At 37.8% G+C, this 60948-nt stretch overlaps 2 protein-coding genes across 3 annotated transcripts; both read right to left on the bottom strand.

Moving 5' to 3' along the window:
* Positions 1-35511: 35511 nt before the first annotated feature.
* On the bottom strand, positions 35512-46868 carry LOC145980661 (uncharacterized). Its single transcript, XM_083113714.1, has 3 exons — positions 46760-46868; positions 42933-43279; positions 35512-37782 (listed from the first exon to the last, which is right to left on the bottom strand). The coding sequence occupies exons 1-3, from the start codon at positions 46841-46843 to the stop codon at positions 36033-36035; spliced, it is 2181 nt and encodes a 726-aa protein (XP_082969840.1). The 5' UTR covers positions 46844-46868; the 3' UTR covers positions 35512-36032.
* An 8669-nt stretch (positions 46869-55537) lies between these two features.
* LOC145980697 (uncharacterized) lies at positions 55538-59403 on the bottom strand. 2 transcript variants are annotated; one of them, XM_083113758.1, is made up of 2 exons: positions 59308-59403; positions 55538-57387 (listed from the first exon to the last, which is right to left on the bottom strand). In XM_083113758.1, exon 2 carries the CDS (start codon positions 57374-57376, stop codon positions 55748-55750), a length of 1629 nt encoding a protein of 542 aa, XP_082969884.1. In that variant the 5' UTR covers positions 57377-57387; positions 59308-59403; the 3' UTR covers positions 55538-55747. The 2 variants fall into 2 exon arrangements, with proteins under 2 accessions (XP_082969884.1, XP_082969885.1); XM_083113759.1 differs by having other exon boundaries at positions 59303-59385.
* Positions 59404-60948: the final 1545 nt, after the last annotated feature.

Genomic DNA, 60948 nt, shown 5'->3' on the forward strand with positions numbered 1-60948 from the left:
TTGAATGCGCTACAGGATTTCTGTTTTTTAAATTCATATTCAAACCGCAAATTCTGTGCTGGTTTTTACACTTTCTAAATCCCGAATTCCATGTGTGAATCTCCATTCGAGTTTTCCGAACGTGGAATCTTGGAAAATGCTTCCGCCTTGCACCAAGCAGAGCATTTATTAAATAAAAAAAAATGGAACCGAACTTCTACAGCTGTGTGCTTGCTAAGATTATTATAAAATAGAGTACTCTCACATTTTGAAACAAAGTTAAAAAATATTCTAAAAGGTATTTTGAAATCAAGCACAGTAAGGTAAAAAGCAATCCTTCTGTGACGAACCCTGAGAGGTGAGAACTCCCAATCAGAATGTCAATGCCTGGTGGGTAGGTATATTAAGTTAATGTGAACAATTTAGATGACATCTCAATTGTAAAACCCTGAAATCACACCAAATTCTCACACGTGACCCCACCCATCTCATCGGTAACGCTGGTAGCCGTGTTAAAGAATTACAACAATTAAGCTTAAACAAACTAAAGAATCTTGACAAAAATTACCCTAAAAGTTTATGTTCACCATTATTGACCTCAAGAAGTATAAAACCGCAGCAGAAATGAACTTATGCTTTATACTAAATTCCGCTGTCACATGTCCACCCTGTATATTAAAATGAACCCATCTCCGTTGACTTATTGACGCACCCGAAAGATGAACTTAATTTAAATTCTTTCCCGATAACGAATACGCTAAGGTAAAAGTAAGTAACAATTTCTTGAATTATTATTCATGCACGAGTGACCAGTAAGAAGTGAACCCCCCACCTGTAAGAGATCACTGACATTAGTATACACATGGTTATCTTACATGAATTGAAATCTGTAAATTAATAATATTCACACTAGAGAGTTGATTTATGAGCATTTATTATCTAAAACAATTGCAGAAATAAGATCTGCTGGATTTTATTTTGAATTACGACGAACACATAACACAACATTTTGTGTAAGCAACATTTTGCACCTTACCAACATGCCAGACAATGGCGCATTAATACGTGAATATCAACTGATGTGACCGCTGTCTTTTTCCTTAAAATCGATCACACCATGCTCATTGACACCGTCAATTATTACGTGAGAAAATAATTTGAAAGATTATCATTTAGATCATTTTGACGTTGCTGACGAATACAATTTTATACCATTTCAACGTATGAAAACCAACAATGAAATTTGTCTATGTAAGTTTTAGCAGCCACAATTATTGACAGCTAACGGACGTAAACATACGTTACAAAAACTCTCATTCGATATGAGGTAAATTTTGACAAATATCACAGAAAATAATGAATGAATTGAGCACAAAAAATTAAAATTGTATACAATAATTAATATTTACACAGTCTTAGGCAGCGAGAGATTTCCTCGACAAGATGGCTACCTCAAGCATATGCTTCGCGCTCAAATTAACGACGTATTGAGTTCCGTATTATGGCCATAATATACGCACACGAAAGCTAGCTTTAATCACGTATAAAGCCGATGAGTTTCATGTATTCTCAGTTGAATTTGAGTTTATCCGTAATCACTTAGATAGAAAAGGATTACTACTTACAATGCATCCGGGTCCTTCAATTTGTGAATATTGAGCGAAAATAAAATTCACATATCCGCTCACACCTTCACTTGCGCTCACAAATTTCTCGTGAAACAGGTAATCTTATCCTTTGTGGGTCATAGGCATCCTTCAATTTGGATGGATCGCCTATAAATGGACCGATATCCCTTGATATCTGCAGCATCAAAACAGCTCACTTCTGCGTCTACCATATTTTCTCCCCGAACTCCTGAATCGCTCTTCTGCGACCCGTTCCTCACGTTCAGATTCCAACCTGCGATTTCCGGCAACAAGTCCAATTCCCAGTGCAGAACTGCTTTCACATCCAACGTATATCCGAGAATGATTAAAACCCATGGTTTAATCTTTGTTTTTCACAAACTCGCCAAATCACATTAAAGAAAGAAGCATTTTCTTGCTGGATCCCGTTCGGAAATCAAGATCAGTTATTACCAATGAACCGTTCAAAAGATCTGTTACTCGTATAGCGCTGCACAATGTTGCCAACAGATATAAAGATTTTGCTCTGTGAGTCCTCAAGAATATAAGCGTGCGCGCAGCAACAGCCGTGGTTAATTTTCAATAATCATTATCAATAATATAGAGAAAAACATGAATACAGTTGAATATAATATGACTCGTATAACGATACCCGTTATAATTGGCGCCCAACAAGAGGCTGAACCCAATTAACACACAATTTCTTATTCCTTACAACATCCAACATGAAGGTACACTCAAAACACAAATTTACACACCATAACAAGATTAGTATTACACTACATTTACAATATTAGCAATCATCACTCAATATCAAAATATTTACATATATATCAACTTTTGATTATAGAATCTTTACAATATGTGCGAAGTTCAAATCGCACTGGTCACTCAACATTAGTGCACCTCAACTGGTGCTGATTTGCAATTAAATCTCACGATGGCACGCAGTCCCTACAAAAAGTATGGCCCACTAGTTTAAACAGACCACCGCTGGCAAACGCTAATTTGAACCATCCAATCACAATAACCACCACAACAACTGCTTTGACATCAAAGAAACCTTCAAACAAAAAAAATATATATTGACTTTTTACAAGCTTGACGATAGGCTTGACATCCTACTCGATGCCCACACCTTTGTGCAAATCTAATTGCGTTTCTCACCAAGCCCCAAAATTTATTTTCAACTTATGCCCCTTACGATCAGTGTAGTGAACTCTACCTTGAACTCAGCAAGATCTCTCCTATCAGATCACCTCCATTCCTAACTCGACCCAAGTCTGTGCACAAAAGCAAACCACCGACTTGAACTACCGTATGAAAATGATTTAGAGGGGAGGAACAATAGGAATTAACTTCATGTTCAAACCCGCCGCGAAATTGTACCAACTTGGCAACATTGCCCGCCGCAGGCACTATCTCACTTGGCAAACAAGAATATCCTACCCTTACCCTCTAATCTTCATTTCCCTTCAAATCCCTGACCAAGGAATCTCCTTGCTCCCAGGTACTTTTCAGGTTCATCAATATTTCCTGAACCCCTGTAAAATTCCCGTCTTGCATGTATTCTACCCAATACTTCAGTTTGTCCAAGGAACATTTCCATAATTTACAATTTTCTATTGATTGATTATCATATCTTTCACCTGTAACACAATCAATCAATGCCAGTGTGGAATTACCACTATTTTTGACGCAAAGATAGGGCCCAACAAAGAGTTCACAATATTTCTTTATTACTTTATCTTTCACACCGCCAGAATTTTGATTTTTAATGAAAACCAAATTTCCTACTTTAACCTTTGGATGAGTTGCCTCGTTTGCGTTAAGCTTTTATAACCTTTCTTGCCTTTTATTGAAACTGGTTAGATTTGCCATGACCAATTTGCCCTCCCAAGTGATATTATCACCTTCGTTCACAAGCGGAATGTCAGTCAATCTTCTTGGCATGTTTAAACGAAGTTCTGAAGGCGAATAACCCGTTTGAGGAGTAATAGATCCATTCAGTAGATATAAGGCTTCAGCAACGTGCTGTGGCCACTTCGCATGATTTGAATTACACAACACTCTCATCAGGCGATTCAATTCCGAATGGTAGCGCTCAACAAGGTTAGAGCACGGATGATATACCGGAGTATAAATGAGTTGTACCCCCCATGCTTTCATTGCTTCTTGAAAAATGTTTGACTTAAATTGGGGACCATTATCTGAAACTATTTGTTTTGGAACCCCCAAATGTACAAAGTAAATTTGCGATAATTTATTCACAACGGTTATCGCATTGCTGTTAATCACGGGGTAAGCCACCAAGTACCGCGATGCCGCATCCAAGACCGTAAAAAGAAACCTTTCTCGTTTTGGTCCTAAAGTGAATGGGCCTTGCAGATCAACAAATAACAGTTGACCAGGCTTATCCATTACATGTGATCTAGCAATAAATTTAGCCGGATGCTTGTTAGGTTTAGTACGCTGGCATAACTCGCAATCTTTAACGTAGGATTTTATGTCAGATTTCATACCTTTCCAATGAAATGCTTGATAGACTTGGGATAAAGTTTTGGCAACGCCAAAGTGCCCCATATCGTCATGACAAGCCCTTAAAACCTTTTCAATTAACTTTATAGGAATACAAATCCTATACCGTGAATCTACATGAAAGTCCTTTATGTACAATACATCATTATCTAAACTGTAAGTTTCATTCCATGATCTCGAACGAGAGTTTACCTCCCCTTTATTACCCTTTAAATGGTAAATGATTTGCTTCAAATCGGCATCATCATTCTGCAATGAGATTAACTCCTCTCGAGTGAAAATTTCCTTGACCGACCGTAAGACGGTTGAGACATTAATCAAATAGTGCATGTCTGGAACACCAGGAAAATTCCTGCTAAGTGTGTCGGCCAGCACGTTCTCTGAACCTTTACAGTATTGGACGACAAAGGAGTACTGCTGTATCTGAATGAACCACCTGGTTAGTCTGGCATTCCAAGAGTGAGCAGATTCCAACCATGTAAGAGCTTTGTGATCGGAAACTACAACAAATTGCCTACCCTTAAGGTATGTAGAAAATTTCCCAATGGTGTATAAAATAGCCAACACCTCAATTTCAGTAGAAGTGTATGACTTCTCGTAGGATCTCAGCAATCTGCTGACGAAGCCTAAAGGTTTCTTATTCCCCTCTAAAACCTGATAACAAAAACCCCCTATTCCAATCAGAGATGCATCCGTCTGGATGTAGAACTTTTCTTCGAAATCTGGAAAATTCAGAGTGACCTCTTGGACCACCAATGATTTTAAGCGTTTAAAAGCCTCCTCAGCCTCTGCGGTCCACTGCCACTTCGTCTTCAACTTTAACAGAGCATACATGGGATGCGCTATGAGAGCATAGTTCGGTATATATTTTGCCAACCAATTGAAACATCCCAAGATCTTTTGAAGTTGTTTCAAATTCTCCGGCTTACGCAAGTTAACAATGCTTTCTACATAAGACGGATCTTTTGTAAAACCCTGTGTGGAAATGACGTGTCCCAAAAATTTGAACTCTTTTACTGCAAACCTACACTTCTCCAGCTTTAACGTGAAACCTGCACGCCCTAACCTTTCCAAAACCAATTTCACATGCTTTAGATGTGATTCAAAATCCTTAGACTTTATGATGATGTCATCCACGTACACCACCACAAAGTCCAAGAAGGAACCCAACACTCTATTCATAACATCTACAAACACCGCAGTGCCGTTCACAGAACCAAATACCACCCTTTTGAACTGATACAGTATACCCTCAAAAGCAAACGCTGTGAACTTGCGACTATCAACATGCAAAGGCACCTGCCAATATGCATTCCCCAAGTCAAGCGAAGTAAAGAACTTACAGCCTAGAAATGACGTTAAGAGCTCATTAACTTTCATAGGTGCAAGTTGCATAGGTCTCACGTGCTGATTTACTCTCTTCAAATCGACACATAGACGAATCCCTCCATGAGGTTTTGGGACTACTAACAAAGGCGATCTATGTTCTGAATCAGACAGTTCGATTATTCCCCATGATAGCATTTGATTCAATTGTTCCCTCACTCTATCCCTGTATGCGTAAGGAATGGGATAATTCTTCGCGACGATTGGTGCATCAGTATCTAGTTCCATTCGATGTACATATTCTTTACACAAACCCGGAGTGTCAGAAAAGATTTGTTGAAAAACGCCTAACAATTCTTTGAATCTTAACTTTGAATCACCTTCCAAACTTAGCGATTCTTCAATTTTAAGTTCGAAATTTGAATGCTCAACTGCGGCAGGATCAAGTTCCGAAGAAACGTTAGTTATTGCTATATCTGGTTCAATGGTGTCCACATCTTTGAGAGGAGTAAATTTCAAAAAGGTTCTACCGTTAGGAGTACTATAGAAAAATGCATCCTCATCAAAATTAAGTTCTCCTTGTAACCCGTAAATTACATCTAAACCTAACAAAACTGGTATATTTAAATTCTTAACCACAACAAATCGTACATAATAATCATAACCCCCCAAATTGATCATTAACTTAACAATCCCTTCAACAGATTTTGAACCCGAATAATCTATTAATTTAATGTTGGAAGCCGATTCCAACCTTGGCCTAGATATGAAGGATGAAATTGATTTCCACGCGTTGAATTCAAGCAGACTCACCTCGGCGCCACTATCACAGAGGGCATCATAAGGTTTGCCTAATATAGCTATCTTAATCAAAGCTGAAGCATGTCGCTGAGGACCAGCATTAATTGGTATTTCTAAGTTCATTGAATCGTCGATATCACTCCCTTCGCCAACATCATTAATATGTACAAAACAAATAGCAGGATGTTTTATCTTGCCCTCACCCCCTGCCCAACGGTAAGAGCTCCTCTCCGGTTTTCCGAACTTGGATATTCCCTGGATGGCTCGTCCATCGCATGGATCTCAGCCTCAACTATGATTTGAGAACCAGGTTCAGAAGCCCCTTGTCCTATCCTTCTTAAAATTCCCCTTTTCCTAAGAAAATTCAAAACCAGAGACATTCCTTCTCCATTCCAATGTATTCGATCAACTTTACCCCGCGAAGGATTTCCCAAAAATTCTTCATAAACGTCATATCGAATTTCACCCGAGCTATCAAAAAACAGAGAAGAGATATCGTGTACTTTGACATATCTTGCATCATGAAACGAGACTATGAAATCATTAATTCCTTTCCATTTGTGCCAGACATTGGAATTTTTGTTACGCATTATACGTGCTAAGGGAGGTAGGGTCAACCAATTGATCTCCTTAGTCCTTCCTTTCAACAAATCCAGCGTCTCCGACATGTTGCGCTTTATAGTTTCTTCCGTCTGAAAGTTAAGTATATCGTTCGTACCTATCATAATTATTACAGAGTCAGCCAACTTTGAGCACGACTTTAACCTGCCGTTCAATTGCTCGGTAGTTTGTCCGCTGACTGTTAATCCAATCCTACGATTTCCTTGTTCATCGAAATTGATCTGACAATTACCAAACTTTTGAGCTACTCGGAGTAACATACTGTCGCCGATTAATTGTTTCCCTTCTAACAACGGTTTAATAGCACTCGTCTGTTGATGTGCTTCCATACTACCCTGAGGTGACGCAGATGCAACTCTATTGACTGGAGGTTTATTCAAGCCCGAACCCACATCACCTCCTACGATGTGAGTTGGTTTCCGTTTCCCAACAAGGAATCATCGGCCGAAACCCTATTGTACTGAAAACGTCGTCTTGATTTGGGACTGAAATTGGTGTTCTTTCTAACGCCAGTGGGTGAAGTCTTTAAAGTCTGTGCCCCTGGTTTACCCTCCACCTCATCACCCTGAGACGTGGCGATCGTGATTTTGTTTACCCCAGCTTTAAAACTCTTACCCTTTTGAAGCGGAGCTAGATCTCGCTTCACGGGTAAATCCCTTAATGACTCAAAATTTTCTATAGTATGCATGGCATCAGCAAATGACGAGATGTCCTGCATTACGAAGTGCTCTCTCAATTTATAGGGCAATAGTGAACCTAACTGAGCAACAATATGAGCCTCTTCCGCCTTAGGTTGTATTGAACGTAGCAACTTGAAGTTCTTAGAAAAATACTGTAATACACTTTCTTCAGATGTTTTTTGGTAAGGAGAGTTCAAGATTTTGGCAAGACAAGTACTACGCCATCTAGAACTTTCGTAATGGCTTATGAATTCCAATTTAAATACATCATAAGAAATCAACTGAGCCTTTCTCTCTGCAAACCAGAGCTTCGCACTTTCAGTCAATAGTTTAGGAACATATTTAATGTAATGCGCTTGATCAATTCCATATAACTCCAAAAGTTCCTCTACCTTTTCCAGGAATTCGGTTGGAGTTACATTCGTGATCAAGCCATTAAATTTTGGGAATTTTACTAAATCCTGGGGCTTTATGCTATATACTTTCACAGGAGCAACCCCATGAACAGCCTTAAAATCAGATTGTTCCTTCTTCCCTTCAATCTCTCCCTTAGGATCGTCAACTTTTTCCCCGTCCCCACACATTTTAGATTTTCTGTGCCTGGTTTTTAGATAACCCTTCTTTCTTATCGCTGAATTAACTCTCCAAGATTTCTCTGCATCAGTCGATGACTCTGCACTAGAAACACAATAGCCTACAAATGGTTTTCGCATTAAACCTGACTTGACATTCCCTGCGTCAGAATTGTCCGTGGAAGTGGCCTTATCCAAGCGACCCACCCCAGTGATTTCAGTTACCGAGGGATCGACACTTTTACCCTTAACCGGTTTTTCTTCACTATTCTGCATTTCAAATACCTTATGAGGACTCCCCTGCTCCCAGCTGGCCATAACCTTGCTAAACCTATCCATGGAATTCTCGAGAGACTTTAGCGTTACCATAACTTCTGGCGGCAGAGTATTCATAACCGAAGTTTGAGACCCTAGGTGCTGAGAAGAAACATGCACAACCGGTTGGGAGGATGATAGAGACTCCCTCTTTACCACTACCACTTCACTATCACTGATCGCTTTTCCTAATCGATAATTTTTAGGAGCTCGATCGGAGACCTGACTTCTACCTGCAATCTTAACCAACACCTTTTCTACAATTTGCCCTTCCAAAGATCTAATGTGACTTTCATTATCAGTTTTAATTTGTACCAACGATTTCTGCACACCCTGTACTTCCGAATCTATCCTACGTGCCAATTCATCATACTTCCTTTCTAACCCTTCAGCTCTATCCATGCATTCTAGTCTGTATTGAGATACTGTCAAAGTGAGATCATGAAGACCCTCACCTGTTTTGACCACATCCTGTTGCAAGTCTAAGATACATTTGCTGGTATCACTGAGGTCTGACTGAAGTTTCCCCACCAACCTACTAGTGTGAGCGGTAAGTTCAGACTTCAGCAATTTGTTACTGTCATCCAATTCTGACTTCAGCAATTGGTTACTGTTATTTAATTCTGACTTCAGCAATTGGTAACTGTCATTTAATTCTGACTTCAGCAATTGGTTACTGTCATTTAATTCTGACTTCAGCAACTCAATACTTGCTTTTGACGCTTGGAACCGTTGATCATTCCTTTCATCACTCTGCTTGATGAACGCGAGCAACGATTCCAACGTCACAGGTTCGTTTTCAGTTCCCATTTTTTTTCTTTCTTTTTTTTTTTTTTTTTTTGCCAAAAATTTAAAATAAAAATTTGCTTAATGCCTATAAAACTTTTAACACTGACGTCTCGTAATCTTAATGTGACGAACCCTGAGAGGTGAGAACTCCCAATCAGAATGTCAATGCCTGGTGGGTAGGTATATTAAGTTAATGTGAACAATTTAGATGACATCTCAATTGTAAAACCCTGAAATCACACCAAATTCTCACACGTGACCCCACCCATCTCATCGGTAACGCTGGTAGCCGTGTTAAAGAATTACAACAATTAAGCTTAAACAAACTAAAGAATCTTGACAAAAATTACCCTAAAAGTTTATGTTCACCATTATTGACCTCAAGAAGTATAAAACCGCAGCAGAAATGAACTTATGCTTTATACTAAATTCCGCTGTCACATGTCCACCCTGTATATTAAAATGAACCCATCTCCGTTGACTTATTGACGCACCCGAAAGATGAACTTAATTTAAATTCTTTCCCGATAACGAATACGCTAAGGTAAAAGTAAGTAACAATTTCTTGAATTATTATTCATGCACGAGTGACCAGTAAGAAGTGAACCCCCCACCTGTAAGAGATCACTGACATTAGTATACACATGGTTATCTTACATGAATTGAAATCTGTAAATTAATAATATTCACACTAGAGAGTTGATTTATGAGCATTTATTATCTAAAACAATTGCAGAAATAAGATCTGCTGGATTTTATTTTGAATTACGACGAACACATAACACAACATTTTGTGTAAGCAACATTTTGCACCTTACCAACATGCCAGACAATGGCGCATTAATACGTGAATATCAACTGATGTGACCGCTGTCTTTTTCCTTAAAATCGATCACACCATGCTCATTGACACCGTCAATTATTACGTGAGAAAATAATTTGAAAGATTATCATTTAGATCATTTTGACGTTGCTGACGAATACAATTTTATACCATTTCAACGTATGAAAACCAACAATGAAATTTGTCTATGTAAGTTTTAGCAGCCACAATTATTGACAGCTAACGGACGTAAACATACGTTACAAAAACTCTCATTCGATATGAGGTAAATTTTGACAAATATCACAGAAAATAATGAATGAATTGAGCACAAAAAATTAAAATTGTATACAATAATTAATATTTACACAGTCTTAGGCAGCGAGAGATTTCCTCGACAAGATGGCTACCTCAAGCATATGCTTCGCGCTCAAATTAACGACGTATTGAGTTCCGTATTATGGCCATAATATACGCACACGAAAGCTAGCTTTAATCACGTATAAAGCCGATGAGTTTCATGTATTCTCAGTTGAATTTGAGTTTATCCGTAATCACTTAGATAGAAAAGGATTACTACTTACAATGCATCCGGGTCCTTCAATTTGTGAATATTGAGCGAAAATAAAATTCACATATCCGCTCACACCTTCACTTGCGCTCACAAATTTCTCGTGAAACAGGTAATCTTATCCTTTGTGGGTCATAGGCATCCTTCAATTTGGATGGATCGCCTATAAATGGACCGATATCCCTTGATATCTGCAGCATCAAAACAGCTCACTTCTGCGTCTACCATATTTTCTCCCCGAACTCCTGAATCGCTCTTCTGCGACCCGTTCCTCACGTTCAGATTCCAACCTGCGATTTCCGGCAACAAGTCCAATTCCCAGTGCAGAACTGCTTTCACATCCAACGTATATCCGAGAATGATTAAAACCCATGGTTTAATCTTTGTTTTTCACAAACTCGCCAAATCACATTAAAGAAAGAAGCATTTTCTTGCTGGATCCCGTTCGGAAATCAAGATCAGTTATTACCAATGAACCGTTCAAAAGATCTGTTACTCGTATAGCGCTGCACAATGTTGCCAACAGATATAAAGATTTTGCTCTGTGAGTCCTCAAGAATATAAGCGTGCGCGCAGCAACAGCCGTGGTTAATTTTCAATAATCATTATCAATAATATAGAGAAAAACATGAATACAGTTGAATATAATATGACTCGTATAACGATACCCGTTATACTTCGTACCATTTTAAATTTAGAATCACAATTTTGTATTCGAATGATTGATTGATTTAGTTTATTTTACTTCACGTTTTGTGCCTCTTGGCTATTTGCGAAGATGGGGATGAGTGATGAAATGATGAAATTCATGAATGGACATTCACAAACAACCAAGCCAGAGCGTGATTCGATCCCGGGACCCTTGGCGTCGCAGTGCGATGTGCTAACCACTCGGCCACAGGGTCCGGCTCTATTCGATGAGACGAGTAATGTAAAGATTAGAAGCGTAATGATTATTATTACTGCACTAAAATGACAAATTCCGCACACTTGTAATAATTTCGTGTCGCTGTTCAAAATGTTCTTAGTAAGTCTAGTGCCACTCAGTCATTTTCCAGTGGATTTTAATGTATTTTCTTTCAACTTTATTTCAAATCATTTTTGTATTCAAATTTTCAACGTTTTTCTCCAAAAATGGGAATTTTCTTTAATAATAATAGTAGTAATAATAATCAAAATCCTCTGATACAAAATCTGTCATTAATTGTTTGTACACATTTCTAGAACATGCATATATCGATATATCGATTTCAATTTTGTAAACATTAAAAAAAATCATCAAAATCGGTGTATCAGTTGCTGAAATAATTTAGGTTTAAAACGGCAATTCACAAAATTTAATATGGCGTCATATTTTAAGATGGCGGATGCAAATTTTAGACTTTCGGTTCTAAAGTCTTAGTTCCAGCTAGGACAATGCATGCATGCGCAGAGTTTCATAATTTAGTCCACACCGTGACGATAGAAAAAACCGTAAGCTACCGTACAAATACTGCAACTGTATGTTTACGATTAGTGTAATGTTTATATATTATCTTATTTCAGGAAGAGGTATCTGGATAGACAATCTCCCATCCATAGAGGATTTTCTACAAAAGTCTCGAAGGACCAGCGGGGACGTCCAACTGCAGGAAGACATTTTAGAGGAAACATCAGAATTGGACTGACGGGAGAACGGCGTACACAATTTCTAAATTAACTCCAGTGGCATCAAATTTTAAACTGTGCTTTCATATGGTTTTATATATTTAAGCATTAATGCAAGGAAATGTGCGAGTGGTGGTTGCTGCTACGTATTCACGTCTAATTTATGCACTGAAAGGCTAAGCGGGAAGTTGAATTTCCATCACAAAGCTTAGTATCATTGTAAAAAGGGCCATAGAACGTGCCCGGGGCCTACAACTAAAATTTTTCAGATCTTTGAAAAATCAGAAATTTTTGCAGGGTTGTTAAAGCTCCAGGAACCCGTAAATTCTAATGGGTTCTATTGCGTTCCGGTACAGGACCGGAACCGTGTTTCTCGTACAATTTAAATTCGGTCCAAGCTTCGTACTGTCTCATTGAAAAAAGGTTCCTGGATCGTATTTAAATCGATGCGGGGAAAAAAAAGTTCCTGGACAGAATTTAAATTCCTCCAGAAAAAAAGTTTACTGGACCGAATTTAAATTCCTCCAGAAAAGAAGTTCCTGGACCGAATTTATTGATCCTGGAAAAAAATGTTCCTGGAACGAATTTCAATTCATTCAGAAAAAAGGTCACTGAACCGAATTTAAATTGATCCCAAAAAAAAAGTTTCTGGACCGAATTGAAATACCTTACAGATAAAAAGGTTCCTTACGGTCCAGAACCCATTTACGCTTGCCGATTTTCTCTCCTGGACCGGAATTGAATTTATTAAAAATTCCTGGATTTTTGTTCTTTAGTCTGAAGTATAGCATCACAATATAAATATTATTACACTTAATAAACAATTAATTGATATATTTCGTCTTGTTACCTAAAAGCAATAAGCAGAACATGTCGAAGGTTGACACAAAGAATGATGGGAAGCAATTTCAATCATATACAACAACATTCTCTGTCATAATTTCACTTTGTTTACCTTTCATTGAATTTGCATTGTTTCATTTAAAATGATATTTTGACTTTATGATTTCATTCTATAAGTAAACGAATAGTACATATTAATTATTTTGTATTGAAATATTTGACCACGGTCTTATGTAGTTCTTTGTTTAAAATATAGTGATTTGCTTTGATTTGTTTTACTTCGCCTTTTATGCCACTTTTGGCTCATTTGCGAATATGGGGATGAGTGATGATGTGATGAAATTGATGAATGGACACTCACAAACATCCATGCCCAGGCCGGGATTCGAACCCGGGCCCCTTGGCGTCGTACCGGTGTAGAATATAATTTCAGTAATTTTGGATGTTTTATTACGTTCGAACATAGCAACGTTCTATAAATCTCAACCGTTCACTAGCCCCGTCTAGTTCGCTGCACTTTTTTACACTCGGTGTAGTGCAGGTGTATTCCAGTGTCAGGGTGGTGCAAGGAAATGACGTTCAACCAAGTAGACGGAAAGCAATGTTCAAGTTCAGAAGATTCAACAAATGCCTGTCTGCTTCCTTAAACAGTCATTTGATTAGTTAGCACTCACCACGTGACCATACACCACACATACACCGACCCAGAACGTAGTGCGAACGGTGCAGACAGCTACTCGACTCCAAATCAACGAACGCGATTAAAATTATCCGATATGCCATCTGGTGAGACTTTCTAAAACCACTCCAAGTAGGACACTTCGCTGTGTTGAAGCCGTTCAAAGCATGGGGAACATGCTAAAAGTAACGTCTACTGTTCAGTTTTTCTCTCTAAATCGTTTTGTGGTTCAGGACAATTGAAAAGCTTACATGTGTTTTCCACCCCGTAGAATCAACAAAATGAAATGTTTAAATAGATCAGTGAAAACAGAACTGATTGACAAGATTGGCATAACTGAAATGCGGCAAGGAAATTTCGAAGAACGCACGAGTCTGTTCACTTTATTTTCCGAAAGATGATTTTATTACCATGAAAGTAAGTTTTAAATTGTTCTCTATGAATATAACATTTTTTCTTCGAAAGCATGCTAATTTTGCTGTTTCATTTAGTAAGTCAATTTTCAGTGAAGACTGAAGATAGCCTCAATTAAATTGTTGTTATTGTTATTATTATTATCCTGTGTTATTAAATCAGCCTGCCTCTTTGGGGAAAGAACTGCAACTATATGTTTACATTTTTCTCTTGCCCAAGCTTTGCAATACAGGTGAATTGCTTTATTTTCAAATCATTTCTGAGAGCACCAGTTACAACCAGAAGGTGCAGATGAAACAGCGCTGCTTTGAAGAACCAGTGCGTATACATTAGTTTCGTCTGCGTTTACCGTGTTATTTTTGCCTATCATAATTAAATGCTACGCTCTCAGCACAACTTCACCTTCGTTATAGTTCCTGGAATTCACATCGCATTCGCAATATTTAAAATATGGTGTATTTAAACGTCTCTTCCATACTAGCAATAACAACACGCTGCTATTACGTACCACTAGTGAATGTAAACAAAGATTTATCCTACATAGAGCGGCCATATTGGAAGCGACACTAGCGCTCAGGTGGTAATTTTAATCGCGAATAGCTCTCGCCACGAAAACAGTCCGGTCAAAGTCGTAGCTTCCCCTTCCCTTCTCCACACCCCTGCCCGTCCAGGGTTGCCACGCTTCTTCTAAGCTGTTCAGTCAACACTTCGCGCGTTGTACGTATGCGGTTTATTTCGTCGGTTGAAATTGTTGCTAATTGGCAACACTGTAGGTGGGTGGCGTGACCTTGACTGGACTGTTTTCGTGGCGAGAACTCTAAACGCTTCATTGCAAAGAGAGTAAAACAGTGCAGCGAACTAGATGGAGCTACTGTGTACAAACAATTAGGAACGGGCCCGACTATGGATGAAAATTTAACGTAAGGGAAATTCCAAGTTTAAATAATACATAAAGACATTTGAGACTCACTTCAGAGAAGCGATCGTCTGTTTATCTTCGATTAAGAGTAGATTGAAGTTTCCTTTCCACTTTCGTGGCTTAAAATCTCTAAGGAGTTACAGGAGTAACGTATATTCGCAAGCGAAATTCAAACTCAACATTGCCTTCCAATGAACTGTAATTTGCAAGTAAACGCACCAGTTACAGCTAAGGAAAAGTTTGTTTGTTTGATTTGATGTTTTAAGTCGACTTTATGCACAGTAAAGCTAATCGGGACTGCAAGCTAAGGAAGAGTCCTTACTATCAGCGAAATGTAAAATTCAAACGTATTAAATTAATATTTGTGTATTTATTCTTCCATCATCATTGCATTTCACTACCTCTCACTATCTATCTCTCGTTGATTAGGTCACCAAAAGTAACTGAATTAAAGTTATCTGTTACTTGATTAAAAAAGTACCCGAGTTACAGTAAAAGGAAAACTCAATTACAGTTACCGTACTTTATAAGTAACGAGGTCAAATTTGCAGTTACTTTGTGCTTTTTTCTTGCCAACAAAGTACACAAAATCAATGATAATAAATATATATCAAGTCAGTGTGAAATGTAGATGCAACTCTTCTCCTACATGTAATGTCCAAAGAATACTTGTTTGTAACAAAGAAAACGAAGGTAGTATGAATCCGCGCAAACATTTAATGGAGATTTCTACATCATGAAAACTTTTCATTCGATATTTGCGGAGGTAACCTTACATTGTCCTGAAATATTGTCCACAAATATAAATAGTTATTTCATTAATATTTGTCAATGTCTTTGAAGCAGTACACATTTATCGTTATAGTATCATAATTCACGATCTTATACGTACGTAAATATATCCCTTTGAACATGTGTCAATTCATTTATTTGTTTAATTTGTTTTAGTTTGTTTTCTTTGGACATTACATGTAGGAGAAGAGTTGCATCTACATTTCACACTGACCAGCTTCTCCTAGCTATTCTTAACAATGAACGTTTGTAGGGTAGTGGTTACCGTTGTAGATCGTCAACCTGATGGTCGTAGGTTCAAACCCTTCCGGTGGCAGAAAATTTTCGTAAGTTTTAGACATATCCCATTGTGTTCATTGTCCACGCAGTGTGAAACGGAATGATTCTGTTTGGAATTAACGATGGGGGAAGGAGAAATGTTAAATAACAAAACCTCCATTTCAACGAACTGAGAAGTGGAGAAAAATTGGATAATTCTTATAAATATGAAAATTACATTCATGTTTTTAGTGGTATAATCGCAGGTAGAATCAAAGATCTTACGTAGCAGATTTTATCTCGCTCTGAACTCAGCCAAATGGCATTTCGCACAGATCTAATACATTCTCCAATTCATTTTAAAATATTATTGAATGTTTCATGTCGATATTTTGATCAATGCAACAATTCTTGACGCTGAGACGATATTTTTCAACATCTCTTCTCTCGTCTCTTATCTCTTCTCTCCTTCCCCTTCTTCTCTTCTGCTTATATGTCATATCGCCTACCCTCCTGTTCTCGCCTCTTGTATCCATCCCATTCTTCTCCACTCCTTTTATCTCCTCTCCTGTCTTAGATTTCCGACTTCACTGCACTCATCTCCTCTTCTTTTCGTTCTTCTCATGTCTTCTCTTTTACTTTACTCTCAACTCCCCTCCTCTGGTCCTCCTCTCCTCTCAAACCTCCTCTTCTCCCCTCCTCTCATCTCTTTCCCTCCTTTCTTCTCCTCTTTGCTCCATTTTCCTCATCTCTCTTCCCATAGTTTCCTTTTCTCCTCATTACTTCTCCTATCCACATTTGTCCTATCTTATCTTCCCTCCTTTACTTTTCCTCTTCCCCTCTCGTTCTCTCTTTTTTCCTCTCATTTGTTGTCCCCTTTCGTTTCCTCTCTCCTCTTCTCCTATGTGGTGACTCAACAGCGATGAAATACTAGAAAATCGATTTTCTTTCTTTCAGAAAGTATTTCTTATTTGCGACAAATGCAATACTGATATTTTTTTTAACGTTTTATACAAAAATACTTGGTTTTATTCCTTTCGCGTATTTCATAAATATCTATTGAGCATATGGCAACCCTGAAATTGAGCCTAACTCTACAAGCAACCCACCAGCGCCTTACGTAATTTGGGTTGCCTGGTTTAAAATGTCGTTCTCCTAAAACTTTTGAGAGACACTGTACAGGGGGATCAATGAGTATTACCGTGCTAATTCTCCATCACCATGTCCATGCACTTTGACCCAATAAGAGCTTCAAGAATTAAAAGAAAACCCAAAAAAAGCTTAAAAATACACAGGATGTAAGAGAAAAATTAATTAAAATAATCATGGATAATTTCCACGGTAATACTCATGGATCCCACTGTACATAGCCTAATGTAAGTCCCTATTAGTATTATTACAAGAATGGAACTAAACACTGCAGTCTTCAAGGGCAATTTGAATGGTCGAGTTGCAAATAAAGTGTGGCTGTTCTAAATTTACCACAAAAACCTTTTCACCTTAGCATCCACAGAAGATGTATCCTTTACATAACAAATTTTCGGGTTAGCAATTTAACTCTCATAAAGTTACCGGGCAAAATCAAATGCGGACACAGTTACTTGCTTTTAAAAGTAGCTAGTTACAAATAGTTACAATCCTCAGAAAAGTAACCGTTATTTCTAAACACGGGTCCCCTCCCGAAACGCCGCCAGAAAAAATAATAGAAATATATATTTGAGTTAAAATAGTACTTATTTATATAGTTTTCTTTGTTTGGTGGAAGGGGCGAGGGACTGATCGATCAGGGAGCATTCGCCCCTCCTGGACCCAGTGGCGTCGCAAAAAAAATCCTTGGGGGGCTCAAGGGTGGATAAAATATTTCTTAGGTGGGCTCTGGTTCCGTGGTCATGGCCCTAGGAATTCTTGAAGATGGAGCGACGTTTCGTGAGGCTGCCCCCCCCCCCCCCACACACACACCTCCCCCTATCAACGTTGTGCTGTTCTGGAGCATTCTTGTTCATGGCTCAAATTCATACTTATAATCCAATCATTAGGGTCAAGTGCCCATATTTCGGATAGGTTCCTAATTTCGGATACCAAGAAATTTCCACTTTAGAACAGCAGCGCCGAAGTGTAGATAGTGCCAACTAACACGCTACTTCGTCCCCCAGTTGCACCTTTGTGCGTGACCTTGAGCAATGTTTCTTTAGTGTGTGGCTGATATTTTTTACTTTTCCGGAGTTTTGATGTAATCTTTCACCATCCAAACTTAAGGCCTACAACTAGAAGGTTATTATTTACGTCACGTCTGTCTAAATTTTATATAATCTTGAGACATTCAGCAAACATTATTACGTAGTTTCAGTCACATTATTTCAGAGGGGGAACGCACATAATCGCCATATTGAATATGCGACTGGGTTTCCTAATTTCGGATGCTACACGGGTACCTAATTTCGACTATCCGAAATTGTGCCCCCTTTCCAAATACTCATGATGTGTTATTTATTTCAGAGATGCCTGGGCAAAAAAGGAAAAACTGGTCCCAAGAAGCAATGAAAAATGCTATCGAAGCTGTGAAGGAAAAAAAAATGATTTCTAAAATCATCTTAAGTATTTAAAGTTCCAAAATCCACTCTTTTGAATTATGTAAAGAGTATAAATGTTGATGAGCGATTGTCATCATCAATTGGCCGGAAGTGTGCACTTGGCAGTGAGCTAGAAGAGGAACTTTCAGAATATTGCAAGGTGATGGACGAACGTTTCTATGGATTAAGAAGACGTGACATCCGAATATTAGCGTACCAGCTTGCAGTGCGGAATAATGTTAATCATCCATTCTCAGCAACGAAAGGTTAGCTGGAAAGAATTGGTTGCGACGCTTTTTAAAAATACATCTTATACACTCATTCAGAAAGCCAGAGCTGATTTCATTAAGTAGGGTTAAGAATTTTACCAAAGAAAAGATCTCTGCACTTTTTTATATTCTTCGAACAGAACTACAAAAGGTGACATTTAATCCCACAAAAGTTTTTAATGTTGACGAAACTGAAATTTGTGTAGTTCAGGGTACTCCGTCTCAATTCCTGAGTATCAAAGGCAAGAGGCAAGTAGCTCGACTGTCTTCAGCAGAGAGAGGTTCGTTAATCACAATTGTGACGTGCATGAGTGCAGTGCAGCAGGAACGTTTGTCCCTCTACTGATCGTCTTCCCATGTGCCAGGATGAAGCCTGAGCTGCTGATTGGAACGCCATCAGTCTGTCATCCGTCTAGGTGGATACAAACCCACATTTTTACTCACAGTGGTTTGAACATTTTATTCGAGCAGTTAAGCCATCAAACGAAGATTCTGTAGTTCTTATTTTAGACGTGTGCTATTGCCATATAAGAAACTTAGACATAGTTTTGCTAGGAAGACAACATGGAGTCCACATTGTGTGCCTCCCATCACATTCAAGCCACCCGTTCAAAGCAGTGTCAATGTTTCAAATTGGTGAAATATTCGGCAAGGCATATGTGAAGGCAGCAAACATGCAAACTGCTATGAACGGTTTCAAGAAATGTGGAATATCACCCTTTGACCCCACAGTTTTTAGTGACGCTGATTTCTTACCAGAACAGCAGACTAGTGGAGGAAACACTCCTGCACATGTCTCGCCTTTCTACCTTCGGCCTCCACCAACATTGCCTTGCTCCTCCACGATCAGTAGACAAGCTGGCAAAGCAGCTGTGATTACTGCATCTCCTTATCAGAAGGAACTAGTTGAAAAAAAAGGATCAAACAAGCGAAACAAGCAGCAATAAAACAATGAAATGTAAGAGAACTATTTTCAGAGAAGAGAAAAATGACGAAGGAAAGAGAAAGAAGAAACCAACTGTCTGAAAAAAGATCGAGAAAAAGCAAGCCAAAATCGATTGATAAGGATTCATCCTCGGATGAGGGAAGTGTCTCAGAAGAATCTATCCACCTCGTTTCCACAGACGACGAAGACAGTGCAGATGAAGAATGTATCTATTGTTCCGTTCCCTACCGTGAAGATATATCTGGAGAAGATTGAATAAGATGTGTGCAGTGCCTCAAATCGGTCCACGAGATGTGTGCAAAAACAGACAAGAATAAATGGAAGACTTTCAAGTGTAAATACTGTCAGTGATAAAGACAACTCAAATTGATTTCATGATATTTTTCAATTTGTAAGAACATACACGTTCTTTCTATACAATCAGTTGATTTCATTTTATGAGTTTAGTAAATATTTTGACTGTATTGAAAGCTGAAATTTGTCATTAGTAACCCTATCCGAAATTAGGAATACCCTATCCGACATTAGGCAACCTTTTTGTCAGACTAAAAATATGCATACAATTCTTTGTTTAATAAAATATACCAAGTATTTCTTATAAATGTTAATATAACTTTCAGAAACATTAATAAATATATGTTCAATGTTTATCAACACATTTATGGCTTATTTTGTTTACATTTAGGTACTGAAAATCTAATTTGAAATTAAGTATCCGAAATATGGGCACTTGACCCTACAAATATTTTGTATGCATTTTTTATTAATGTTAAAAATTTGGCATATAAATTTCCTGTATTCTGTAAAAAAATTGAATATTATAAAAATTAAGCGAAATAAGCTTTTGTCGGTTAAAGAAAAGCTTCTCTAATATTTTACAAGAAACGAAACTTGTAAACGTAATAATGGAAAAATTATATTCCACTGATAACATTAAAAAATATTAAATTTACAAAACTAATTTAGTCAGAGTTTCCGGAATAGTAAAAATAATTCTAGAATAACCATTTTGATCAAATTTATTCAATACATTTTTCCTATTTTTGTAGGTTTACTCATTAATTTGATCATTTTGGTGCAAGTAATCATTTTTCGCACGTTAATGAAAGGAAAACAACCTAGGAGAATCTAGAAACGTTCTTCACTTTTGAAGTGAAACTGTGTTATGTTAGCTAGTCAATTGTTAAGGCCGCCAGCTTGTTACTTTGTGTTATCTAAATAATTTATATCATGTATTCATTCTATTTGGGTGGGCTGGAGCCCACCCTCACCCACCCAGTGGAGACGCCTCTGCCTGGGCCCCTTCTAGTGCCGTCACTGACTGTACGTATAAACCCAGTGGACACCAGCCCTAAACCATACAGACGCTGCAGGAGAAGTGGGATTTGCGTGTGCTTGTTCTTTTAGATGAAGGACTTTTATGATAACTGAAATAAAACATTTAAAAATTCATATTTATTTGCAGGGTCGTATCAAGGTTTGTGGGGGTTCCCATTTTTTATCTTTTTTTACTAGGAGCTTTATTAGCTCAATATGTTAACCACCAATTTGCAGCAGTTGAAATGGTAGACCTGGTTTTAGAATCAGTAGTCATTTACAATCGAACATATCGCAGATAGATAAAGTTACAGGACGAAAATATTCTCTGGTATTTCTTGCCTATCTGTATTTCAAAGAATTACTATTTTAATTTCGCAACTGTCAACACCTCAGACTGACAAGATATATAAATAAAATACAAACTAGAACACTGTAACTTAATTTCCAAATGCAAAGGATTTTAATTCTCATGGAACATGAAGTTCCAGCTTTTCCCGTATATGGCTCTGCCCGTTGTCTGGTGTCGTCCTCTTCCGTGATCTTCAAGAACTAGTTCCAGGGTTTTTGCTTCGTGAAGTGATGCCACCTTGCAGTGGCGAACACTGCCTTACATTTTAATTTTCTTGTTACTTAGCGTCGCTTTTCTTCAACTTTTGGCTAATCACGACAAAGAGTATGAGGATATGTATATGATGAAATTGATGAAGGGGTACTCACAAAGAACATCCATGACCAGGGGTGTCCATCCCCCCAAGGCCAATAACGCATCCTCCCAAATCATGTCATGCATCCCCCCCCCCCAAATCATATCATTCGTGGCCTCAAATAACATCGTAATCCCCCAAAAAGTGTTTAATTACGACAGTGTGTCTACTGAAAGTAACGTCTTTCTTAGCTTTACTCAACACCATGGACGTCCTCAGGATTGTTTCCAGGGAGGGGCAAGGAAGGTATTTTTTTCCAGGGGAGGCAAACAAGGCAAATTTTCTTCAAAAATAGTGTTGTTCCCTAAAAAAAACATTGCTTAAATTTGAATTTATGACGTTCATGCAATAATTAACATATTATTGTGGCTAAAATGAAATGATATGTGTGAAATACATAATTTTTGGTTGACTTCCATTTTCCAAGGGGGCCACGGACCCCCTTGCCCCCCTTCCGGACGCCCATGCTCAACACTATACTTGATCTGCCCATCACCCAAGACCTCCGCTAAAATCGTTCATCATAATCCCCCAAAATATTGATTTGATTTGATTTGTTGTTGCTTTAAGTCCACTTTATGCACAGTAAGGCTAATCGGGACTGGACCTACAGTTTAAAGTGGGATCCGAACCACTTGTGCCTCCACCGGGTATCGAACCCGGGACCCCTTGATTACAAGGTGAAGACGTTACCACTGCGCCATCGGGGAGGCCTCCCCCAAAATAGTTTGGATGAATACGTAATAATGGAAGTCTATTTGAATGAAGTACCATATTTTTGAATTGTTCGATTTTCGAAAAAACTTAAAGCTAGCACATTGATTGGTTAAATGTAGTAAATTAAATTATGTAAATATGCATATAAATAGTGCTTGTGAGTGGGTTTATATGTAAAACTCACGATTTGAGTATTTAACACAAATGGTTACAAAACTTAAGATAAAGATAGGAAATTCAACCTTGGCAAACCAAATAACATGCTCCAGCCGTATGAACGATTCAATTATTGTTTCACGAGACACAACAGAACCCTAGCTAGATATTCTTAAGCTCAGGGCGATAATATAATACGGTTCCTCTTTCAAAGAACTCACTCCACGTTTACGTGTTAATTTTTCCTTCGTTGCGCATCAAAAATTTTGTTTTCTTTACATGTGGTATTGTCATAATTTTAACGTACTTCATGTATGTCACTTCTGACAATTTGTAACATCTGTATCGTATGTTTATTTGGTTTGCATGGTCTACTGCATTATATTACGACAGGTATGGGAGGGGAGGGGGCAAGTGCAGGTCACCTGTTCCCCTGCCTGATTTAGCACCGCACGCCACTGATAAAACTTCACATTCACTACAGTAAAGCGCCAAACACTCATTCTACCGTCACACCATTGGGAGCAAGAAAATTTTTTCATCCATTTCTTTGCAGGCTTTCAAGAATATTAATTTAATGGGGTGTCAATACTTTCTTAGGATGCCGAGATATTTAGTCTTTTCCAGCTTCTCTTTTAGCACGTTCGGGGTCGAAAACGTGTGGATACCATATCGCTAAATACAGTAAAGTTCGAACTCTCTATTCACTACAGAAATCCCTTGACAATCTAAGATTTAACACTTTATCAAGAGCTTTCCATCTCCCCCTTTAAATTTCATACTCAATCCTACCACCAAAATTTCCATGCCAATTTTAGACTTATTGTTGATATTGAAGAGTGGATATTGCCTTCTCCAAAAAATTAATTCTCAGTCTCCACACCAGAATTTCCGCGACAGTCTAAGACAATAGTAATACTCAAAAATTGGATACCCCACCTCAATGTAATGCACACTCCCCCTCTAACTAAAATATCCGTCATCATCTAAGGACCCCCCACCCAACGTTTAATTCAGAATCCCCCCAGAACCCACCTGTCAATTAATGCCTAATATGTAAGAGTTGGACATTTCCCACCAGCCCCTTCGATAATACCCTACACTTTCTTTTCTTCATCTAATGGATGGATTAAGGAGTAAAATTTTTACATATATTTTGGAAAAATATATAAATGTTGAATTTTATAATAATTGAAGGGAAAAAATTCCCCCAAAAAATCTAGATGGTGCAACCTGCGCCATTATCCCTCCCTGTGGGCTCCCCTGCCCATGGCCACTAGCGGCAATTGGGCGACAAACTGATGGGCAAGGACAGTTTACTTTATCTTGGTAGACAAGGTTTAGCATTGAAAGGCCATAGCGCAGGAGCAAAAGTGGAAAAAATTTAGGAGGCAACTGCCTCTACGCCACCCCTAATTGCCGCCATTGACTATGAGCAGTACTGGATTCGAACCCGGGGCATCTGGCGTCGTAGCACGCCTGATAATCACTCCGCCACAAAGACAGGCACACGATTTGACTGCTTAAGAATTTCAAAACTCCCCTACACAAACTATTAGTCACCATTCGGCATTTTGCACATCATCTATAGCTCTTTTCAGTTCTTACGTTGGGCGCTCTAGAAGCTGACAAGGAAAATGGGGAACGGGGAAGCGACCAATCCAGCACGATAAGAAACGTAGCAGCCATTAGAACGAGTTTCACGTAGTGCTTTTTCCGGCCGCGTCGTGTCTCTCGGCGCCACTGCTGTTGTCTGGTTGGTCTGTTGCGTAATCCCCGCTCCACGCTCCCCACTTCCCTTGGCAGAACTAGGACCGGCCGCCGTAAGAACTGAAAAGAGCTATAAATATGAACACACGACATAAAATAACTATTTCACGCTACTGCCTATCGTTTGGGTGTCAAAACTGGAGAGGCAAGGAACTTTTACTTTCTCTTGGTAGGCAAGGCTTTGCATTAAGTGGTCATAGTGTGGGGGCAAAAAGTGGGGGTAAATGCCCCCACACCCTCCCTAATCACCCTAATCTTAGGGAAAGATATATAAACTTGAATTTACACTTACAGAAACGACAGGAAGAAATTGCGGACGAAAGGAGCAAGTTTTAATGTTTCTTTTGGAAACTGACAAGATTTCATAAGGTAGAGATTTCTCGCGAGACAACTTTTTCTCATTTGGTTCCTTTGCTACCCCTTTTCTTCCTTCTCCCTTCCTCCCCTCCTGCTTCTTGCCTTATCACCAGGTGATATATGATAAAATTATTTCAAAAAACTAAAATAACCACTTTAGGTTAATTAAATGCTTACAATGAAATTTAAAAAGGACCGTTGACCCCCCTCTACCCCTTAGAGAATTAAGTTGAATTTTGCTATAATGGACAGATTTCGATGTTTTACATAATATAAAATTGGTCCCAGCGTGCGGGAAAAACAATTAACGGAGATATTTGATCCTAAAGCATGGCCCGCATACAGAGACGCCAACTTACAGTACATTTTGGGGGGCGGTAAGCATAAACAATATTTTATACATGTAAATATATATAATATCTCTTCCTCTAGTGAATTTTAGGGGGCAGAAAGTGCCTTGCCCCCGCGTAGCCGTCGACTATGCCCGCGTAGGTAAAACAGGGTCATCTCGGAGTATTTTCGCAGCTTTTTATCAGAAAAAAAAACTGGTCAATCATAAGTAGACCTCGGATTTTTAGATTCTAAAAAGTGTGCTTTTAGGTTCCTAAATAGGCTCTAAAAATCCTAAAATAGGCTCTAAAAATCCTAAAATAGGTTCTAAAAATCCTAAAATAGGCTCTAAAAATCCTAAAATAGGCTCTAAAAATCCTAAAATAGGTTTTAAAAATCCTAAAATAGGCTCTAAAAATCCTAAAATAGGCTCTAAAAATCCTAAAATAGGTTGCAAAAAGACTTAATTTGGTACAAAATTCCTGAAAAATAATGATTACATACAATCGTTAGAAAGAAAATTTCAGAAGAACCGTAATAACCAAATATCAATTTTCTAAACAAATTTTCATTTCTTTATATCATTTTCAAAATTATCTACAAATTATTATAATACTGCACTTGTGCTATTAGAAAAAGTTACTTGTTGATATGAAAAATGAATTACGTATGTATAATTTGTTGCACAATTCAGGGTGGCTACCCACATGGAATTCCTTGAATTCCGGGAATTACACGTGAATTATTGGGCACCGGACGTTATGGGTGAATTATTGGATCTGAAAATTATTCATAAATTTTGGCAAGACATGAAATAAGGTACAAGCGGATGTTTTCTCTATTCCATTTTTTTCTCCGTAGACGTGAAAAATTGCAACTTTTATTAATCCATATCCCATTAAATTTATACATGTTTATAAATGCTCTGAGGCAAGTTTCTCTCAGTTTAGCTTTTATTTTATTCATTTTTTTGAGTATGAAAAAGAAAGCTACACAGAAAATAAAACAAAATTTTCCCAATCCGTTTACTTTATTAGTGTCTTTTACAGAACAATCTATTTGACAAACGGAAGATTATTACAAAATAATATATCTTGAAGTTGACTAGGTAAATTTTTTGGTACATTGGAATCATACAAACCCTTTACATTGTTAATATTTTTGTGTGTAGATGGGAGGTTGAGAGTAGGTAATACTTAATGTTGGAATAGAGAAAACATCTGCTTGTATCCTTGAATTTTTGGAAAGTTCACCTTGAAAATCAGGAATTATACTTGAATTTTATCATGGTCCTAGTGACCACCATGAATCTTTTTGCGTTATCCACACTCAAACTCCACCTTTTGTCTGTGAGGATCATTTCATGTGCTGAAAATTATCTTTCAACAGAAACATAGTCAGTAGTGCTAATTTGAATGCTGAAATTACTTCGCAAGGCGTGAATGCCAAAAAGGACCAAACTGACGCGAAAGTGAGCAAGGCCACACAGATCAGAAGTTTGCACTTCGGACTGTGCAGGCAGTAGAGACGATTGGGTGCCAAAACTGAGAATGGGTAGGAGGGCGGTCAAGGACAGTTTGCTTTATCTTAGTAGGCAAGGCTTAGCATTAAGAGTCTATAGTGCAGGGGTAAAAAGTAGGGGGAACTGTCCCCTTTCGCCGCCACTGTCTGCAGGTAACAGTGACGTCAGACATTTTGTTTCAAGCTTTGATAAACATCATATACTTGGAGGGAGGGAAATCGACAGAAAACATGTTTCAAACAAGCCAGTCATTGAATTATTCGTCCCCAAACCTAGTAAATACCTCTGTGAGATATAAAAATCCTGTAAAACCTAAAAAATATATAAAAACCTAAAAAAAAAGGTTTAATTTAGGCACATAAACCCAAAATAGATTCTAACAAGCAAAATAGGTTATTTTAGTCACTATAAAACTTAGTCAGTTGTTTCGTTTTTTATGATATAACTTATTTCTTATTTACCTGCAAAGGAAAAAAATAGGTTAAAATCTAAAATCCGACGTCTAATTCATAAGCATCCTTAGAAGGAAATCGGAATATCTCAGTCTGCCTAACAATAATTTCGTAAAACTATGTGGAATAACAATGTTAAACTTACAAAATAACCCTTTCCTTTACAATTCATATACTATAAAATAATGAGTGTCAGTTTACTATATCGGAAATCAGTTTACTATATCGGAAACACATTAAAATCGAATATTTTGTGTTTCGAATGGTTCGTACACCCAACGGCAAAAGAAACAGTAGGCGAATTGTTCACCACCATTTCCATTCGGTTTGAATTACACAATGTGATGACAATGAATTGAAATAAAGACGTCAATAAGCAGAGAACAATATCTGCTTCCAACCAACATATTTTCATTCCTTAAAACAACACAGGATGTAGAATAAAAAATTAGTGAAAATAGCGGTGGACAATTTGCCTACCATTATCTTTACTGTTGACTACTTACCAATTGTGTATTGCGGAACATAGTTCAAGGTGTCATTATGCTTTTTACACGAAAAGAAACAGAATTTTTCACATACAGAGTGATTTTTTATTCATTCATTCGCTTCCGTAACACACAATATGGCGGGCACATCTTGACTCACGTTGTGAGTATGCAGGGTTTCCAACCTTCTTTACCGAAAAATACTTACTATCGTGTTAGTCACGTGTGCAAATTGTACATTATGCACGGGTAGCTGACGGATAGCCTGGGTAGCTGACGGATAGCCTCAAGAACCATTCACGGATAGGCCCACAAACCATTCACGGATAGCCCCACGAACCATTTACGGATAGTCCCACGAACCATCTTGCACGGTAGCTGACCCATAGCCCCACGAACCATTTCCGATAAGGTTAGGTTAGGTTTGGTTAGGTTAGGCAAGCATAGTTAAAAAAAGGGGGTTGGAAACACTGACAGGGGCTTACGTCATCAAACGTAGGCAGCATCCGGTTCTCGTAGGGCAAGCAAATGAAAGCAATGGCAATTGTGCGTCGGTGAGATATTTCTCTTGAAAAATACATGATTTCCCGGTCAAATATATTCCACGATGAAAGAAAATACCTCGACGAACGTTGTAAACCTTGGAGAGACTCATTTCCGTAAGTTGTTTCTTCTGTAAAATTGAAGAAATGTGTTTCCGATATACTAAACTGTTACCAAATAATGTGCTGCGAAATATGAAATTCATCTTGTGGTTAATACTGCTTTAGCCATCATGGTGTCATATACATGTAATAAAGCTATGTGCGTACAGCTATAGTAGTTTTACCAAAACAGTTGCAATAAGACTTGAAATAACCTGACAAACTGTATACTACGTTCAACACACTAGGATTATAATTTCCCACAATAATCACATTTACATGAAAGTATGGTTCGACTGTAATACAAATTAGGCTGAAGCTAAATTTGAAATGTTATGTAAACAGTTCTTTCCGCGAAAACAAGAATAACTTTCACGTCACGAAAATACTACCAATATAGCATGAACAACAAGCACTACGTATTGTGTACGTACTTTTTTCCAGTTGACGGATTTTTTTCTTCTTGTATAATACTTGTCAATAACAACAACATCCAGTCAATTTGGGCTTCTTACAATTTCCGCAGCTGATAAGAGCCAGTTTCGCATCAATTTTCAACACTGAATTAACCTTTAAGAACTCAGTGAGGTTCGTAAAGAAATGTGGTATCAGCCTGTCAACTTTGACTACGGTGCAATGCGAACACAATTTGCACTTCCAATGTTCCGATAATATGCTTGTGCTACCATGAACAATAACTTCAAACGTTGTGTAAACTTACGTGAAAACACTACATATTTTAACTGGACACATGAAGTAAAGTTAGAACAATTTGTACAGTAATTGCACACACGATCGCCAACACACTGCAGAAACGCCAACCTTCTAGGTGTCGCTACCTTTCTACTTACGTCAGATGCCAAGCAGCCTATGTACCGGCTGTGGCCAAACCTGGAACGAACGATGGAATTAGAAATAGTTTGTAACAATGTTTCGGGTTTATGCCACATTAGAGTAGACGAGTGAGAATACGTTATCACAAATTTCTAGTTCTGAGTTGCAGATCTAAAAGTCTATTCCAGCTTTTAAAATCCTCCTCAAATTCATTGTACTAAAGTAGTTCCTAAATATGAAGACAAAATTTCAACTTACAAAGAAGGCACAGGCTTCAAATTGAGTTGGGAATGGGAGTTCGACTGGTGGTGGGGTACAGTGGGATCACGAGTATTGCCGTGCAAATTGTCCATGACTATTTTCATTAAATTTTCTCTTACATCCTGTTTGATTGATTTGCTTTATTTTACTTCGCTTTTTGTGCCACTTTTGGCTAATTTGCGAAGATGGGGATGAGTGATGACATGATGAAATTGATGAATTGACTCACAAACATCCATGCAAAGGCCGGGATTCGAACCCGGGACCCTTGGCGTCATGTGTTAACCACTCAGCTACGGGTGCAGGCTTACATCCTGTGTGTTTTTATGCTGTGGATTTTTATGTATGCTGGTGCAGAAGTTGTCAACAGCTTTTTAAATTCTTGAAGCTCTTATTGGGTCAAATATAGTGCTTGAACATGGTGGACAATTTGCACGATAATACTCATGGATCCCACTGTACCTTAACCCATTAGTGACCAGAATATTTTTTTTTTTTCAGATATCCGTTTTATACTTGAATATAAGACTATTGAGGGTCAGATATTATGCTTAACTTCAGTTTTGATATGATATCTTTACTTGTTAAAGAGTGGAGGGGGCCTACAAATGTGGGCACTGAGCACTATTGGGTGGGGTGTTTACTTACCCACAAATGTGGGCACTGGGCACTAATGGATCTTCTGATATTTATTATGATAGAACAATTATAATAATTCACTCTTCTACAAGAGCTTTAAAGTAATTTATAATGCAAAGGTTCTAAATTTATTAAAGTACAATTGGTCTGTTAAACATTTTGTGCACAGAAGTATACTAGAATTTACATAATATCTCCTTGTATATATAATGGTAGATTTTTTCTTAGTAAATTACTTCCAAAATATTTCGTCTACATGAGCTTCAAATAAATTCATAATGCAAATTTCTGAATTTAGAAAAGTATCTCTTCGATTTTTCAAAAGTTTATTTGTGACTGTGAAACCGTTCAAACATTTGATGTGACATCCCACGTTGCACTTTCTGCACTTTGTACAAGTATTCTTCTTGCACTCTCCACATCGTATTTGTGTTTTGTTGGTTTCTAAGATGTGAAGAGCACCATCTAGTCGAATATTATCGTCAACTCGTTTCTTCCCAGTTGTGGATACTCGTGACTGCCTTGAACGCTCTTGTGTGTACCTAGCCAAATAATTCTGAACTACAAAGCGGGTGAATGCGAGAATATCTAGACCCTGCTGGTGTCCAATGGGTGTTAATCTGTACAGCTGCCAAGCATTATTCATTGTAACATTTAAAAAATAAGCAATGAGTTGCCAGTACCATTTTCGGTTTCGAATTGTGATGCGGTAAGTAGATATGTTCTGATCCATTTGGTCTATTCCACCCATGTAAGTGTTGTACTTCGCAATGCAAGCTGGCTGATTTATACAAATATGCTTCTTTTCTGCTCGACACCATATTTTACTTCTCCCCAATGGATGCACACCACATCTCGTCGATGCTACAGTTACAACGTTGTTGTCATTGTATTGCACCAAAGTTATTGCAGATTTTGTGGCCGTGACCTGGTTACACGAACCACGGATTTCCTTCTTGAACACTTTGGAATTAATGAGAGGAACATTTTCAACTCGATTCACACGGATTGTACCAAATGCATCATGCCCTTTTTGAAGTAAGGATTCAAACAATCTGAGGGACGTAAAGAAATTGTCCACTTACAGGCAATATGTAGTTTCAGGTGGCATTTTGTTGACCACCGTAACAACAGAACCATCACCTCAGGAATAGTATTACCTGTTGAGGCCCCCTGGTAAGGTTCCACCTCGAAGCTGATTACCAGATAAATGTGTGATATCAAAATCTTCTTCAGAAGCGCTATCCTCATCGCTGGCCAATGCATTTTCAGGTGGTTGAATATACACATCCGCATGAAGTACGTCATCCTCTTCAAGAAGAGCTGCGATTTATTCAACATTTAGTCTGGAAAGAAAAATAAATGCTTGTATTTATCAGATAACATTAGATATAAACAAAATGTCATTCAACTTGAAAAGAACGAACGGCAAGGAAGCATCAAATTACAGTATATTCAAGCCAATCTTTTATGCCCTTCTATTTAGAAAAAAATCGATGGCTATATAACAAAACGTTTACAAACGAAATCCGTTTCCGCAATGAAGAAAACTCATAAATTCAATCGTTTTGGTATATAATTTATAAATGCGATGTAGTAAATATTCTATGTTCCATTTGCAATCAATGTATTTGTGTAAACTACAATTCATGTGAAATAGAGGTCTACGGCTCAATGTTAAAAAAAATAGCTACGAAAACTGATGTGGAAGTTCACCCACCCTCATGTGCCCAGAGGCAACAAAAGTGGGCAGTAAAAATTAAACCATTACAGTTACTATGCTATAAAGTTCAAAGAACCTTTTACTTTATAATAATAAACATAGATCATAGTAGTTTAAAATGACCCTAACAAATAATAGGTAGACCTGTTTAAAAGCAATGAGAAAATAACTTACCTTCTGGAACTCGCCATGCTCGTAGACTTATCAACTACACCGTACTTGAACAATAGCTCGCGCCAAAACGAATGCAACTTTCAATTTGATAACGCTACTGCAGATCACTGTTGCCAACCCGTAACTGACAATACCAACAATTTCACGATCGATCAATTTTTATTTACATAATTTGTGGGCATGATCAATAACTGCCAACAGGCGCCAACAAATGTGGGCACTGGGCACTAATGGGTTAAGTATTGATATGCCACCGCGATAGCGCGCACTAGCCAGTCATTTCCGAGAAAACACTTCAAAGTTTCGAAGTTTTCCAAGCGCGCCTAATTAGGCGAAGATGATATTCGACCGCCAAATGACCCGGTGAACAGGTAGTAGTGTATCATTTTCACAAGCCGAAGTTGATCATCTCGTTGCCTGTACTTTTTCTTTATTGGCTCGAGCAACTGTTTATAACATTTTATTTAATAACGTATTGAAATAAATATGAAATTAAGAGTTTATTTTGGGGAAATATAATTTCTAAATGTTTATTTTATTGTCTGAGCATTTTGCAAACATTTCCATATTAAATTATCCACGTCTTATTTCCGACAAAATATTGTGTGTATGAGGATGGAGTGTACGAATACATGATTATCTTTGAGATATACAGTATATTTCTGAATCCAAGACGAGGTTTTTTGCCGCAATTTCGTGCCCAGAAGTATGGGATCGTCTTGCTTTCGCGGTATATGAACTGAACAGAACCACGAGCTTCCATTAAGCTATAAATCTACCCTCTACCACGCCTACCGCACAAGTTGTAGAGCAAACTACTTAGAAGTAACAACGATAAATTTCTAGCATATGTACAATAGAGTTATTTTATACGCAAGATAAAAGGCGTGAGCAAGGTTATTCATTGGTAGGGCCCGGAACTTTATAACATTTTTTTTTAATTGGCTTCGGATGTATTATTGGGGTGAGATCTTTACATATCTGATGAAAATCAGCCGAAATAGACAAACTTGACAAAGCATATTTTGACATATTACACAAATTTCGCGTTTTTACAACATATTTCTTCAATTTTGTTGTAATAAGACATATTTTTGTATAATTTCGTAATTCTCTCGCACATAATAGGTTATTTCATAATTTTTTCTTCGTAGCTTTAACGGATAGTTCATATTGTCGATGGCAGGATATGGAAATTGCGTAGGAAGAAAGGTGCCGTTTTTTCTTAGTACAGAACAAAAATAACCCCACTTTTTTTTATCCAGCCGACAATTGATAGCCATGTAGACATTATTGAGGAAAAATGTTCTCTCTCATTGTTGCACGGGAAGTAAAGAAGTTTCGTTCTCATTTATTTGCCATTTTCGCTTTTCACAAAAATCAGTCAAAAGTAAAAATAACATTCGGTATATTACAGCCCCTACTCTACTCTATCAGGTATGGGAGGAATTCGAGAGTACTGTTGTGCATATTTTTGGCTTTACTGGGAATATTTCTGCTTTTATCTGACATATTTGTAATTCTTCATGACATATTTTCCAATTTATTACATAATTACATACATATTTTACAGTTTTATAGGACACAAAGTCCCGGGCCCTTTTCATTAGCTTTGAACGTTTGAGCATTGTTGTGCGATAGCACGTAGCGAGTGTTGTGGCGAAAATTTTTTTTTATAAATTGTTGTGAGACCTTGTAGATTCCACTTTTAAACTTCATAGTAAGGTGTGATATACCGTACTATACTATACGCTATCTTGACTACATTTTACTATAATACGCATATATAATGGCTCGTAGCGTACGTTTATTGTCTCCTTCAGTTACTTGTACTAAGATAACCATTGTAAGTTTTGAAAATAGTTTTGGGGTCGTCCTGGATTCGGAGTCGTCTTGCATTCAGACATATACGATATTATGTACAATGATTGATTTGGTTTATTTTACTTCGCTCTTCTGAAACCACCACTTGTAGCTAATCGCGAAGATGAAGATGAGTGATAATAATTGAAATTGATGAAGGGACACTCACAAAATACAGCTGGCCCAGGCCAGGATTCGAACTCGGGGGCCCTGGCGTCGTAGCGTGCTGTGCTAACCACTTTGCGACGGAGGTCGGCATATATGTACAAGTTCAGACTTGTACCTGGCTGGTGACATTATTTCAAGTATGATAAGACTAAACAACGGTGAACAGGATGACATTAGACATATCTATTGCAAAAAATTACGTAAATATTCCAGAAATATTTCAATTTCAAATTTACATACAGAAAACTTAAAAGTTCTTCTACTTGCAATTTTATTATTTTTGCAGTAACACTGTATATTCGATACAGAACGCTACAAATAGCATTAACCTTAAAATAAGTAATATTGTGTGGATACAAATATACTCGTGGAATATGATACCTAGCTGTAGAAGAGAGAGCGAAATCTATTACAATATAAACTGTGATCTCTTTTAGAATGTTTGCAATACGAAACGCAAGCAAAGGTGTGGATATGAAGAGGGGAGATTAACGACCCTGAAATACACCCCAAAAAATAACATTAATAATGAACAGTGGCGGCGATTGGGTTCCAAAACCAGGAGGGGGCAAGGTCCCAAAACTGGGAGGTTAAGACAGCGATGGCGAAAAGTGGGGGGTAAGTGCCCCCTCGCCCCCCTTATCGCCGCCACTGATAATGAAGCATGAAAATTTAGCAACATTTAAATCGCATATATTTTTTCCCACACATACATATTTATATTGTGTACCTTATTAACCCACCAAAATTTCTTCTGGGCTTGCTTCTGAATACAATGTACGAATTCAGACCAAAGACGACATCATGACTAGTAACCAGAAAGCTGAGCATTGATTTAGGCCAAAACGAATTCTACTGAAATAACGGGGAAATATTTTATACTTATTTTTTTATTAAATCGAAAGTATATAAAAGTATATAAAATACATCGAAACTACAAATTTTACCACAGAACGAGTACTATCTCTCTGACTTTCACCAGTCATTTTGAGAATTAAAAATATAACAAAGTTAAATTCACGAAACAAAATATTCTGCATAAGTTGCAAAAAGAATTCCAAATTATTAAATTGCGAATTGCAGAGAATATATAAAATACCATATAAACATTACACATAAATCTACAAACGAGTTACAAAAATTAGGTTTCTTTACATTTTGTTTATAAAATATTGCAGAGTTACTAGGACAAATCGTGTATTCCTCAATTGGACTTCCAGAAATATAATTTTACCTTCATGATGTTCCTGTGCAAACTCTTCTGTTGAACAGTCTAAGGGTATAATTGACAGATGTAACAAATAATTATTTTACTGAGATAATTATTTGTAAAAGAAAAGTTACACGCTACTTAAAACTTGCATTTTTTTAAAAAAAAAAACCTATTACTTATGTAACTGATAGTTTGAAAAACATTCACATTACGGATTTGTGTATTGTATTTCTTAAACTACTACTGATCTGTGCTTATTATAATGACTAGGGAACTGAGCACAGAGCAAAGATTTTCTTGTTTACATATTTGCAAATCAGTACAATCAGAGATGTTCATGGTAAAATTGAACATGAACCAATAAACAAGGAAAACAGACTAACCGTATATCTTCACACTAACTTGAGCTAGTTAAGAAACAATTTTTTGACAAAAGTCCAAGAACATAAAATAACTAAAACTTTTCACAAAGTTATACAAATAAGTATTATTGACCTTGGTGACATTCCTTCTTGCCACGCACATGTAATTCCATGCCAAAGCAGAAAATAATAATTTTGCTTGCAATAATAAATGTAATTCGAAAAATTGGGCTGTCTTGTTTCATTGCAAGCATAGCTCTTAACAGAATATAGACTTTGTGTCTTGTGCATAGTCACTATTTTTCAAGAAATTCTGTTTTATGTATGATTACAAATATATCATGGAATGTAGCAATTAAATTTTTCGCCCTTTCTTGATGAGTTGAACATCTGTAAGTACAGGTCTCTTACGCCCATACTTTGAAGTCACGGTTACCCTTGGAATGTCGAAAGCCTCTTTATAGTCTGTGCACACATGTCCTGCCAGTTGCTTATCTGTGTTCAGCACCTCCAAGCAGCGGTGACAGTAAGGCTTCATGTGGCTTTTGATGTGCGTTAAAAGTGATAAAACAGTTACGTGTCCCTCTTTGCAGAAGTTGCACAAGTGCATCGGTTTTCTGTAAACTGGTTTTCTTCTTTTGGTTGGTAAAGATTTGTCCTCTTTCACCAAATCCAACGCTGCTGATGTTCCAGCCGTAGTTTTTACTTCCGTTTCGGCTTTGAATAAAGGTTTCTCTTTTGTTACCTGTGAGGATAGTTTTTTCAAAGCAACGAAGGGAGTTTTTGAAAAGATTGGATTTGGATCAGTCTTCTCATCTTGAACATTCGCTTCAGTTTGGTTCGACATTGCACACTTAATTTCTGGACAAGCGTCTTCAGTACCTGTCGCATTGCTTGTTGTAAGATCCTTAGTTACAAGTCGATCTTTTTCTTCAGAAGTTTCTGCTTTAATATTGATATCAAGCGAGTTCTGTCTCTCTATACTTTCGTCACTGTTTGGAAAGTCCATACTGTTTGTGAATTGAGGTGAACTGGCGTTACTGCTTAATTGTTTTAAATGTGAGCTTGTACTTGGTGAGGATGTTTCAACTTCTGGGTGTACATCAGAATGAGACTGAACACTGCTTGCCTGTTCGGAAGATATCGATGTCAAGATTTGTGGACAAAGAGTGCACTGATCCATACAGGGATTTGATATCGGGGAAGATTTTTTCTTTCTTGAATTCTTTTGATTAGACTTTGGAGATCTTGGAGATGATGATTTTCTTCTTCTTTGCTTCTTTTCGCGTTTATCAGGTGGTACACAGGAGATAGGTTCAAATTCTGGTATAGTAATGGAGTTTACAGTTCGCATTCTGGGATTCTGTCGCCTACGTTTAATTTGGGACGCAGGTTTAGTTGAACTAGTAGAGGTACCCTGTGCGTCAAATCCAAGAGGAAGAAGCATAGGCATTCTCCGCACTGTACTATCGTAGTCGAATAGTGGAGCATTCTCTGCAGGTAGCACAGAGCCGAAGGTACCTTGAAAAGATGGGATCTGCGCTATTTCTGGTTCTGTTGCCTGCATGCGATAAAGTTTAGGGGGTTGATTTGCATTATTAAAATTATAAGAAGGAGAATATTGCGCTGCTGTAGAGAATTGGTCATCTCCGTAGAAATTGGATTTGTCCGACCCATTCCTGTTCTGATGGAATTCACTGAAGCGATGGATTCTACCAGAAGGTGGAGTTTGGGAACCATCCATCCACAAACCTGATGGCGAATGGTGAAATTCATAAGGACTGCTTTTGCCAGCGGAACGATATGGATAATGCATAGTCTCGACAGCAGTTGCTCTTATATCGAAGCCCCGATTGGGTTTTGCAGGAGACTTCAAAACTCCTTGAACAGGGTTTCTTGCAAGGCTGCCTGTTGTAACGAACCTCACTGACTCAGGCCAGGCAGTTTCAGCTTGTTGAAGACTCTCACTCGAGCTACATGGTTTGTCCATTATCTCTACAACGAATGTTGGGAGATTCTCAAACGGGTTTCGTTTCTGGGGTTGGTTGTCGGGTGCTTGAAGACCAGCAAACCTTGAGTTACCGTTTGATTGATTGATGTCGCTGCTGTAAAATAATTAACTATTAATATGTTTCGACATTTCATGACCAGTATACAGCGAGTACACAAAGATCCGGGGCAAATAAGGATGATACGTATCTGTTCAAATACACATAAGATTCACAATATTCTCACAAAATTTTGCTGAAAAGACTAATATGTCGTTGTGAACCTATTGAATCGTTAGAGTAGCATACGAGTGGGGAGACATGAAGATAGTAATCTCATAGGACTCCTTTTAAATTAAAAGTATCTCAATACGGGACCAATGGCTGTGCTAACCACTCCGCCACGGTAATCGGTGAAATGCTGTTGATATTAAATATGACCACCAATGTTATGGTAATATTGCAGCTAGAGATAAGCGTACACCCAACGGCAAATTAATATAGGTGATTTAACCATTACTATTTTCATTCAGTCTGTTTTCCACAGCGTGATCATGATTTGAAATAAAACACCACAAAGCAGACTCCAACATCTGCTTCGCATCAACAAAATTCCATCCCTTGGAAAACAAGATGTAGAGTAAAAAAAAAGATTGAAAATAGTGATGGACAATTTTCCTACTATTATCTTTGAGTTTGGCTGTACAATTTGCAATGTTATTTCCAAAGTAACGGAAAAAAACAACTCATCCCTCTCCAAAATGGTTATAAAACTAAAATTACTCAATGTTGAAGATTGCAAACTTTTGAAGCCTCTCTCTCTCTCTCCCACAGAAACAACCCATTCATTTATGCAAGGACAAAATCCAAATTCTTGCACAATATGAAAAATCGCCAATGTCATTTTCGTAGGTTATTATACTCGTTGGTTCACATTATAATATTTCAGAGTTCAAGGGGGCAGCCTGATCCCACGTGAATTTACTTAATCAGAACGATGGGACAAGTGGATTATTAATGAAATGACGAAGGGCTCACACAAATGCCCAATGGAGCGGACTCGGTGGTCGAGCGCACTGAGTAGTCAACTTTCGATCTCACCATCGAAGTTCTGGGTTCAAGTCTAGGCCTGGGCATAAGAATGTCCTCTCATCATTTCATCAACTCACCACCAAGGTTGCGTATTTATGTCAAAACAGGTTTTCTACTTGATGCAAAATAAGTATAAAAATACGTAAATCGCATAAAACATATCAAGAACTTTCGCTCACCATGGAACATATCTACAAATACATTTTAGGAAGGGTCCTCGCATGCTAATCAAGTATTTTGGATGTTACAAATAATAATCATAATAATAACAAGAAATCATTTTTTTACCAGAAGAAGGTACATTATTACTACTAACAAATGTTATTAATTAGTACAGGACTGTCAATAATAATTACCATTATTCAGTGGCGGCGATTGGGTTCCAAAACTGGGGGGCAGGACAGTTAGTTTACTTTCCCTTGGTAGATAACGTTTAGCATATTGGGGGCAAAAGTGCCAAAAAAGTGGGGGGAGCAACTGCCCCCCTTAATGGATAGAATAACCGATTGTGAAAGAATTGATAATTAATGGAATTAATTTATTGTGTGCAGCTTATTTCTAGTTACGACAGTTAAAATTTGTATCAATACCAACTATTTTATATATATTGTCGATCCAAAAAAATATTCATCCTTTATTCGCTTCATTCGGTAGAAACAATTAAATAAGTGAGCTTCATGTTATATAACAAAAAGTAAACAAATCTATATTTTGCTCATGTAATTATAGAGGAGAAGGTGTAAATATGGGCGAAGTTTTAAATATGTGTTTTGGAGTCATCAGTCTCCCGGATGCTGCAGCCTGGCAGAGGCTATGCGAACTGGTTATCTGTCAAGGACAAAGGTTGCGGCGCCAATTTGCAAGAGAAAGTGGTGGTTAGTTTTGGCCTTAGACGCTGTAACAGAATTGCGACCTCCGAAAACTTTTTGCAGGTATGTTTCAACTCAGCGTTTTCTGAATTCTCATCTGCTTTGTATGGGTTATGATATTAGCGGTACATAAAACAAATGTGGGCTTTATAATGCCATGATTTGTTTGTGAAGTATATACCACAGAGAGCGAAAATAAATTGAAGAAGAAAAATAGCGTGATGCTCTAAATATGGGCTATGGCATGAGGTCTAATGCTGAGATCACATTTTCAACAAATATTTGGCTGTTTTCTTAATTTCGATTTTTCCCATTCCGCGTGATTTTCAAAACAACAGATTATTCATAAATATGAATTTTATAATGTTTTAGCGATAAATGACTGTTTTTTAAAATTGTAATTGCTTTTTGTGATATTGCCACTAGTAGCCCATATTTAGACCACAATTTTGAAATACATCATTTTACCATTTTTTGGAAATTGCTTTAAAAAAAATGGAGACCTGCTATACTTTAGCATGCTATTACATTTAAGTATATATTTCATAGATATGCATTTTAAAGGCAGGTGCTTGATATATTATTTTTTCCTCCGAAAATGACAAAATAAAAAGGCCCATATTTAGACCTTTTCCTCTAGTAATGGCAACTCTTTGGCAGAGTACATTCGAACTCCCTGTAAATACTTCTTTCAAATACACAAATTTTACTTAGTGGTTCAAAACACCATCTTCTAAATATTACACATTATTCATAATCTATTATGTATTATTTAATTACATGCCATTTAAAAATCAGGGAAGAAGTGCAGTTGGAAGAAAAGTAAGTATAAATTTAAGATCCAACTTCGCCTATTGTCAATGCCTTTCTCCCATGTTAAATGTTTTCACTCAACGAATTTGGATCCAATCTTACTCTTAAAGGCAATAAAGGTATCAATTTTTAATTTCTGGTTTCTGCGCGTCATGTTCATTGGCTAATCTAATTTTCCGTATCAACAACTGTGATGTAGTGGCGTATGTATCATTTTATTTCAAGGTAAGTTAAATAATTTTGGACTCTGGTGGCGAAGACTTGTTTTGACACCGTGATAAACGTGCTTGTTCAGGGTGTACAGTAGGTACTACCTTCTGCGTAGCAACAGAACACGTGATTGCGAAATCGTCTCTCTCCCTTGACTTTGGAACCTGTTGAGTCATCGGGTCGAGAAAGAGAACAGTTCCTTATTTTTCACGTTATTGTATTCAGCTGCTTCGCTAAAACAGAAAAACAGCAAGCGGAGAAGGGCAGCATTCCTACAACGGGGAATGCTTGACATTGCTTCATCGTGTTTTCCTGCCAACGATATGATTTGATTTGATTGTACCAAGCGTCGCTCTTCTTCCACTTTTGGCTAATCGCGACGATGAGGATGAGTGATTAATTGATCAAGGGACACTTACAAAGAACGCCCAGGCTGGGATTCGAACCTTGGACCCCTGGCGCCGGAGTGTGCTCTGCTAACCACTCCGCTTATTTTTTCAGCAAAATGTCTGTAATGTTATTAAAATCTGACTCTGGCCTCGGCCGTAAGAACCCTACAAATTAATTATTTGTTTTACTATTTTAGTGTGTATGAATTCACAATAGTAATTTCAACAACAATTTCGTTTAATCTACAACTGAATATATATTTAAGCAAAAGAGTTTTTTTAGACAGACGAAAATAAGTTTTCTACCCCAGATAATGTACTACTAAATTACGCGTAATTTACGCAAAATTCGAACCGAGTAAATTACCTGCCAAACCCTGCTTATCACTCATCCCCCACCGTCACGATTAGCCAAGAGTGGCAAAAAGCGACGCTAAATAACAAGAATACAAGCGCAAATATCCATGTCTTACCCTGGATCCGAACCCTTGACTCCTGGCTTTGTAGACAGATATGGGTTCGAATTGCTGAACTTATTACTTGTGTGCACCATCAGATGGTATTAGATATTAGGAGCAGAGCTCTCTATGACGTCGGGGAGTCCTGGATTCGAACCCGGGCATGAGTGTTCTTTGTGAGTGTCCCTTCATCAATTTCATCATATCATCACTCATCCTCATCTTCGCGATTAAGCAAAAGTGACAGAAAAGCGACGTAAAATAAACCAAATAAATTAATCAATAATATAATTTAGGGGAGAGCTACCTAATCATTTAGCTCGTTTGGCTTAATTGGAGACGAAAACTGTTTAAATAAGTCCACTGGTTTTTCAGATATTCAATTTGAGACGATGGTTGAAAACACATTTAACATGGCGTCTTATTTCAAGATATCAATTTGCATCAGCAGTTCTACATAGTCCGATCCTATGATTGATATATAGTGTATATATATTGCTATAATCCGGTGTGATCCACCTTAAGGATTCTTTTACACAGGCCCGTAGCTAGAACTGATCTCCAGGGGGGCTCACAGGTTATCGGGGGGGCTTTGTAAACCAAGTCCATTTTTAAAAAAAAATTACAGTATTAAATAAGGTAAATTATGTGGGGGGGAGGGGATGGTCATTTAGTTATAAAAATATTATAAATATCATGAAATTTTTACTACATTTTTCTACATCTTGTAAAACATCTCTGATGCTGAAATCATCCCTTACACGCTCCATACTTTATATGATACAGAAATCTATATCACACAAAAAATGCACAATATTCAATCACAGTGCCAACAGTACTTTCCAACCCCGGCCGAAGCAATGCAACTCCCCTTCGTTCCCAAAACTTGGGAGCAGTTGACCTTTGAAGCAGATGCGAAGGGAAGTTGCATGAAGACAGTCACGGATTTCTGTCTAAACGGGAGATCACAACAGGGACTTTGAAGGTACAGATAAGGAAGCTCCCCTATAATAGAACTTACAAAGTCTAGATAATCTTCCAAATACTTGCGGCCAGTGGAGGCAATTGAGTTCCAAAATCGGAGGGAGGAGTATATTTATCTCTGTAGATAAGGTTTAGCATAATGCGGGGGCAAAAGTGGCGAAAAGTGGGGGGCAACCGCCCCCTTCGCCCCTCCCTAATCGCCGCCACTGCTTGCAGCTACTTAGACTTCAACTCACAAACAAGATTAGCGAATGTAATCCCTGCTGTTCATGTTTTGTGGATTTATCCTTAAAGTTGTGAGCTGTCTACATTTTCACTCTTCACTACAAACAAAGTATACAAAATAGTTTCACCTAATGTCAAGGGAGATGATGGCAGTGCCAGGGGGGCTGCCCCTGCCTGGCTACGGGCCTGCTTTTACGTATGGAATATCATGACACTACGCCACATACCTGGTACATTGATATTGGTCCATCATCATCGATCTGATTGGCTGTGGATTACTTCGAGAAGGAACGCCAAGTGCGGCAGAAACGCCACTTGCTTCTTTTGCATTATTCTCTGCATGAACAGGGGACGCCATCATCGGGAAGTCGTCGAACTGTTGCGGGGAGCGGAACTGGGAGAAGAAATGCAGACCTTCTGGCTCAAACTGTTGTACATTTCCTCGTTGTTGGCGCTGATTCCATGATACTTGTCTTTCATGCTGGGCCTCTTGGACAAACGTATGCTTCTGCATCAAATGCTGCTGCAGTTCTTGTGTCGTCACGAAAGAAAGACCGCAGTTTTGGCAAGTGACCTGCAACAAGTACGGAAAGTTTAGCTGTTTCTGAAATGTAATTAATGTAAGTATTGTACAGGGTGGTCTTAATAAAAGTTTCAAGAGCGCTCCGGAGCCCGTTTGAGGCATCGGATTACGGTGAAACTTGGTAAAGAGGTCATGGGAACCATGGGGAAGCGAATTCTCATGTAACAAGAATAGTTTAAATTTCTACCACCAGGTGGAAATGTGGCGCTGGAATAACAAGAAATTGAACATGGAAAACTAAATTTTTAGTTTATGCCTGTATATAAGTGTTCAACATGCGCGCTGTCAACGCGATCCTTTGAAAGCAGAAGACAGCGCGATCAATGATTCAACAGCAGGATGTTGTTCATTGTGCGCCAGTTTTGAGCGCCATATTTCCACCTGGAGGTGAAAATTCTAAATATTTTTTTTTTCATCAGCATTCGCTTTCCTATGGTTTCGATAACCTCTATACCAAGTTTCACTGTAACTGGCTCTGAGAAGGGCCAGATTAAGGAAATTGGGCCTGATGCATGGAATCTTTGGTGAACAATAAACACATCGACGATATAGTTACGTCACAGCGCAAAGGATAATAGTAACTGTATAATAAGTAAGGCGTGTCTAGGCGTCCGAAATTGGGGCTCCAAATTTCATTCTACGACATATTTTCAGGTTAATATAGCAAAAGAAAACTGTTCAGCTTTCGGAAAATTCTCGTCTGTTTTCATCTGGACCTATTTCAGGAATGGGCCTAATGCTGCAGCATCAATAGCACCCACCTTAATCCGGTACTGGCTCTTGAGTAGGGCAACTTTAATGATAACAAATTGGTACGTGAATGACCAGATAGTTATAATTATACAATGGCCAAATGTTCAAACTGGAATAAGAAAGAAAATACAGCAATTTTTACGTTCCGTTTACGTGTAATGAAACGTAAAATAATTTAAAATTATGTATCATTCCTTTCCCACTCCTGACCTAAATTGCATAGGCTCTAGTTCACAGTAATTGTATTACTTGTGCTTACTATTTTCTGATTAATCGACAAAAACTATTTTATTTTTCTGATTAGTCGAGTAACTATTGTACTATTTTCTGATTTGTCAAGTAAATCCATTGTATTACTTTCTGATTAGTAGGGTAGAACTATTGTATTGTTTTTTTATTTCTATTCTTGTTATTTAACGTCGCTTTCTGTCACTTTTTGCTAATCCCGGCGGCGTATTTACAAACCCTATAGTGCTGCAGAACAAGAGGTGTATATATAACGCTTTCTTATTGGCTGTGTGCACCGGAAGTGTTTATGTTCCGTGTCCATTGTTCCTTGCTTCTTCATTTACAGCAAAAGTATGGAAAAATAAGCCTTGTGATTATATAGTAATAAAATTTGTAAACAGATTGTCGAAATTATGTTAAGAAATATACGTTTATATAATAAAATATAATGTTTAAAATGCTATATGTTGGATATACTGTACATAATACATAATACATTGGTAGTTACAATGTTTGCAATGATGTGACTTTAAATAGAAATATCATTCACTTCAAGAAGAGTTCTGATTTCTGTCTTCTAAAACATTAATTTAAATAATCTTGCTAAAAAATGAACCTTAGTGTAAATGGGTTTCTTATCTAGTTGGGATGGATATCTGAAATCTACACTGTTAATTTGAACCCTGCCATCTAGCGTTAACTTGAAGGAACGCTGCATCAACTTCCGGAATGGCAGCCAATCAGTAGCCAAATATCGCTGGAGGTTCTGCAGTATTATAGGGTTTGTAAATACGCATCCCAGAGATGAGGATGAGTGATGAAGTTGATGAAAGGACACTTGCAAAGAGACCCAAGCCAAGCCGGAAATCAAATTCGGAACCCCTGTCCTTGTAGCACACTGTGCTAATCACTCCATCACAGACTTCCGTGGCTGTATTATCTTCTGATTGGTCGAGTAAAACTCTTTTATCACTTTCACTGCTCATCGTATGGAACTTATTTCAGCGTTTTCTGATGTATTATTTTCTTGCTGGCCGAGTTAAAATTATTGAAATATTTTAGATTGTTCGACTAAAACTAAATGCCTGAACGTACTATTGTGATAATTTTCAATTGTCTATAAATTATATATACGAGGGAGGGTCAAATTAAAACCATAAAAGTCCGTCAAAAATTACAGGACATACTGTAAACAGCTCAAATTTACACGAGGTATCGACTGTAATTTACAAACCGACCTCAAGGCTGCAACACTGATCAAGGGAGCTTCACAACACCATTTTTGTCATTTTAAAGATGGCGCCTTCTGGAAACACATTCAGCAGCGACGAGCAGTGGTTTCTTGCCCTCAGGAAGCCTAAAACTTACAGACATTCTACGACAATTGAAAATTCAATGTGTCTATGCATGCTTACCACGCTAGCAAGTTTACAAATAGAGGAGGGAGTTTGACAATGGCCTCAGTCCGTACGCAGATGGGTAGAAAGACCTTTGCGGTGGCTCATAAGTAATGAAAAAAAAATCGCACACACTTTTTCATCATGAGAGGAAACAACATACAAAAGAGCTATAAATTGATAAACTACTTCATTTTTATATACTGTATACATACACAAGTACTTAACTGTCCAACCAAAAAGAAAACATCAACACAAAATCACTTCATTTCTAAATTGCATATATCTCAAGTGATTTATTCATTGTATGTATTTAAAGGATATCCTTGCTGTCCAACAAATAAAATAATCACTACTGCACATGTTGAAAATCACATGATGATAAACAAATTCATTCATGACCAAATGACGCCATTGTTTCCCTTGATGTGCGGAACAGACTAATTTTATCGTTGCTACAGCTAGCAAGTTCAATGAAACTGGAAGTTGAATAGACATTCGGGGGAAGAAAGGAATGCAGCTTGACAGGGAACGAAGTTTTCGAACTGAGATTATGTGCATGGGAAATCCGAATTTTCAGCGTCTTCCTACTTAATTTGATGATATTTCACGGTTATTTCGCGAAAAAATCGTTCATTTCGTGGAAAATCACACATTTCGCATTACTTCGCGAATAAAACCCATACATATTTCATCATTGGGGGTGTAGTTACGTGCAGAATGTTCAAAATTGCATCTTTTTTTTCACATTTCGCGATTTCGTGCATCGCGAAAATTCAATGTCCCTACTCATAAGTGACTGCACATAGATTCCAAATATTCTACTTCTTGAGGTATACAGGCACTAACTCAGACTGGATAAGCAATAGGTCTATGCTAAAATGCAGCAAATTTGTGCAACTTTACATGCAGAAATCTTCTAGATAAAAAACTAATAAGGTTTTAATTTGACTGTCCCTCCTATGTATATATACCCTTAAAAAATCCATTCTGACATAATTTGGACTACAGTTCGTATATTTCATTACGGACTGCAGTTGCCGGTGCTAAACTTTTATTTATTTCATGAATGAAAGCAACACATCGTACATACCAACTGGGCCTGCATATCCACCATCTTCACACATCCCTCTCCACTGTCGCTGAAAGGGTCCTCTGAGAAATAAGCTTCGGCCATTATCCCGCGGGTTCCTTCCCCTGGTGCACTCTGAAAATAGATTTTCAATGGAATTAATCGCTGACAGCTCCTAGAGCAGATGTATTAACGATTGTATTAATATGATACGAGTCATATTTTATGCAACGACACCACTTCAAAATATTATTCCTGATGCACCCTTTTGTGAAAGCTAAATATTTGTGTTATTGTATATAAATTGTACCTTATTTTTCATGTATATCTCTAGTTTAATATCCATTGTACTCTATGTTCTATTTTTGTGTTATTCTGTGTCTATATTTGTATTGAGAAACGTTTTGTGTGGATTTTGGATAGAAACCTATGTAGGTGTCACTTCTGATTGTAGAATGTTTTTGTAATTAGAAATTGATTCGTCTGTGTTTGATCTGTGATATTGAATAAATATAAAAGCTAGGATTTCGCTCGAGAAATGAACATTCGTTGCAAATCGTGCATTGAACTCAAATACCAAAGAACTACTTGGTGTTGTGCATACATCTTGGTGTGGTAGTTCGTGGCGCAAGCAACCACCGAAAGCCACTCATAGAGGTCGAAATCCTTATATTCGTTTGATGTGTATACAGGGTGACTGGTAATTAGATGTATTCCCTGAAAGGGGTTAAAGTAGAGACAATTTGCAATAAATTTGACCATATGATACCCCGTACGAAAATTAGTAGTTTTCGAGATAATCGAATTTCAATTGTTTTTTTTAAAAAAATGACAATTCTCAACATAAAAAGATGAATTGAGAAAAACTGCTCATCGCATGGAACTTATTTCAGCGTTTTCTGATAGCTAACAAATAAGTGGTTCGTTGAAAAAAATGTTTTCCCCAAATAACAATCACATGTAAGTAACGGGTGGGTCTAAACTTACAAGTGATGATTAAAAAAATGCACTCTTAGTTTACTTGGCAACGTATTAATAACAAAAATGGTATGACACGAAGCGTACAAATTACTTAAATTACTTCCTTGTGACATCTGCTATCCAACAAGGTACAAATATTGCTAACATTCACATTTGTGTATAAGAAATAATACTTCATTCATCTTCATGTGAATGGAATCAATGAACAATACAATTAAAGAACATTACACGTCTTACTCAAAGTGGGCACCTCCGTTACGAATGCAGGCACGCAGGTTTTTACGGACATTTGGTCTCTTAACTCGTGATGTGATGGTGTCCTTGATGTGTTGACCAGCTGTTAAGATCCTCTCCCTGAGCTGCTCTTGCGAGTTTACCGGTCTCTTGTCATGTGGTTCCAAATGTAAAAGTCGCAAGGCGTCAAATCGGGGGATCGAGCCGGCCAGGGAATCGGGCCGCCTCGGCTAAATCATTTCTTTGGGTAATTTTCATCCAGCCACTGTCGCACGCCCAGGCAGAAGTATGGATGGGCGTCATCAACAATCATTTGATCGAGCCCCAAATTTTAAATGGCATCACTTATGAACATTTTTTGAGGAACGGAATGGCAATGGTGTTGGAGGATGTGCCTCTAGCTACAAGACGTGACATGATTTATCAGCATGATGACTGCCCAGCTCGATCCCCCGATCGATTTGATCCACCGGGTATCGAACCCGGGACCCCTTGTTTACAAGGCGATGACGCTACCACTGCGCCATCGGGGAGGCCCGTGTTTCTATTTATATGTGCTGTGAACTATTGTGGCTGCCTAACACTGCCTCTGTACCTGAGAGGAGTCTCTGTGACACCCCTCCACGGGAAATTGCCATCAGTCACTTCAAGTTACAAAAGGTCAGAAGAATACTTCTTACGTTTACTGTTAATACCGGAAATAAAGTTCAATTAGTCAGTTTTGCAAAAGAATAACGAAGTAAAAAAAGGGACATTTCAGCGTTACATGTGTGACATTTTACACGCATCAACAAAAGTGCGTTACGTGTGTGAAACTTTAAAAATGTAGCAAATTTTGACTTCATTTGTCTGTGAAACACACAGGATGCAGATGCTAGTAACCTTTATTGGTGAAATGTGCAAATTATATGCATGCACAAACATCTAAACTTAAATGCAATTAAAAACAATAATAATTTCCATGTTAATTCATTTTGTTATTTACACGGAGTAGGACCTCTTTTCGTGGAATGCCCCAAATGCGTTAAATCGAAAAAATTGAGTATAAAATATAGGAAGCACTTTATGTTTTCATATTCTATCATTCAAACCAAAGAATAAATAGTTTCACAATTGATAAAAATCCAAATTTTTGGGGGTTGTTCAAGCAATGTAAACACTAAGTTTTAAATTTTATTTTCTTTCTTGAAGGAGGTATACAGGGTGTCTCATAAGTAATAGCGCAAACTGACACAGGTGAAAGTACATGATAATAAAAAAGTCTCAGTAAACGTGAGTCTGCAAACGAGCCGTTTCGATATAACCGCGAATGTGTGATTACAAGCCGCCACTTACTTCATTGTTTGTAAACGTCGTCCTAGTTGGTAAAATCCTAATAATGTGTGGGAATGTGTGGTTACAAGCCGTCACTGGTTGCATTTTGTAAATACCGAGTTCTTTACTGCTTGCGCGTTCCGAGGTTTGCTCTTTGTTTACAAAACAGAACATTTCCGAGAGGTGGCGTTGGAATCAAACAGGATGGATACAATCAGTACACTGTCTAGAAATGAGATCTCCAATAACTTCTCTTACTATATTATTAGCATTTTACCAACTAGGACGACGTTTACAAACAACGAAGTCAGTGGCGGCTAGTAACCACACATTCGCAATTATCTCGAAAACGAAATCGTGTACTTTCACCAGTGTCAGTTTGCGCTATTACTTATGAGACACCCTGTATACAAGGTAATAACAAAAGAGAATAAATATGCATTTCAGTCCACTTACTGTATAAAATGTCAAAAAGTAATAAAAAACACTTGTGTTGTATATTTATTCATCTGGAGGATAAAGTGGAAAGGTCTCCCCAGGAATACAAATAAGTAATAATGATAATAATTTTGGAATAAAATTGTTTAATTTTTAGTAACTTATAATAGCTATATTGCCAAAAAAGGCCTAAAAAATGACCTAAAAATATAAAAGAAGGACCTAAAAACAGAAAAAAAGGCGTATAAATGTGATCCAAATTAATTAATAACTTCAGTTTTAATTACATTTTTAATACATAAAAAATACAAAATTCTGGTGGTATGGAACACACAGTGCGAAAAAAACAATATGAATGAAATGCATCTTCTTTCAGACATTATATATTTTTTAGATTAACATAATTTGAAAAATCATATTTGAAGAATCACATTTGTCCTAACCACACTAGGGTTACAGAAATAGGACTTCGGAAACCTTACCTCAGTTGGGTAAATATATATATAAAATTTCTTTACTACAGAAAGAATGTTTAAGAGGTGATGAACTGATGATGATTCGAATTGAGAATGGGCAGTAAAAACGTAGTCGAAAGAAGGTGAAGTTGCAAAAAAAAATCCGTTAAGACCTAAAAAATGGCTAAAAAAGGACCAATAAGCCAAAAAAAACTTTTTCTGGCCTACAATGACCCAAAATGAACATATATTATGTTGGGCCTCGTCTTCGGACACTAGGAAAGGAAAGGATTTTTCCTCAACTTTCGAGCCCTAGTTATGTATTACTTATGTATTCTGCATGCAGGTCCTATGCAGATCCATTTACAACATGTACATACTATCTCAAAGGGCTCTTTACACCCCGTTTTAATTTTAAGGTAAGGGTTTTAGATAAAGGGAAATCTCCTCGTATACTTCTAAGGGTGCAAAATGTCCATACCTGCTGACGTATCGAATATTGTAAATTCAATCAATTAATCAAACCTTGTACCTTACGTATGCTTCCAGTTTGTGACGACTTCATGTTCCAATGTAATCCCCAGTGCTGAAGTTATTCGAACAAATTCCAAGAGACTAAAGGAATCATGGAGTCACTGAAGATTGTTAACGATGCTGCTCAACGTTCAGTATCTCTTAAATCAAACTTTCATGAGTCGCAAGGAAAGAAAGTGAAATGCAGAGACTAATTAGGATTGTCTATGATTACAGGAATCGTGCTTCAGAGAGCATTTTGAAAATTTACCAACTTCGTTAATAAGATTTGGATTTCAAATTGCAACAACTGAATATGTACATTAATCTCATTTACTTTTGTAATAAATTATTCTTTTGTAACCAAAAATTCATTTAGTACAAATAGTACAGCTTTCATAAATAACTTTGAAATCTGTAAAAGTCCCACATATCCCATGTACGATGTATATTCATCCTATGCCATAACTTCATGTCGCTTGAGCGACCCATAAATTTTATCCAATAGGGTTGACTTCTTGCAATAATATATGCTCACAGGAAAAGAACAAAATTAGCAACTATGCGAAATTAAATTCTAAAATATACTTTGGAACACCCTATACACTTATGAGGAATTATGATTAGGGGTACCGGGTTCGAATGGTTAATCTGTGCGAGTGTCCCTCAATCAATTTCATCATATCTTCTCTCATCCTTATCTTGGCGATTATTCAAAATTGAAAGAAAAGTGTTATAAAATAAACCACATCAATCAATCAATCATGAGGAATTATGGAGAGATAGGAACTGCCTTGCCCTCTTCCAAAGTCAGCGCCTACGTCCAAAAAAAATCAGAGTGAGTTGTGTGTGGTTCAAAATATGCCTCCCAGCACTATTCGCGATTATTCCGACCGATATAGGGTCGCTACAGAATATCTAGCTTTTGGAAACTATGCTTTAGAAACTAAGAGCAGATTTCATTCTTCCAAAATATTTTATTAGACCACAATTTCTCCGCTCCACATACACTTGATATGATCCATATCTTTATGTGACGTCACAACTTTAAAATATGTCACTGATATATTATACTTTTATGAAAGGACACTTAAATGTTGTGTTATTATATGTAATATTGCACCTTGTTTGTAATGTATATTTTTTGTTTAATGTTTATTGTATTGTATGCTCTATTGTGAGTAGTTTAATGTATCTTCATGTTTGCGAGAGTTCACTATGTGAATTTGTATTTCTAAACATGTGTAGATGTCAGTTTTGTTGATAGTATCCTTTTGTAGATAGTGAGTGATTCATCTGTACTTGACTCTGTGTTCTCTAAAATAGTATAAAAGCGAGGATATCACGTAAGAAATAACACACTTTCGCCATGGATCGACGAAGCTTTCAAACTTAAAAAGAACTACTCGGTGTTGTGCATACATCTTGGTATGGTAGTTCGGGGCGCAAGCTAGGCCTATGTGATCAAAGGTACGCCGATAGCCATGCATTGATGATATGCACAATACTGCAACCATTCTACGTTAAATAATAAAGCTAGCCTAAGGATTAATTTGGAAATAAAAGGCTAAAGAGCAAATATTTGCTCATTTGTTATTGCATATCTCTCGGTGTGGTAGTTCGGGGCGCAAGCTAGGTCTATGTGATCATAGGCATGCCGATAGCCACGCATTAAGTTTATGTTTTTTAGTTGAGTCAATTCATCGACAAAGCCAAATATTCGCTTTTGTCTCAAGTATATTCGCATTATAATCAGTGACGAAGCGTAGAGTTGCTAGCAGGGTAGGCACAAAAGTGCGATAATATCCATTACTTGGTTAAATCTGTAAAAAAAAGGGAGGGGGGCTATGTCATGGACAGTGGTTGAATGTCTCTCCAGGCGCTTCTTTACTTGCCAGTGGCGTGACGTTTTCAAAAGTGTTGTTACCGGCCATCAGTACGATAATTATGTCTTGGGCGTTCTCCTCTCGCCCACCAGATGCCATCGATCTAGATTTTTCTTAATTTCGTTTTTTTTTTTTTTTGTTGTATATTTTCAACCCCTGAGTTATGCACGCACCTCCAGAAAGAACTACTAATCATGAGACATCGCGGAAATCCAACGAATAGTGCTCGAGCCCTGTTGTCAATTCTTCATCACTTTTTTCTAAATTTATTTATTTATTTTGCAATGAGGTGAAAAGGGCCAGAAGAACCCCATAATTTTCGGGTCAGTATGACGTTTGTGCCGTGAGCAGACGACAGAATTCCGCACTTTCAGCGACTGTCAGTTTGGTACGTTCTACTGTTGCCAACTTAGTTTTTTTTTTTAGCAAGACTTCCTCGCACCAAGGAAAACACCATTGTTATCTGTTGTCTAACTAAAGGAATGGTTGTAATTAATTCCAGTCTGTATGTGCAAGTAAACATAATTTAAATTTTGGATATTTTCGTCTCAGTTGTTCTGCTCTATGTTAATCGTGACGATGAGAATATATGGAGAATGAAATCAAGAGGATCAGGAAACATTGACATGACCACAATTAGGTCACCTGGCTTCGTAACGTGTTAGAATGACCACTACGGGGCTTTCAAGAAAAAACATACGTAAAGGTGACCTATTTCATTCAGTGTGAATACTTCACATCCTAGTTTGTTCTATCCACCTTTACGTGATAATAGAACATAGGATCCTTGTTTGGGACGCTCCTATGATGGCAACACGAAAGGTTACTATGTAACATATAAACAGGTTATAATAAATGTAGTTGCTTGAGAGAATAGAATCCCAATTTTTAGGAGCAATTTAGCTCTTTTCTGCCAATCCAAAGTGACAACACTGGCCTGTTCCGCCAGACCTGAAACAGACCCCGCGATAACCCCACAACACTCCTTGTCCTAAACACAAAAAAAGACTTCCCTTGCATTGTACTCTCATTGACCGCCCTCTTCTCTTGTTATCCCTCCAGGGTAAACGAAACTGCCTACCTCTTCGCTTGTATCGGCTGCATAAAAAAATGTCTGCTTGGAATATCTATTCGACGACAGTGTTAACGCATTAAATAACTTCTCAACAACTTTTAATTTTTTTAAAAAAATTACTGTCACTTGCCACTGCTACTTGCAAAGGAAAATAGAGTTGTAAACATTTTAGAAGTTATTCTTATAAGAAGGAAACATGAAAGACCAGAAGTGGGTCCTACCTTACCGATGATTACATCTTCACTCAATTAAGAACTCAATTGTTCTTGTATTTTAGTCCAGCACTTCCTTGCATAAATCTGATCGCTGCACACGACACGAATCGCAAACGAAACTCTACCGCCACGAACCTCGCGCTCCGAGTCACGCTCCCTTGTAGCGTCCTGAGCAGGAGGCAAGTTTTCACAGAGAGGGAACAAGCGAGGGAATCCCCGTTCACGATAAAAATAAATTATTCTCTTTCCAGTGAAAGTAAAACTACTTTGTAAATATAAGGCGTAACTAGCATTTTAATTTATATAATTTGGTATGAAGACTTACTTTAGAAATATAAGTTCTTTAGACTTTCTGTTTAGGCTACGGTGTTGGGTGAATCGACAAGACCATCAGCACTCTGACCAGAAAACGAAGTCAAAACTACAGTACTCCGTAATTTTAAATTTCACTTACTCTTGTCGATGAAAGGAAGGAAAAACCTAAGTTTCTTACAAAATATGGAGAATGTACAATGAAATAGAAATCTCTCTGCACGAACACAAGCTAATGTTTATAAAAAATGCTGGTACAGCACAAATTTCCAACCCTGGCATAAATGCAGTGTTGCTGACATTCTGTTCGTCCTAGTGGGTAACGCCGCGAGGCCGGGCTCAGGAGTACGTTATAAGCATACGTACAGTACTCGTAAGATTAGGCTTCCCGCATATACGACCGTATGACAGAATGTGAAGAGAAGAGGCCCCAGCAAATGTGCCTCACTCCGTGGAAAGTGCGTATACTAGACAGGGTTAGAATTATTTTGTAATTATCATAAATGAAAATTCCAAACTTTTGCATTTCATTGCATATGTTTTGACGAAATAAGTAAATAAAACTTTAAAAGAGTAATGGCGTGGGTAGGCCTGGCCTCCTGGCCCCATAGCACGCTTCGCCACTGATTATAATTGCCATAAATAAAGAATAAAACCTTTTCATTTATCTACTGCAGCAATGTGGTTTTATTCTCTGCGCTGTGAATATTGTCTTTGCCTAACACTATGCCTGTACCTGAGAGGAGTATGTGTACTTCACCGAGTCGCATCGTTCACCGCTGATTATTATTAAGTTATTATTCATAAATATAATAATACGTTTAATAGTATAATAATACAGGCATGTACTTATCACACTAGAGTGCTGCGGGGAGAGGATTTCACTGGAGTGCCCAATAGTTCCCACGACGCTAGATCGCGGACGGAATTGATAGCTTCTTCGCTCGAGCGAATAACGTTCATACAGGTAAAAGGAGCGGTATACACTGTGGTAGTGCGCCATGTAAACCCAGTGTGAGCACATCTGGTTAGTAATACTAAGTAAATTACCCCTGGCATTTACTCGTTACGACCTAAAATTGCTCTGATCTTTGTGCATCTGCGCATCAAATAGCCCATACATATACAGATGTGTTTCACTTACGTCAGAAACTACTGATTGTGGCTTCGAGCAGCATGAAATTGAAACTTTTACAATATACGATGATACATTGTGCTGTATTCGGTGTTTCAAACAGAAGCTCACGTCATTTCACAATATTTCCTCGCACACGACAAACAAAATCGGTCGCAAATATGGCGGCTGTGCGCATCCTGACGTCACATGAAACCCGGGCTATGAAGATTCTAAAATTATGAAATCAAGAAACAACGAATAAAAATACTAGAATGTTGTATTAACAACTGTACACGAAATCATCCAACGTAATTCAAGATTCAATTCTTTGTTCTGCATAGCTTACGTTGGCTGTACAAAAAAGTATTAATTATATGATATTTATTTCTGCCTCATTTCTGCCTCCATACGAAAGAAATAATGTGTTGCATACAAAGACATTATCAAGAGAAAATAGTATTTGGCGCGATTATATCCTGAATGGAAGTCTGCCGACCATTATTATGTTTTTGAAACGAGAAAGGAAGAACATCAAATCTTCTTTCGTGGTCACGAAAACCCCGCCATATACGTAAAAAATCTTCAGTTTGGGAGAATCTGAAATTGCGCACAGCCTCTTCAAATAATTGTGTGGCCTACCCAGGATATTCTCCACGTAAATCTCTTCCAGGTTCACCGCAAACTTCAAGAGCTGCAATAGTACTTCGGCAAAAATGTCTCCGTAGATGGTGATATTTGTGATATTCTGGTGCTCTGTCATAGGATGTGATAATCCATTCTCGTTCCAAATTATATTTTTCAAAGTAAGCTGAAGCCTTGTGAGTGACGGAAAGAAATTAAGTATGCCGATAAGGTTGCAATCTTGGGTGTTTCTTTCAAACAACAGTCTCTTGATTCTATTTCTGAAAGCTGTCGACTGATCTATTGAACTTTTATTAATCTGAAACATGTTAAAGTTCTCCAAGAACAATTCATCCAGTGATGCGAAGTCATTGAAGAAATTGGCAGGAACAGGTACCGTTGGTTTGCAGATATATAACTTTTGAACGTTTGGACATGCAGTGATGATGAATTTCAAAAAATCCTTTGTTAACTTGATCAGACAGACACTGGTGAGACCGAAGCAAGGGAGAACGTTCCGTTTTGAAATTAGAGGTTTACTCAAACGTGAAAGAAAGCCATCCAGCCTGAAGCAGCCAAAAGAACATAGATTGGCCACTAGGCACAAGGCAACCAGGAGACCTTTATCAGTGATACCATAGCCAATGCTACATTTCATAGCTCTTAGAGTTTGGCACAGGGGACTCCTCCTTCTCTGGTAGCACTCAATGCTCTCTCCAAAAGGAACCAGCTTCTCCAAAGGCATTAATACGTCAGGAATCCCAAACAAGGAACTTGCCCAGTCCACAACTGGTCCGTTGGTTTGCCCGGGAACCTTTTTTAGGATTTGTGTGAGGTGGTGCATACCTTTGTCTGTAATTGGTGATTTAGTGGCGTCCAAAATCTCAAGTCTAAGGCAGTTCTCGCCTATTACTCTTAAAACGTCATCATTGCAAAGTTGCGGTAGTTCTAGAACAACTAAACTTCGAGCTGTGTCCAACATCCTCTTTGTATAGTTCGAATAGCTTGTATAGTTCTGAAACATAATTTTCGGAAAACAAGACACACTTTCCGGGAAAAATAAGTTCTCCCTAAGCCGCAACTTCAATGTCTCCAAATCTGCGCCTTCTTCTTCTAAATGCAATAAGATCTCGACGAGAAAAGTTTTAGACAAGTACGGAAGTTTCAACTCCTTGGATCCCTTTTGGAACAACACTTGTGTGATGTAAACGGATGCGGGCACTTCATGTAACGTTTCCGTTCTCTGATCCACCAAAGACAATGCTTTCTCTAGAAGAGAGGAGCGTACTGTTCGTGGCATCTGACTGCAGAAATCCTTCACACATCGTCTGTTTGAGTGAAATTTCTCCATGGATTTGGAAGCTATGAGCATCAAACTTAACTTCTCGTACATAACATCTTGGAGCGTAGAATGACGTTTCTTTTGATATGTCCACGTAGCGTGCGCATAATATCCTGCATTTTCATTTCCCTCCATTTTGGCAAATCCTGAAGAAAAGAACCGTAAATTGTAATATAATCAACTAACGAACTCTGTAGCACTCTTAAACCCGAGAGTTTATGGCTGCAGTAACACAAGCCTTCCTTCCATCTGTCCCTATTCTTGGCAAGATCAATCCTTAACCGATTTCCTTCAGGTCCATATTTTACCTTGGAAACAACATGACTTCATGTTGCTGTTTCTTGACAGTATTTTTTACAGTGTCATCTCCACGCCTAACCCCCAATATGGTTTGGTTTGAGTTTGTGTTTTAAGTCCACTTTATGCACTGTAAGGCTAATCGGGACTGGACCTACAGTTTAAAGTGGGATCCGAACCACTATGTGCCTCCACCGGGTATCGAACCCGGGACCCCTTGATTACAAGGCAACGACGCTACCACTGCGCCATCGGGGAGGCTCTAACACCCAATATGAATGGAGGACCGCTCCTGTGATTGGTCAGCGGATCTCTCGGATCAAGCTGGAAGGATCACATGGTAGTAAAATTGTAATAAAACACTGTATTTATTTAATTACTGCACCAAAAAGAAGGAAATCTTTAGCTTAATTTAATTTATGAAATGTCTGATTCTTCCTTTGGCCTTTGGCTCAGTATAATGCTTTCAGTGACAATGAATACTACTACGAAAAGTGTTTGAGGGTAAAAAAAGTTGATCGATTTCCCTTGCAAATAAACTGGTCTTTCTCAGTATTGTGACCCCTGCTTTATTTCCACGATACCATACATGCAAGAGCACAGTAAACAGATATGTAAAGTTCATGTATCTCTCTGAAAATATTGTTTTCCTGTTGTTCTTTTTTAAGTTACTGTGCCATATCGGACTTCATGTTCGACTTCAGAAGCTCGAATGCAAACCTGTGTGCACGCTGCCGCATTCATCTTATTATTAGGGGTTTTTCTTTTAAATGTTTCGCTGTTGACGTCCTGATATAAAGTGAATTTGGTGTTGATCGACTTGTTCCCAACACGTAAATTCACAAAATACTGAACCAAGAAATGTTGTACGACTACAAGCAATGGAGAAGGATAAAGTTTTGGGCGAGACAGCCACATCATATCAATCTAACCATTAGTAACATCGGTCAAAGGGATCCTAGAAGGTGAATTTATAAAATGCCGAGACTAGATTTAACTCAAAAATAGCAAATACACAAAACAGCTGGTTGCATAAGACAATACATACTGCAACCGGCTTAATGGAACAAAAGTCACGCAGCGTCTTCGCTGAACAGTAGCTATTCGCATGGGTGTTCGTCACAATACTAGGTTCAATATACAACAGATAAATTGAGTAAACCACTTAGGACAAGGGCAGAAGAAGGACGAAGGCAAATGTATGTCATAGACTAGAAATGATCAGGTCTCGCTACTGAACCTAATTCTAGTATAATATATGGACGGGTTAAAGTTACAGTGGTGTAAGTCACTTCCTTAAAAAACAAAGTAAGTCTGACTCACAGCACTTTGCTGATCAACACAGCAGCTGTTTCCTTTATCGCTAGACCTTAAACTGTCATCTGTTGACAGTTCAAAGAATCTCAGATTGACTTCACGTTTTCTGTTAGCAGATTGACTTATATAGATCTAATTTCTGTGTCTATTTAATTTTTTTTTTCAAAGTGACTTGCACCACTGTAACTTTAACCTGTCCATATCTCCAACAATGTTAAATGCCCTATTAGCACGACAGTAGTGCGAAAGGGAATTTTTTAAAGTCAAAACAAAGCAAGAAATGGTAAAAAGGCCACAAATAACAAAACTATAACAAATGTTTCCGAAACTTAAACAAAAATGTGAAACCGACATGATCACTCCTGTCGTGTCCTATCCATTCAGACTTTTTCAAATATATAAATTTGACAGTCCACATTGATGAAAAATGTCGACAAAGAAACGAACCTCACCAGCACATATATTTTATCGTCTTGCTCTGCCTCAGATTTTTCTTCGTACAAAATCCTTCGATTAAATGTCACATGTGCCACCATAGTAACGTATTTGCTATTCTTCGTGGTAACAATAGACTTTCTATTTAAGTATTACATATGGGCAATTCCATTGTGACGATGTGACATTGAGACCAATTTACATTCATTTTTTAAAGAGTTTCGTAGCACCTTCAAATACTCTACCAATTCGTGTAATTTAATTTTCCTTGGTGAAAGTTATTATCAGAATATTCCTCCCTCTCAATTTTCAGTTACAGAAAATATATTTTTTGTAATTGTCACGGGTGACACTTCTGAGACTTTAGAACTTCCCTCAGTCTTTGAGAAAACTCTGCGAAATTTATGGGTTTACCAACACAATTATATTTTATTTTCACAAAGCAAACTTTACTCTACATTTTTATGCTTTTAGTTTTAAAAAAATATTGCTACATACTTTTTCATAAACATTCTTTTCCTGTGACGGTTGTGACATCATGCACATTAAGGATTATGAAAAAATACAAAGGCTATCAAAATTATCATAAATAGATTCTTCAATCTAAGGTTTGTTTCAGAAATGAAGTAGGATACTTCAGAGCTTAAGATATACCGTGCGTCCATTTCCTTGTGAGGCCGAGAGATCGGGAGAAGTGTGGCGGCCGGCGCTAGCGGAGATGCCGACATTTTCGACCAGTAACGTCCCGCTTAAGTTTACACTCGAAAGCGTTTTGCTTCGCTCGGAATCGTTTGGAGGTTTCGAATGTGCAACACTGTATCAAGATTACGTTGCAGACTAAACCGTTAAAAGTCAATGGTTTTCGTGAGCATTGTTTGCAATCTGAAAGCTCCGAGCTTGAGTTGTTCTTTCCTTCGCGACTACAGGTGCCCTGGACAGAGCTGCGAATGGAGTGAGGAACAGACCTTGAACCAAGAACATGTTAATTTCGTACTGTGTAAAAGAGTGTGGTTTTTTGGTTACTTGCCTTGCTACTTCTTTGTGTAATTGCAGTGTGTGTGTGTTGTGTGTAAGTGAGGCGATTGAAATGCCAGCCGCAAAGTTCACGTTATAACAAAGAAATTTTATGTATGACACTTACGTGAAAACAGACTCGTGTCGAGACGTGTGTAGGCAATTTGCACATAAATTCCCTGATAAATTTCTGCATGCTAAAGATATGTCCATAAAAATACGCCGGACGTTAATGCTTTAAATAAAAATAATTTAGCTTTGTTTGTCCACTCTCACATGGAATGGCTCATATATGTTTAACAATGTATTTTACATAACAGATCAATGATGTTTCCCCTATGTGTATGAAGTAAATAATGAAGTGTACACTTTCTGCAAATATTCACATGTGTAAAAATTATAACAAACATTTATATACTTTTGGCAAGGATATTTTTGAATCCGATTTTAAAAGTTTCTTCATGCAACATAAAGTACATTTTTTAAATATTTGTAACATGAAGTTGTACGTTAGGGAGAGCTGTGAGGAGTGATCAAAAAGTTCACCTCACATAATGGTTCTGATCACACATTAAACTGTAGATCCAATTCCGAGTAGCCTTTCTGTGCATGAAGTGGACTTAAAAATAAAATAAATCAATCAA

Source organism: Lepisma saccharinum, chromosome 28 (assembly GCF_977018435.1).
Source record: "Lepisma saccharinum chromosome 28, izLepSacc3.1, whole genome shotgun sequence".
Lineage (NCBI taxonomy): Eukaryota > Metazoa > Arthropoda > Insecta > Zygentoma > Lepismatidae > Lepisma > Lepisma saccharinum.

Coding starts and splice junctions, on each gene's coding strand:
- LOC145980661 (XM_083113714.1), bottom strand. CDS start 46,843: ATGGCCGAAGCTTATTTCTCAGAGGACCCTTTCAGCGACAGTGGAGAG. Junction 43,280..46,759: donor TGGATATGCAGGCCCAGTTG/GTATGTACGATG, acceptor TACTTGTTGCAG/GTCACTTGCCAAAACTGCGG. Junction 37,783..42,932: donor GACCAATATCAATGTACCAG/GTATGTGGCGTA, acceptor ATTATTTTACAG/CAGCGACATCAATCAATCAA.
- LOC145980697 (XM_083113758.1), bottom strand. CDS start 57,376: ATGGAGGGAAATGAAAATGCAGGATATTATGCGCACGCTACGTGGACA.